This window comes from Erigeron canadensis, chromosome 2 (genome assembly GCF_010389155.1).
Source record: "Erigeron canadensis isolate Cc75 chromosome 2, C_canadensis_v1, whole genome shotgun sequence".
Lineage (NCBI taxonomy): Eukaryota > Viridiplantae > Streptophyta > Magnoliopsida > Asterales > Asteraceae > Erigeron > Erigeron canadensis.
The window spans coordinates 43,645,548-43,716,820 of NC_057762.1; the positions used below are offsets into that span (position 1 = coordinate 43,645,548).

The 71,273-nt window shown below is 32.5% G+C and overlaps 9 protein-coding genes and 2 non-coding genes across 11 annotated transcripts; 5 read left to right on the forward strand and 6 right to left on the reverse strand.

Moving 5' to 3' along the window:
- Positions 1–5,048: 5,048 nt before the first annotated feature.
- Positions 5,049–9,600, forward strand: LOC122587278 (poly(A) polymerase I-like). The gene is made up of 14 exons (XM_043759401.1): positions 5,049–5,216; positions 5,333–5,411; positions 5,533–5,652; positions 6,186–6,283; positions 6,834–6,917; positions 7,481–7,614; positions 7,756–7,828; positions 7,906–7,951; positions 8,036–8,145; positions 8,256–8,363; positions 8,433–8,492; positions 8,641–8,702; positions 8,795–9,107; positions 9,187–9,600. Exons 1-14 carry the CDS (start codon positions 5,136–5,138, stop codon positions 9,382–9,384), a joined length of 1,566 nt encoding a protein of 521 aa, XP_043615336.1. The 5' UTR covers positions 5,049–5,135; the 3' UTR covers positions 9,385–9,600.
- An 881-nt stretch (positions 9,601–10,481) lies between these two features.
- On the reverse strand, positions 10,482–13,715 carry LOC122587279 (mitochondrial phosphate carrier protein 3, mitochondrial-like). The gene is made up of 6 exons (XM_043759402.1): positions 13,231–13,715; positions 11,671–12,032; positions 11,539–11,582; positions 11,235–11,449; positions 10,938–11,062; positions 10,482–10,841 (listed from the first exon to the last, which is right to left on the reverse strand). The coding sequence occupies exons 1-6, from the start codon at positions 13,501–13,503 to the stop codon at positions 10,787–10,789; spliced, it is 1,074 nt and encodes a 357-aa protein (XP_043615337.1). The 5' UTR covers positions 13,504–13,715; the 3' UTR covers positions 10,482–10,786.
- Positions 13,716–14,599: 884 nt separating this feature from the next.
- Positions 14,600–23,249, forward strand: LOC122587277 (ATP-dependent Clp protease ATP-binding subunit ClpA homolog CD4B, chloroplastic-like). Its single transcript, XM_043759400.1, has 10 exons — positions 14,600–14,750; positions 16,417–16,977; positions 17,094–17,209; positions 17,303–17,425; positions 17,503–17,688; positions 18,559–18,774; positions 19,202–19,419; positions 20,606–20,681; positions 21,191–21,280; positions 21,798–23,249. Exons 2-10 carry the CDS (start codon positions 16,419–16,421, stop codon positions 22,977–22,979), a joined length of 2,766 nt encoding a protein of 921 aa, XP_043615335.1. The 5' UTR covers positions 14,600–14,750; positions 16,417–16,418; the 3' UTR covers positions 22,980–23,249.
- Positions 23,250–24,374: 1,125 nt separating this feature from the next.
- LOC122589141 (dual specificity protein phosphatase PHS1) lies at positions 24,375–30,779 on the reverse strand. Its single transcript, XM_043761383.1, has 11 exons — positions 30,627–30,779; positions 30,356–30,448; positions 29,982–30,124; positions 29,435–29,639; positions 29,142–29,318; positions 28,545–28,705; positions 27,392–28,451; positions 26,574–26,720; positions 26,262–26,489; positions 25,331–25,488; positions 24,375–24,832 (listed from the first exon to the last, which is right to left on the reverse strand). Exons 1-11 carry the CDS (start codon positions 30,672–30,674, stop codon positions 24,502–24,504), a joined length of 2,751 nt encoding a protein of 916 aa, XP_043617318.1. The 5' UTR covers positions 30,675–30,779; the 3' UTR covers positions 24,375–24,501.
- A 1,048-nt stretch (positions 30,780–31,827) lies between these two features.
- Positions 31,828–35,394, reverse strand: LOC122587378 (serine carboxypeptidase-like 45). Its single transcript, XM_043759528.1, has 10 exons — positions 35,034–35,394; positions 34,791–34,892; positions 34,489–34,587; positions 34,103–34,195; positions 33,911–33,990; positions 33,396–33,677; positions 32,735–32,859; positions 32,534–32,626; positions 32,293–32,410; positions 31,828–32,175 (listed from the first exon to the last, which is right to left on the reverse strand). Exons 1-10 carry the CDS (start codon positions 35,266–35,268, stop codon positions 32,026–32,028), a joined length of 1,377 nt encoding a protein of 458 aa, XP_043615463.1. The 5' UTR covers positions 35,269–35,394; the 3' UTR covers positions 31,828–32,025.
- Positions 35,395–43,718: 8,324 nt separating this feature from the next.
- On the forward strand, positions 43,719–43,790 carry TRNAD-GUC. Its single transcript has one exon. It is a non-coding gene; the product is annotated as a tRNA-Asp (tRNA).
- Positions 43,791–44,207: 417 nt separating this feature from the next.
- LOC122589729 (acyl carrier protein 4, chloroplastic-like) lies at positions 44,208–46,009 on the reverse strand. The gene is made up of 4 exons (XM_043762056.1): positions 45,869–46,009; positions 44,944–45,042; positions 44,721–44,843; positions 44,208–44,519 (listed from the first exon to the last, which is right to left on the reverse strand). Exons 1-4 carry the CDS (start codon positions 45,923–45,925, stop codon positions 44,349–44,351), a joined length of 450 nt encoding a protein of 149 aa, XP_043617991.1. The 5' UTR covers positions 45,926–46,009; the 3' UTR covers positions 44,208–44,348.
- A 227-nt stretch (positions 46,010–46,236) lies between these two features.
- On the reverse strand, positions 46,237–46,310 carry TRNAV-AAC. Its single transcript has one exon. It is a non-coding gene; the product is annotated as a tRNA-Val (tRNA).
- Positions 46,311–51,243: 4,933 nt separating this feature from the next.
- Positions 51,244–52,916, forward strand: LOC122588321 (glutathione S-transferase T3-like). Its single transcript, XM_043760430.1, has 2 exons — positions 51,244–51,951; positions 52,425–52,916. The coding sequence occupies exons 1-2, from the start codon at positions 51,244–51,246 to the stop codon at positions 52,914–52,916; spliced, it is 1,200 nt and encodes a 399-aa protein (XP_043616365.1).
- Positions 52,917–54,182: 1,266 nt separating this feature from the next.
- Positions 54,183–54,983, forward strand: LOC122588322 (pentatricopeptide repeat-containing protein At5g65560-like). Its single transcript, XM_043760431.1, has one exon. It carries the CDS (start codon positions 54,183–54,185, stop codon positions 54,981–54,983), a length of 801 nt encoding a protein of 266 aa, XP_043616366.1.
- A 3,558-nt stretch (positions 54,984–58,541) lies between these two features.
- On the reverse strand, positions 58,542–59,156 carry LOC122588323 (transcription factor bHLH140). The gene has a single exon (XM_043760432.1). It carries the CDS (start codon positions 59,154–59,156, stop codon positions 58,542–58,544), a length of 615 nt encoding a protein of 204 aa, XP_043616367.1.
- Between the last annotated feature and the right edge of the window lie 12,117 nt (positions 59,157–71,273).

A 71,273-nucleotide genomic window follows, 5' to 3' on the forward strand; every position in this document is an offset into this window, starting at 1 on the left:
AAGAGGCTACCGTCGTTTAAATTGTAGCTTTCTGTATATCTATATATATCATTTGAGATGACAATTCATTTCCATGTTGGTACAATTAAAACCTTGATATTTTCAACATCAATGTGCCAACTGCGCTCCTCACAAAAAGTACGCACGTACCACAAATAATACTAAATATAAAATCGTGTATGAACTATTGAACTACATAAAAGTATAGAGACTCAAAAATTGTATTATACATTTAGACATAAAGATAATAGAAGAGTTAAGTTTTCAAAAGTAGGATACATCTAACCAATTTGTGTATATATAGCTAAGCGGGAGCCGTGGAGAATCTACTTTTACTTTTTTTTAATATATTTGGAGTTTTTAAGAGTATATTATAGCTAAGGTAAATATATTGGGTATCTGGCTGTTTTTATAGTGTATCAAATAAAAAAAAATATTAAATAAAGTTCACAAATTTTTGTTACATTTATATTTGACAAACCTATACACATATGTTATAATCCGTGAATTTAACATATTGGCAAAATAATCAAAATGAATTGTTCATACAAAAAGTGATGTAGCACACAAAAGTGAATCATTCACGTCATTATAAATCCACTAGTCATATGCCCGTGCGATACAATTGTGTGGTGACGACGAAAACAACGACGGATCGTGGTTGAGGCGATGACGATAGCAGTTTGGTTATTAATGTAAAAGTCATTGTTGTAAGAGAAGGTAGTGTTGTTATTTTAATGATTGAGATTGTAAATAACTTTGTTAAAGATATTATAAGTATATTAGGTGAAAATATTCAAATTAGTGAATAGAAGAGATATAATTTGAATAGATCCAAGTTTTTTTTGAAACTATGAGAGGAAATTAAATACTTTATAAGGGTACTACAGATAATAAAGATAGTACAGATATAGATGATGTAATCCGTAATGATAAACCATTTGGAAAAAATTTCTTTTTTTTTATAAGTTAATACGGGCAGCGTGTAGTGTTCTATGAAACAAATCTCTCGACATGTAAAACTCGAAAGTGTCGGTGATAAAACTCAATTTGCATGGGAAACAACATTATGTGAATGGACATTGAGAAGTTCATGTATATCATATTCGATTACTCTATCGCGTAATACGCGAGTAAATATATTTTTATACTTATATATATATATAAAATATTATTTTCTTAATTAATAGTTAACAAATTAAAATATTCAATTTCACTTTATTAACATTTTTTTTTACCTTGATAATTTCACAAATACTTATTGTGTTGCTCATTAAGTTTTACTGATTAAATAAATTATTCAATGCCAAAAGTTATTGCTTATCCATGTCATCACAAATATCTCAATGTCATTCGAAGTTTCATTTCAAATCATAAAAAATATCACACATGACACATTCTTTATATGGTGCCAAGGCATACAATCTTCTAAACCGAGTTGCATGATTGCCACCATCAAGCCAATGAACATTCCAAAAGCTTGTTTTATTTTCACTCCCAACTGTTCTTTAATAACATCATAAGGGGGCTAGCAATCGGGTGTGTCTCAGAGAATGAGGAACATATATTTTTCCATATATTATTACCATTTGTTTACACGGGAACGCAGACTCAGAACATCGAATCACATTGATGATTTTAAACCTCACGTAATTCAGATTTTAAACCACATGTCATATTCATTTGTACATATCAATGCTAAATTGAGAGTGTCCAGACCACCAAAACCTAAACCACCCACTTTTTTACCTGACAATTGCCTTATAGTAGATCCATTACTTTTTCCGAGTTCGACCCCCCCTCCTCCCTTACCCCTTCCACCAAAAAAATGGAGTTGTGATCTTTATCAATCGAGAAAGAGAAAAATAATATATCCTAAATACTTTGAATTATCGAGTTAGAATATATCATAGACAACGCATTAGTATTGAGTTTAGATTTTATTCTATAATAACTTTGCAAATTTTTTGAAATATAACCTTGGATGGAGTCTCACTCCAACTTGGTGAATCTTGTCTTATTTTCACTCCCAACTGTTTTTTAATAACATCTTAAGGGGCTAGCAATTGAGTGTGCCTCAGAGAATGAGGAACATATATTTGCCCATATATTATTACCATTTATTTTATACAAGAACGCATACTCTCAGAACCATGAATGACATTGATGATTTTAAACCTAACGTAATTCAGATTTTGAACCACATGTCATATATTAATTTGTACATATCAATGCTAAATTAAGAGTATCTAAACCACCAAAACCTAAACCACTCACTTTTTAACCTGACAATTGTCTTCCAGTAGATCCATTACATTTCATTTTCCGAGTTCGACCCCCCCCCCCTCCCTTACCCTTTCAACAAAAAAAAAATGAAATTGTGATCTTTATCAATCGATATAAAGAAAAATAATATATCATAAATATTTTGAATTGCCGAGTTAGAATCCATCATAGACAACGCATTAGTATTGAGTTTAGATTTTATTGTATAATAACTTTGCAAAATTTATGAAATATAACCATGGATGTAGTCCGACTCCAATTTTTGTACAACGTAAACTTTTTTAAGGGTATATTTGTAATTTTGTTCCGCCAAAATATTAATAAATAAAGAATACATACAAACATTGACTTTGTTGTCATAAGTCTCTTCTTTAAAGTAGTACATCACTTGGTTGGAAACAATAGTCTTGAGATAAACCTCTCTATTGGTAGAACAAAATTTTTAAGTTGTTTTGATTTTTAATAGAATAGGAAAAAAAAAAACAGGTTGGAAATTTTTTGTTTTGTTTTGGTGAATGTACAGTACATTGATGATATAGTTGTATATAAAAACGTTATATTTTTTTTCAAATTCTTTTATAATATTAATCACAATAGTCACGCATATTTACAAGCTAAATTATATATCATTAATTTCGATAATTTATTTTATTTTGTTTAATAGAGTGCAACTTCTCTGTCACCACATGCTCCAAAATTGTAGATCAATGTTAAAAGTTGATGTTCTCAAAGTTGTCACTCACCTAAGCTAAACTCGGCCTTCTAAACACTACCGTTGATAATTTAACTAAACCAGACATTATATATATAATATAATATTGTAGATACAGGGTGTTACAACATTATTAATATTCAATTTTACCTTTTCATGGTTTAAAATATACTCCCTCTATCTCATTAAAAGTGTCCACTTTTGTTTTGTCGAAGTCTTTCTTTTGTATCTTTGACTACAAATATTTTTTATTGCATTATATGATATTTGATAAGTTATACTCAATGAAAACATATTGAAATCTCTATCAACTCATATAACTTTCATTAAATATTATACATTGTAAATAAAAATATTTAAGGTCAAAGTTGCGAGACAAAAACTTTAAAAATTCAAAAGTGGACACTTTTGATGGGACGGGGGGAGTAGCTTACTATTTTTATAAAAAGTTGATCTATATATTTTAAATGAAACATATCTCAAATATTTCAATTAAAATATGCTGACTATTATTTTATTGGAATATATAGATTGACAATTAAATTGCTTAGAAATTTTAGTGTATAACTAAACTATTCGAGCAAAACGTTAAAACACAAGTGCAGTGACAATGCAGACATATCCGGATGAATAGAAGTTATCCAAAAAAAAGGAAAATTTTACTTAGCGAGACCCCTGATAGATGATGTATCCCTTTTTTCAAAAGTGTGGTTAAATAACACATAAATATATATGAGAAACAATGACTAAGGTTTATTACAAAAGTGTCTGGTCATTGTAAAGAAGAATCTAATCGACGACTAATGTAACTTTATGTTTTCTAGTGCTTTAATTCGTACTTGGTTAAAATTTGTCAACTTATGATATTATAAAAATTTAAAATGTCATTAATTATATATAATATAATAATATATTAAAATAATAATATTAACAATTATTTTATTAGATATATAAATATTAGCTACTATTTTTGATTTCTTGATTAAAATTATTGGATAAAAGGTGTAAATTTGTGATGGAAAACCAAAAAAATGTAAATTAAAGTTAAAGGGGTATATATATATATGTTAACTATTATTTTTGATTTCTTGATTAAAATTATTGGGTAAAAAGTGTAAATTTATGATGGAAAATCAAAAAGTGTAAATTAAATTTAAAGGGGTATTTTTTGTATAATCATAAAAGTATAAGTATTAATATTGTCATTTAAGAAAGATAAAATAATTAATTTTGATCTAATGGCTCTAAATCAAAGATGAAATCCATCCAAAGGTTCTTGTTTGTTTATGAATGAATTTATCACCTTGTTATATATATATTGGTAGATTGGTGACGATAAAACTTTCGTGCTTTCTAGGATTTTAAATCTGCATTCACCATAAGGATTTGAAAACCCTTTATTTATATGATTTGAAATTCAAAATCTTTCATAAAAATCTTCAACCAAATATAATATCACCAGACAGTGTGGTGGTGGCGATGGCTACGACAGCTAGCGACGGCAAGACCGATGACGATGATGGTTTGTGACAACGATAATGGTGGTGGGGATGGCCATAACAATCAACAAGTATAATTAACATTTCAACACACCACTAACATTAAACCACATAACCATATATCACTAATATGGCCTATTTTTTAAAATTTCTTTTTTAACATTTTGAATGTAAGGACTGAGGAAAAAAAACCCTAAAAATATTCGCATGAATATCCCATCTAACCCGAACAAACATCTATCTTATTATCCTTTTCATACACTATATAATTAGCACTGAAATATGATACATACCAGAAGACCATTAACATATGTCCTACACACCAGATGTACGATATATTTAAATTATTACGTATACAACTATACGTCATTACGTCTATGACTCTACATCACCAAAACAAAAACACAATAATATAGTTGGCCCAAACCAAAGCAACCCAACGGAATAGCCCAAGTAATCATCAAACTAGAGGCCCAAACTTAGCACAATGAAGACTGAAGAATCAAAACAAATCCATTTTATTAATTCTTCATCCTTTGTTAAACCCTTTGTTAATTCTTCATCCCTAAAACCCAAGAAAATCCTTTTTATCACAAATAAAAAAAAAAAATAAAATTCCTGTTTAGTTACATATTGGAATGGAGATGGGCTTAAGGATAGGATATTCATATCACACTCATTTTCGTTTCAATTCCTCTCTTTTTCGTCGCCTTTCAAATGTAATTTCCACTTCACAAATTCTGTTTTTTACGTACACCACTCTGTTATATATATATATTACGAGTATAATCTTTGTCATCATTTTTGCTCATTTTAAAATATAATTCGTATGAAGGTCCGTATGAGCTGTGTTGCTGCAATTGGTGATGACCCAGAAAGTTTCTCCAATGATTCTGTTATTTATCATGATAAAGGCATGTTTCTTTTTTCAATATATAAATATAGTATTATAAGTAATTCTGTTTTGAAATGTTTCTTTGGGTTGATAATTATACGTATGTATATATGAGTGTGATTGTGAACATGGAATTGAAGGTGTTGAAGGTAGAAGAAAGGGACCAGAGTGGAAGAAGTTTAGTTCAAAGGAGCTCGGGATCTCGAATTCCATGATTCCAGGGCCTACTCGTAAAGTTCTAAATGGTCTTAAAAGAAGAGGTAATTTAACTTTGAAATTTCGAATGTCTGTTTGTAAAGGAGTTTACATTTGACTGTCAAAGTATTTGCTTTTGCACTTCAAAAGTGAGGGACACGGTTTTAAGTCATAATTTCAGGCCTACGATATAGCAACCCGCCTCACATTGGTAGAAAACTAGAATGTCCAAACTCATATAAGTCATAATTTCAGGCCTACGATACCTTCCACCATGGTTTTAAGTTGAGATCTAAAGTTACTGGCCTACGACTTGCGTTTGGGACTTTACATGTGAATTAGACTGATGATCCTTGTGGGGCCGGTCAGCTTTGGATTCTAACCTGAGCTGTTGGGTTTGAACTGTAAAAGTTAATCTTGGAGTGGAGATCATTGTTAGTTATTGACGGTATGTAAGGATGTTACTAACATGCCATTGGAAAAAATCTTGATAGAGTGGTCGTGGTTGACTGTATTGCACATTGTATTTGTTTCTTGGAGTTAAAAATGGCCAACTTATCTAAAGCTTATAAGATTTTATACAATTCGACTTTTGTAGGATTTGATGTGTACCTTGTTGGTGGTTGTGTACGGGATCTCGTATTAAAACGCACTCCAAAAGACTTTGATGTATTAACTACAGCAGAATTGAAAGAGGTCAGTTAGTAACTCATATACATTGTTGAATAAGATTACTACATATAAACATGTAATCTATACTGCATTTGTTTTACCAAATCACTTTTCTTACAGTCTGATTTTTATTTCAGCATATTTCATCACTTGAATTTCTGGGTTGCAGTTATTATTAGCGAAAGATATTTCTAATAATCTTTTGTTTGATGTCTCGTTGTTCTGTGTGAACCTTTGTGTCACAAGTTCTTTATTAACTTGCCAATATATAGGGTACTTTAGGTAAAAGGATTACCCATGACTAGATTTCTGTTTCTTGTCAAAATGAATTATAACCTGAAGATTTACATGGCAAAGTTCAAAAGAAATCATAGAATTTAGTAATTCAAATTCTTTCAGTATATAAATGATTGTATCTCTAAGTTTTACTGATGATAGTTGAGAAACAGAAATGAGTTTTTTTTGATGGTTATCTATTCTAGAAATTTAGAGTGAGTGTCTTTAATTTATTTGGCCTTTGCAGTTTGCAGTCCCACACAAAATTTTATGCTAACTTTAGGTGATTATTGCACAGGTGACGAAAGCTTTTCCTTCGGTTAACATTGTTGGAAAACGGTTTCCTATTTGCCATGTGCACTTTGGTGAATATATTGTAGAGGTTTGTCTTCATTGGATAATATTGCATCTTGGGTCAGCTCTATCTTTATCTCTTTTCATCATGAATCATTTTACAAAGTAGTTGTATGAGAATTGAAACTAGGGAGGGCAGAATGTGCCCATCCTGCTGGTTGGGTGACAGGTTAAAACATGTCACTTTTTTAGGACGGGTCTGCTTGACCTTTCAACTACAATGGATAAATGTATCTTTATCAGAATAGCTATGAATAATAGTGTATTAAATAAGATTTAAAACTTATATTATTCTTAGAGAAAATAGCCTCTTGCAATAAAGTGATAAGGGGGTTTTAAACATTTGAGAACACTTTGAATGACTTTCAAAGTTTCAAGCCGTTCAACCCATTTGGCATGGTTGTTTGAACAAAGTTCAGAAGTTTACCCTATTGATCTATTGGATATAAACCTAAACCTAAATATACCGGTTTTCAAGCAAATTGCCGAACTTAACACCTCTAGTTAAATCAATTGAATGTTTGAACTTTGAAGTACAGTTTATAGGTCAACCTTGTTAACCCTGGTCAACTTGAATTTGATTGGTGAAAGGTTTCGAGCTTTAGCACTTCAGCAAGGTATCCTATAGAGGAGTCTGTTATGGCCTTGCAACGACACGACGGATGTGATGAGAAGGATCATAGTCGTTGGAGGAATTGCTTGGAGCGCGATTTAACAATAAACGGGTTTCTACTTTGCCCCTGAGCACCTAAAGTTCCAATATTATCTAGAATTGGTTCACCTTCTTCGATCTTTTTGTTCTTACTCTTGCTGAATACGTTTTCTTTCTTTCAAAAGTGATAACTTTTTCACCCATTATACTGCAGATTGATGTTTGATCCTTATGCAAAGACAGTTTACGACTATGTAGGAGGAATTGACGATATAAAACGAGCTAAAGTATACATATATCTCTCAACAATATCTAAGTTTTCTCTACAGGGGAACATTCTTCTATTAATATGATTTTAGTGTAGGTACGAACTATCCATCCTGCAAGCTTCTCATTGGTGGAGGATTGTGGTAATTTCTTTATCTTTAGTTTGTTCTATTTCGGGGCATAAGTTTTTACTTATATTACTGCCAAAAACTTTCTTTGATTTGAAGCTCGCATACTGCGCGCCGTTAGAATTGCTGCTCGTTTGGGGTTTGGCTTCTCAAGAGAGATTGCTCATACAATTAAACACCTTGCACACTCGGTTCTACTGCTTGATAAGGTATCTAAAGAACTTTTCTACAAATTGTAAGTGTTCAATCCATTATTCGAACTTCTCTAATAACAATTCAAATATTAATCTTATGATTTCCTTGTGATAATATGTTCTAGGGGAGGCATCTTATGGAAATGAATTACATGCTAGCATATGGTTCTGCAGAACCTTCATTGAGGTTATTATGGAGATTTGGTCTCTTAGAATTGCTCTTACCAATTCAGGTACAAATGTTTGCCTACTTCACTGCTCTAGTTGGCTCATCATACCTTGACATGTTTTGATCTTTGCAGGCAGCATATTTTGTTCGTGATGGTTTCAAGAGAAGAGATAAGAAGAGCAATATGCTTTTGGTAAGCTTATTTACAAGTAACTTGTTTAGCTTTTGAGGCTGATTCATAAGCATTATCTGTTAGTGAATGGTGATAGAATAATTCTACTGTAGTTGCAAGGGGAATTTTTGTAAAAAAGTATGATTATATCGTATTGTTTTAACTGCAGTCATTGTTTTCAAACTTGGATAAGCTTCTAGCACCAGATCGACCATGTCATAGTAGTCTATGGTAAGTTTTTGTCATTATGGGTTTGTTACACGTTAGCGTTATGTATACCACTGTTTAATTACAATAGCACACATATGTATTTGTTCTTCCAGGGTGGCAATGTTGGCGTTTCATATGTCATTTTTGGATCGACCAAGGGATCCTTTAGTGGTTGCTGTATTTAGCCTTGCTGTCTATAATGGAGGAAATATGGAGGAAGCCATTGAGATAGCCAAAAAAATTTCCAAACTGCATGATACAAACTACCACGAGCTATCTGAGCCTCAGAGCTTGGAGGAGAAGGCACTGAAAAGGGAGGTTTTGGAGCTTGGGGTATCAGTTAAGAGGGCACTATCCAACATGACTGATACATACTATGTCTCGCGAGCAATGAAAAGTTACCCCAAAGCACCTCGTTCTGATTTAGTACGTTCTCAACTGATTCTTTCCATAATGTATTTTTAGGATGAATGTATAATTACTGATTAGTGCTCTACTCGTGCAGATGTTTATCCCTCTACACTTGTATCTAAAGGCTGTCAAGATATTTGAATGTGTGAATCAAGGTAAGGAAGCTACATTTGTGCCAAAGCAAGGTGGCAAGATTGATTATGAGTTGCTAGCAATGGGCAGTTTACAGGAAGTGCGTCATGTTTTTGCTAGGATCGTCTTTGATACCGTATATCCTCTGGACCTTGGCTGAAGTTAGCTGGAGGGTAATCCTCAGTCATTGAACATTTGTACAAAGGAATGTTGTAGATGAAAAGTCAATGGAAAATAATCTTCCGAAAATGGACTTCAGTCGAGGGTTTGGTCGTTAAGTTTGCTGCATATTGTTAGACTCTGCAATTATGTTGACCAAGTCTCGCCAAGCAGTATTACTGTAAAGCCATTAATAATGGAAAAATTTATAAAGCCAGATATGATGTTACTTTCTTTCTGGTCCCAAATGAGCCAGTTGGATAAGATCAATAGATGATACGTATTTAGTTAAACTTTACTGAAATCTTTTAAATTTTGATGTACTTATATAGTTTACTGGATCGGTTTTCAACTTTTCATCAGTATAGTTTTTTTTGCCTTCTAAAATATGTATGTATCTAAGTTAAAGTAACAAATATTTCAGGAGTCCTTCATAACTCTGTATAACTGGATTCTAATTTCTTTCATAGTATCATTTTCCCCGTGCTTTAATTAATGGGATAATGGCATATGAATGTAACCATTTATGACAAAATGGTTATGTAATGTAGTAACCTACTCAGGTGGCTATGTAATGTATGCACATATGTTTTTTTGGCTATACTATGTAAAATATGTACGGACCTTACATAGTATAGCCAAAAAAATTACATAGGTCCTTACATTGATTGACCCAAGTAAAAAGGTCTTTACATAGTATAGCCAAAAAAACATAGGTGCATACATTACATCATAGTCATCTGAGTAGGTAACTACATTACATGACCATTTTGTCATAGGTGGTTACATTCGTATGCCATTATCCCTTAATTAATTAATTCAACATATCATGTTGTATCTCAATTTTCCTACTATTTTTTTAAAATAAAAAATTTGAATAGGTCTGTAGCTTCTGTTAAGATTTATATTTAGATTGAATGTATTTATAGAAAAATTATGAAAATTTTCCTATTCTTATCGGAGAAAAGACATGATGCAAGAATAAGGGATTGTTTGGCTCCGTGATTATTAAGGGAATGTGATGGTCCATGGAAAGGAATTTAGAATTCCCCATGTTAACTTAAGATGACAAGGCCTAATTTTGATAAACAAGAGTAATAAACAAAAGTTGTAAAGTTCCTTCGAAAAATCTGATTCCATAATTGGTGAGATTAGTTTCTTGAAAAAATGCACTACACCTCACTACTTGATGGTCAAAAGATGAAGGAGACACACCGTGTACAAATTTGTTTTTGAGTACAAGAGCCCATATTATTTTGGTAAAAAAAAAAAAAAACACTCTGAATGGAAGAAATCAATCCCTAAGCTAACCTCATCATACGGGCATCATTAATCCTAATGCTATTTACTCATCCAAAAATATAAACTCTCTGTCCCTGAGAATGTTGAATCAGTTATCTTTGTTAGTTTCCTGGAGAATTCCTTTTGCAGGTAGAAATAGCACCACCAGTAGTAGGCCTAAAAAGAAAATAAATGCTCTTTTACCATCCTACAGATTTACAGGCAGTAAAGGAATATAGACATTTGAGAAATATCAAGAGAGAGGAAACTTACAGTCCAACGAGAACTTTGAAAGCATCATAAATGCCCCATTGTGCTCCAGTAAGAGTTCCAATCATTAAGATACGAAGAGGAAGACCGCGAGTGAACAGACCTAACAAACCTAACTTCTTGACAGCCTGCAGCGACGTTTCACACAGAATAAATGTATTCGATTATATTATAAATTTGTCGCATTTAGCCAATACAATACCAACTTGCTGAATTGTTAAAACTTTATTCTTTTTTACATATTCAATGCGGATATCAAGGTTAGAAATACGCAGATAAAAGAGCATTGATATGACTCACGTTGCCGACAGTAGCACCTTGAGAATTGTTGAGGAAAGAAACCAAATTATCAGCAGGGTGAGAGACGACTGCACATAGAATACCAGCGACATACCCACCAACGAAGCTCACTCCAAGTTGCAAACTTTTGCTACATTGATCTTTTGGTATGGGGACAGCGTGCTTGTATAGCAACTCCACTATCGTCTCAAAAGATGCAAACTTCATCATTGTGTCTGAATATGAATTTGATATGAGTTATATGTATAACAAAGTATCATTGAAGCGTAAGCCCTAAAACTATGAACTTAGGCTATGAACTTACAGGGAATTTGTCGCCCCCAAAGAGGTCCCAGCCCTTTGTATAGCCTGTACAAGAATAAACAAAAAATAAAAACACATACAAACAGATAGACATATGACCGAACTAAAATCAGTTTAGATCCTAGAATCCTACCCAGAAGTGCCTTCGACGTTAATAAACTTTAGGAAGCCATCTGATAAACCTGTGGCAAATCCAGGATTTGTTTGGAGACGAACCTTAACTGCCTCAAAAGGGCAAAGGGCGATATCAGCAATGACTTCTGCTGATGCAGAGCCGGCAAGGTAGATCAATGTTTTATATTTGGCTGCATTCTCTTCACCGGCAATGTCAGAGTAGGCTTTCTTAAAGAACTCATAAAACCCAAACTTGCAAGCACCTTGCACACCATAACCTAACAAGGTTGGCACCCAGCCTGTAAAAAACCCTTTAATTCCCTGCTCCTTCAGTAATGTTCCAAAACCGCAAGCAATGGTCTTGTATTTTGCAGGATTGATCTGTAGAATTAGATGTACATCCAACATTTGTTAAGTGGTGTAACAAAGACAACATGCATACAAATTCAAAGTGAAGATGTTACATAATTTAAACTACAGAGTTGTTACTTTTATCAGCTCCCATTTACCAATTTATCAGTAACTTAATGTGTGCACAATGCAGTATTCTAGTTTTATTCAGTTAAGCTATAATATTTGTATCTGACGTCTCTAACTTTTAGCATAATTTAAAATATATTGTTCTCTCTTAATAAAAACTAAGGTAAACTGCAACAATATATCATACATGGCATAATCTGACGTGTGGTATTTGATCCTCCATGGCATGACAAGAAGGATAGCTACGCACTTCTGATCCTATATGGCATATACAGAGTCTCTTAAAATCAAAGTTCTCATTTGCTCAATAAGGATCCGCGTAGAATTGGATACCTTTAGAAACCAATAGCCCATTTAACCTTTTCTCATGAATTTTAGAAGATGTGCAGATTATGAACAAATTTTTTCTCCATAACTCTAGAGTAATTTAGTGTAAATTTGTATTTGAACCCTCTGCTTATTTCCATAAGTCTTGATAATTTTGATAATGAACCCACTCAATAGGATTTCTAGCTCCACCCTGCTTACCGGTGACATTAGCCACCGCCCAGGCGCCCACCATAATACACTGATCCTTTTTTTTCATCCATGTAATAAAAGTTTAGCGACCTAACCTAAGGTTGCACAATTTATTTACTAAGAAAGCATTTTGTACTATCCAGTTTCCACCATTTCATTTGTTACTTAATCTTCCTAGTTACATAATTCTGCTTTGAGGTTATCAAGAACTATATCAAATTAATATTAGTTAACAGTTAATTTAGTTCAGCAAGAACTTCAACTAATACTTCAAAACTTTGCATAAAATTCATAAGCCAAACATACTGAGTATTGATTTTGTATCTATACAAATTCAAATCAAAACAAAACCTAACGCCTCATTAGCTAAACTGATGCACATATAAATATCCCAAACCTACACGCACAAGTATTTTATATATCTAATTGTATACAGTTTAAATAACTACATTCAATGAGCTCAAATAGCCCTAGGTATTTGACTTTTAGCCCACACATCAAACACTCGTAATGCATTATTCATATATTATAATAATGAAACGATAGATACAGGTATAGATATATAGGAAAACAGCAAAACCTGCATATTGCATTTGACTAAATCGAGAGGAGTAACGGCCATATGAGTGAATCCACAGCTGAAAATGCCACCTAAGCTACATGTCAAGTAATAAGCAGGCGAATATATCTCCATTTTACAGTTGGAAGACGATGACGCTGAATTCCGTCTGCTGGCAATAAAATGTTCGAAATCGATCAAATGCTTTGAAGAAGATGAAGACGAATAGAGAAACATTGGGATCACCGATTGCTGCAGATTATTATTACTACTGTTATAATAATAATTATCCATTGATGGTATCGCAATAACTTGTGCCTCTTTTCCTTGCTGCTTAAAAACTACGCACACACTCTAAGTAATAATGGAGGATTGGAGGGGGAATTGGAAAGGGTGGAGTAACGTATGTGCGCATTTCAAGAGGCTGCTTGGGGGGTGGGGTAAGGTAGGTTTTAGTAATGGATTTTTATGCTGCTTTCTCATTTCAACTGCTTTTCTCATGTTATTTTAATTCCATGTTTACTAGACTACCACTAGTTTTCAAATATCAACCAATATACTTGATTCCTGTTTCCATAACGGGGGGTTATTTTTCTATATATAAAACTAGCAACAACCGATCACAAGACGTCCTACTTTGAATAAAATCTTAGATAATACTCCGTATAACAAGTCAAGAAAAGAGTTCAGCAACAGTTAGATCATGTACATTTTAGCTACACTAACGCGGTATCCGCACAATGAAACGATGGTACTGCATTGTGGAGTTTTAAACATAAGAAAAGATAGGATAAGAATGGATTGGATAAGAAAATAAAAAAAATATATACATGTATAATAAAGACATTCTTGACTTTAAAAAAAAATCAAATAAAATAAAAAAAAAGTCGATAGTTAAATGTATTTTTAAGTTAAAAGAGAAGAAAAAGAAAGGATAAAAGATATAATTTTATATTTATAACCTTATAGTTATTAAAACTCATATATAATTTTAAGGGATATATCATACATTGGTAAATTCATGACTTTTCCTTACAAATTATATCAAAAATAGCTGAAAATTTTTTGGATCAAAAAATCCCCATTTTTCCTTTCTTCCTCTCCCTTTTTCTTTAATGGAAAAACTCAAGAATACAAGAATAAAAGTTTTCTTACCATTTCTTTTCTTATACATTTAAAACAAAACTCAAGAATGTACTTTAAAAATATAGAAAATAGGTAAGTTAACAAATAAAAACTAACGAAATTGATGCATTGACCAAAAGTGAAAAAGGGTGACAAGTTAAATATGTAAGTTTTTGAGTTTAGGACTAATAGTGAAAAATATACCAAGTTAGGGACTAAAAGTATAACTCATCCTAATATACCAAGTTTGGGTAGGGTAAGGTAGTGGGCGGTGCAATTCTTGATAGTTGTTGAAGGCGCACTGCAGGCTGCAGCCTATTATAATCACCGCCGGCTTATCATTTCAACTTCATTTATCAACAACAACATCCATAATTATTCAAACCCTAACATCATCTTCCCTTCCTGATTTTCCGGTACCATTTACTGTTTTATACACTCTGCATTTCTTCTCTTTTATTATATACATCTATATATATATTATGCTCTGGTTTACTTCCTATTTGTTGGGTGTCTTGTAGACAACGAAACTACTTGTTACTAGTGTTATTCATTTTTTATTTTTTTGTAACTGTGTGATATCAATTAATTAATACGAGTAGTTAATTTCGTTTTCTGCTTATTATTTTCTTTTATAAAATGCTTTTACTATTTATATTTTGAAATAAATTTTTGTGTTGTGATTTGTGAAGTTTGTAAAGAATGTATTTGCAGTAGTATAATATTATAAAGTTCCTTTTGCTGTTATGAGTTGACCTTATCAGATTTTATTAAATACAGTGATAGCCGATTATTATTTTTTTAAATTAAAATGGTGAATGTATTGAAATTCAAATATGTACACAATAATAACAAAGCCAAGCTTGGACAGACCCAAGCATTATACAGATAGACCTATACTTATGCTATACCAACTAAACAGAACCAAATAAAATTGTAAAGAAATAAACCTCAAACTAGAAAATATACAGAATGAAAATACCACCTCACAAGACACAACTCAAGCTCAAAGAAAGCTAAAAGAACAACCAATTAGCTTCTTCTTGCCAGATCAATATTCCAATTAACATGAAAGCCATCTCACCCAAACCCTCATTCAGCCACAAGACAGAAGTTCTCCCATCTTAAGTTCCACTGAGCACCAACAATATTCACATTCTTAGTCTTCCTAACTCTTATTGACAGAAGCTTGCTTTTGATACTATCCCCTCTTCACTTCTTTCTTTCTTTTGAAGAATTCTGCAATTCCTTTCTTGCCACAGGAAGTACACAGTTGCAGCAATGATGAGTTTATTAACCACTATACCAATGTTATTCCTCCCTTTAAGTCCTCCAACCTCCTGTACAATTTTCTGCAGAGAACTTTGTGAATTCATATTCCACTGAAGGCTCCTGAATCTATTCCAGATATCTTGAGTATATTTGCAATTGAAGAACAAATGATCATGACTTTCATTTCCAGATTTGCAGAGAATACACTGCATACATTATTATGTTTCCATTTTGCAATTCGATCTTGAGTCATCAATTTCTCTTGAACTGCAAGCCACAAAATAAATGCATGTCTTGGGTTAAACTGCTTAAACCACACTGCCTCCTTCCAATCAACTCTTGGCCAATTGGGTCTCAAATCCTGCCAAACTTGTCTAGTAGAAAACTCCACTTGTTGACTACTTCTTGTGATCCAAACAACTGAATCCTCCTTACCCAACTGCAGAACAGGAGGTTTAATCTCCTTCAAGAATTGAAATCTTTCTTTTCATATCTCAGGCCACATCCACTGTCCATCACTAACCATAGTTGCTACTCTAGCATTAGCATTTATTCTGGCCTCATAAAGAATTCTCTTAGTAATGACATTACTTAAAGGGCCTTCCTGATACCATTTATCATACCAAACAGAAATACTATTACCATCTCCAATCTTATACATCACATTAATAGCCGATTATTTGCTAGTATGTAAAATATAAACGTAGGTTCAGGTCATAATGTTGCTTCGATATTTTCGTTTACTTTAAATGCTTAGTTTCTATGTGATATGTTATTGAACAATGCGTACGTGCTTTTGTTTGGATGCAGCTATGGCCGGGGCTCTAGTTCACGCTGCTTCCTTCCCTGTTCATAAAAGCAAACATTTGGCAAATGGAACTGGGCAGGTGAAAAGAATGGTTAAAATGATGGCATGTTCATACGCACCTCCAATGAGGATGAGAACCTTTTCGGGATTACGAAGTTCCAATGCATTGGATAACATTATGAGAACAGGTCATGATTTTCATTCCAAAGTTGCCTTGGCGACCTCTGTTCGGCAACGAAAGGTTGGCAGTCGGATTGTGCCAAAAGCTATGTTCGAGCGATTTACAGAAAAGGCTATTAAAGTAATTATGCTTGCACAAGAGGAAGCTCGTCGTTTAGGTCATAATTTTGTTGGCACGGAACAAATATTGTTAGGTCTTATAGGCGAGGGAACCGGGATTGCTGCTAAGGTTTTGAAGTCTATGGGGATCAGTTTGAAAGATGCACGTGTGGAAGTTGAGAAAATCATTGGTAGGGGTAGTGGGTTTGTTGCTGTTGAGATTCCCTTTACTCCTCGAGCTAAACGTGTTTTGGAACTCTCGTTGGAGGAAGCCCGCCAGCTTGGTGTGTTGCCCCCCACTCTTATCTTCTTGTTTAATATGAACTCCGTAGTTGTATATGGTTTTGCTGCCAGTTAAAAATATGTTAAATTTGAGTGCCAGCTATGCTCAATTATGTAGGTCACAACTACATTGGATCTGAGCACTTGCTACTTGGTTTGCTTCGAGAGGGTGAGGGTGTCGCAGCTCGTACTTTGGAAAATCTAGGAGCTGACCCCAGTAACATTCGCACTCAGGCAATCTTCTTTTCTGTTTTGAATTGAAGTTTTCAAGATTGCTTGTTAGTTACTTCGTTTTGCTCATTATCAATTACATTGAATTATGAGTAGGTGATCCGAATGGTCGGTGAGAGTGCAGAAACTGTTGGTGCTGGTGTTGGAGGTGGAAGCTCTAACAGCAAGATGCCGACACTTGAGGAATATGGCACAAACTTGACAAAGCTAGCTGAGGAGGTACATTTGAGTTTCACTCCTCTCCATATGTATTTTTTTTTATCATAAACATTAAGCAAGATTTCATTTTTTTATAGGGTAAGCTGGATCCTGTTGTTGGAAGGCAGTCACAAATCGAACGAGTCACTCAGATTCTGGGACGTCGAACAAAGAATAATCCTTGCCTCATTGGGGAGCCTGGTGTCGGAAAGACAGCAATTGCAGAAGGCCTTGCTCAAAGAATTGCAAATGGCGATGTCCCTGAAACAATTGAGGGAAAGAAGGTAAGTCCGACCTTTTGTGAAGATGATCATGTGATATTGAATGATCAGAATTAGATAATTAATTGAAATTAAAGGAACTTTAAAGGGTTAAACCGATTTGAATGTCCCTGTGTTGCTTGTAGTTGTAATTATTAGACTATCACTTGTTTGAGTATCTAGGATATTCTGATTAAGTTACTAACTTAAAGACAACTGGACACTTTTATAGTAGCTTTTTAGAACTTTTGCTGTCTATGTATCTAACATATTTTTTTTGTTACATTATTACTAATTGCAATGAGGGGTATATATCAGTTCTTAAGATTTTTAAACACTAAAACTTGAGTGCGGGTTTGTGATTTGAGTTTGCTAATCTGTTTCATAGCGCAAGTTCACGTACCCCCTGTGTCATGTGGTTTCAGTCCATGTACTTGGTAAAGGGATTAAATATTTCTGCTGTCTAAGATGCTTAGGGTGCGTTTGGTTATGGAAAACACCCCTTACTTTCCATTTTTTGTTTTCCAAAAACATGGAAAATAGAAAATGCGTTCTAATCATAGTTTCTAAGAATATTTTCCAAGAAATCAGAAAACAATGTTTTCCACTTTTCAATGTAAAACTTGAAAAACCTCTTTCTTGTTTTCCATTTTCATTTTCCATCTCCCCCCTCTCCCTCCCCTCACAGCTCTAACATGTTTTTCTAGTTTTCTAGAATGGAAAATGAAAACAACATTCTAATTAGATAGTGTTTTCAAAATTTTCATTTGTTTTTTCAGAAATGGAAAACCCCTTCCATTTTCTAAAATTCTAAAAATTTAGAAATGGAAAACTAGAAAACATTTTCCATGATCAAACGTGCCCTTAAAGTTTTATCCTTTCCAAATTTCTCAGGTGATAACCCTAGATATGGGTCTTCTTGTTGCTGGCACAAAGTACCGTGGGGAATTTGAAGAAAGATTGAAGAAGTTGATGGAAGAGATAAAACAAAGTGATGACATTATTCTGTTTATTGATGAGGTTCACACACTAATTGGTGCTGGAGCAGCGGAAGGTGCAATTGATGCTGCTAATATATTGAAGCCAGCTCTTGCTAGAGGTGAATTGCAGGTAAGCAACCATACATGCAGTCAGTTAGTTATCACAATTGACTCTTTTAATTTATTTTATAAATGGTTTTGTAACGCGTGATTGTTTACAAATCAATCCCTATGTTATGGATGCTATTTATTTTATGAACAGTTTGTAATTTGTAATTCGTGATTGTTTACAAATTTATCCCTATGTTATGGATGCTGGAATCAAGAAAATGGAAGAAGTTTCACTAACATAAATGAAGTGATTTAAATACTTAAGTATTTCCTATGAACATATTAACTGATTTTAAACTCGAGATGCCTTTTTATAGCTGCTTATAATACAATAGTTGCTCTTAATCTATTACCTTATTACAAACACTTGTCCTTGCTCTTCGATTTCCTCTAATGTTATAGTTTGAAATAAATCTGAGGTTAATGCATCTTATATGATGTGACAGTGTATTGGGGCTACGACACTTGATGAATACCGCAAGCATATTGAGAAAGATCCAGCATTAGAAAGAAGATTCCAACCCGTCAAGGTTCCTGAACCTTCTGTTGAGGAAACAATACAAATTTTGAAAGGACTTCGAGAGCGATATGAAATTCACCACAAGCTTCGGTACACTGATGATGCTGTTGTTGCTGCAGCCGAGTTGTCTCACCAATATATCAGGTATCTCCATTTGGTCTTGTAACTCAGTCTCATATGCTTGAAAATGGGTTGATTTGGGTTGTATGTACCTCAGCAAAAGACTAAATTTCATTATAAAACAGCAATGTTCAAATGGCCCAACCTGGTCAAAAATCAACTATAGTGTTTTTAAATGCTTAAAATCTCATAAATTACATTATTAGAAACCGTCTTATGTTAATCTACCAATATAGCTATTTTCATTTTTTATGTTGCCTGCATAAAAAATGAAGAGCTGGCGGCCCAACCCAATTTAAATAAAGTGAGGATTATCTATTCGGCAATGTTTCCCACCTGACCTGTCTACCTATGTAGCACCGGAACGGGTACGACAAAAGGGTACGGGAATGATACGGAAACGGGGAACGGGAAAACTCAAAAATTCAAGATACGCGTATGGCAAAGATACGGCAATAATAAAAATATATAAAAATTTTTTATAAGAATAATATAATTGACATAAATAAGTCTCAACAAAAAATATTATGTAGCTTAAATAAAACTTTGGCAAGAATATAAATTTTATAATAGATATAATTGGCATAAATAAGTCAAACTAAAAATCAGTATGTAGTCACAACCCTTTTGTTTCTATTCTACTTCACTCAGTTTCAAATTCACATATGTGGTACTTTTTTATCCTCATGTTATGACTATATTTTATATGTATAGTGTATTACAAAAAACAAGCTATCAATTTCTATTTCTGGCTCTCTACTTTTGCGTCTCTCTCCTTTCTTCCCTTTATCAGTACTTACTCCACCGGAAGATTAAAAACAGGAAAGACGTCAATCTCCAAAGCTTGAAGAGCCATTAAGAAGATTTAATTTTCGTATACACTCACTCCATCTCCTCTCTGTTCATAATAAACCCTAACCACCATGAAGCAACCACAGCCACCATCAATAAATACAGGAACGGCGACGGTAACTTCTTGGATACGTTTTGGAAAAACAGAAACTGCCTGGAGACGTTTCTATGGCATTTCCGTTTCTTTGCGGTTCCCGTTCGAAACGGGAACGACTACTTCCCAGGCGTTTCGGTGCTTCATAGCTGTCTACCTGTGCTAATTATAAAAAGACGAAGAGCTTTTCGCTTGTTAAGCAACTGTGGCTTCTTTTGTGCTTTTCTTTGTTCATACTTTGATGCTTATGTTTATATATTGCAGTGACCGTTTTCTTCCTGATAAAGCAATTGATTTGATTGACGAAGCTGGATCTCGTGTTCGGCTTCGCCATGCACAGGTACATGTATCTGTATCTATCACTGTTTCCTCTCATTGTTTGTAATTAGATGTGGCCAAAGGGGTGGAACCAGCTAGATGGGTAGCAGGTCAGGCACTCAGGCGATGCTGGCTGACTTAAAAGTCTAAAACACTTAATGTCAAAAAAGTTCTTTTTTCCTTCTAATAATAGATATATCAAATATGGTTACAATTCATTCTTTTGAACAGAAAACTTGCAACAGAAAACTTGCGTGCCTTTCAACCGTGTCCCATTTGGGACTTGAATCCAAAACAACTTGTTTTTTTGAATAAAATGATCCAAGTAGGTTTAATGCATTAAAGGATATACTTTGGGTGACGATGTTTTTATATCCATTTTTTTGATGAAATTTTTTTTACCCGTTTGACTTGTTATAGAATGAATACAACCCTTTTGGCCCATTGATTAAATGGGTCGAAATTGCCATTACTACAGTTGTAATTCAATTTCCGTCAACTAACTGGGACTAGTTTTGGTATCTTACATAGCTACCGGAGGAAGCAAGAGCACTTGAAAAAGATCTTAGACAGATTACAAAGGAGAAAAATGAAGCGGTTCGTGGACAGGACTTTGAAAAGGTAAATTTCCTTAGCATGACTTTCTACTTAATATGTGATCTTGTTTTCATTCATGGAGGGTACCAGATCCGGAGTTAATTAAGTTAGTTCATTTCTACAAATGCATACCCTATATACGAGATCCAGAGCAGTATTTCAAAGAAAAAAACTTGATCTAGAGTTCATTAAGCTAATTCTTTGAAATGATGTCATGTTTTTTATATATATACATGTATATTTGTCTCATGAAGTTTACCACGTTTGACCTAACACTATCATTAATGTGATTATTCATTTGTACATTCATTAAAAATCAAGATTGCGTATGTTATATAGAGAAGAAACAATAAGATTGAATCTGATGTTTTGTTTTGAGTGTGACTTTTGATGGTTGATGGTTTTATACATAATTGTACTCCATCTCATGAATTAAGTTACCTCCGACTGTTTTGTCAATTATCGGGAGAACCTTTAGCTCTTTAAGTAAGAGAAAGTATAAGAAAATGGCAACCTTTGACTTGTGTCTGTTTGTGAACAGGCAGGGGAGCTACGAGATAGAGAAATGGATCTTAAAACTCAAATATCAGCTCTTATTGATAAGACTAAGGAGATGAGTAAAGCTGAGAGCGAGGCCGGTGATGAGGGTCCCACCGTGACAGAAGCTGACATTCAGCATATTGTCTCTACTTGGACTGGTATACCCGTAGAGAAAGTCTCGAGTGATGAATCAGAGCGCCTTCTCAAAATGGAAGACACCCTCCACACGCGAATCATTGGTCAAGACGAAGCAGTGAAGGCCATAAGCCGTGCCATCCGCCGAGCCCGTGTTGGTCTCAAAAACCCCAACCGTCCTATAGCCAGTTTCATCTTTTCTGGACCCACTGGTGTCGGAAAATCTGAACTTGCAAAATCACTAGCCGCCTATTACTTTGGTTCAGAAGAAGCCATGATCCGTCTTGACATGAGTGAGTTCATGGAGAGACACACAGTCTCAAAACTCATTGGTTCGCCTCCCGGATATGTTGGTTACACCGAAGGAGGTCAATTAACAGAGGCAGTGCGCCGGCGCCCTTATACTGTCGTACTTTTTGATGAAATTGAAAAGGCTCATCCGGATGTCTTCAATATGATGCTTCAAATTCTTGAAGATGGAAGGTTGACTGATAGCAAGGGGCGAACAGTTGACTTCAAGAACACACTTTTAATAATGACATCAAATATAGGAAGTAGTGTGATTGAAAAGGGTGGAAGAAGAATAGGATTTGATCTCGATTATGATGAGAAAGATAGCAGTTACAATAGAATCAAGAGTTTGGTCACGGAGGAACTTAAACAGTATTTTAGGCCAGAATTCCTGAACAGATTGGATGAAATGATAGTGTTTAGACAGTTGACCAAGTTGGAAGTTAAAGAAATAGCTGACATAATGTTAAAAGAAGTATTCGAAAGGTTAAAGGTTAAAGAAATAGAACTTCAGGTGACAGAGAGATTTAGGGATAGAGTGGTGGAAGAAGGTTATAACCCTAGTTATGGTGCAAGGCCATTAAGAAGAGCTATAATGAGGCTTCTGGAGGATAGTATGGCGGAGAAGATGCTTGCACGTGAGATCAAGGAGGGGGATTCAGTCATTGTAGATGTCGATTCAGATGGTAATGTGACTGTTCTGAATGGTAGTGGTGGAGCTCCACCTGAGGTGTTACCTGAACCAATTACAGTGTAGAAGAGATCGTTTAATTTAAGACATTCTATCTGCTGGCGGCACTGGTGTTTGGTTTCAAAGGTTTTCTTGGTCTCTATATTTGTAATAGACTTGTGAACGGTTCTTTTCGTTTCTCTTGTTTTATTTTTTATATTTACCTTGAAGAAGTTGAGCTAGGTTTTACATTCCAAAGCTTGTATATATTAAGGAAACCAACTAAATGTATGCAAGATTTTGTAAGGTTGGAATACTTGACATTTAGTTTGATATTCTTGTTTTTACTTTCACTCATAAAGTGGTCATTCAAACTGCCTCAATTGGTTTGCTTGAGTTGATTCATATTTGCACATCCAACAGGTAATTTGATGTGACTATACTTGAAAGGAGTTTGATACTTTGATGTGATTTGGTAGGTGCTAAAATAAGTTGTGAAGTTTTCTATGGACATATATTAATAAAACATGAAATAAAGATACAGACCCTATTTAAATCAACCATATCCAAAGCTTGATGGTAAGGCGTCTTGGACGTCTAATACCGGGTTCAAAGCTTACTTGGTAAACATCTTGGTAATGCCAGTGATAATTTCCTAACAAACGGCCACAGGGTTAGAGTACATACATCAGAGCCAAAAGCTCAACTTTCTTTGGTTAGCCTGAACAGTTATCCCTTTCCATTTACCCATTTACATGCGTTATTCGAATATAATCATGGGGTCTTTGTGTTCCATCGCCTTAAATTGTATGGTATTGAAGATTTCAAATTCTCAATTTCAAACCCTGTGGAAAGTAAGCAAAAGTTGAATATACAAGGACTTGTCCCCTTGGTGTATAAATATCACATATCAGTCATTGAAAAAAGAATTACAATCTGCAGCAATTTTAGGACCACTTGTCTCCCACTACGATGTTTGGCTGGAACTTTTTGAAATTATTGTCCTAGGTAAATTACTTACTAAACCTACTAGTCACACCTTTTTAATGGGGTGATGGGTACATAACTATTTCCTATAGGGAGTGATATATCTACATCACTTTTTAGCCATCTATAGCAATTGTATATATTTTACAGCACAGTGTATAACTGTACAATACACTACCAAATATATTTCATGCTATTCTGGAACACCTTAAAGCATGTTTGGTGTTAAACGAACCTATATATAATTTTTGTTTTTAATTGCATGTAATTTGGTGATTGAAAGTCGTGGGCTAATGTTGGAGTAGATAATTCCTTTGTTGTAACTATAATAATTACCAAACAACTCGTATGATATGATATAATTCGTAAAGCTGAGTGATTTGGTTAAAGTTTAGCCCTTTTGACCTACCTTCCGTTTTAGCTAAATGAATACAAGCCTTGCCAGTTTGTCAATCCAGACAAGATTAGGCAGTTTATTAACTAATAACAACGAACTATCCCATCATATATGAGATGTAAATATGTAAACTTTGTTTTTATAAAGAATATCGTTGCAGTTTACATTGTTACAAACTTACAATAGAACCATAAACATGGCTCTATACAAGACTGGGATACTCCATCAATCACTCCCATGGGACTGTCTCTGTGTAATGTTGAGCGCCTCTAACACCTTTTGTATCTCCATAGTCATGGCACTGTCTACACTCCCTGATGACAATTTCCTATGTGCTTTCTGTAAGTGAAGCTTCAGTGAACTGCTGCTTAACCCTGCATTCTTCCCGCAAATTGGGCAAACCTTTATTGATGGCTTCTTCTGCTGCCATTCCATTGAGACCTTTCCATGCAACTTCCTGTCCAATTCCAGGAGTACCTTTGCAAACCCGTCATTGGGTTGGGCTCGCCTATGAACTCTTCGTAGGATATTCCATGCTTTCAGTAATGTGTAGTTCCTACAAAAGAAGACACGATTAGTATAACACTATACCCATTTTCCCTTTGCGGAAAAAATATATTAGGTAAAATGACATCCTTTTAGACAGCTGTGGATAACAAACAATGTTCTTGCTTCCTGCTTAAGTGTATGATAGCTGTACAAATTCTCTCGTCTCTTTATAACCACATCATACTGATTCAGGTACTAGTTTTAGGTTTTGAATATGCAGTTGTTGATCGGATTTATTACTCATTTATCTGAACAAATTAGTAAATGGCTGATTGCATATGTGAGTTAGACTAGGCAGAAACAGTGGCTACTCGTATCCCAAAGGAGCAGAGTAGCCCAACGACCAGGCAGAAACATTGGGCTACTCGTATCCCGAAAGGGCAAAGTAGCCCAACATGCCTGAGAAAGCTACATGGAATCTGCATATATAGACAAAAAGATTTTTACCAACATAGAGTAATCACATTGAATAGAAGTGGTATTACTAAAGCTCGTAATTACTTACTTCCTCATCATTAAGTAACCAAGAACAACTGTTGCGCTCCTGCTTCTCCCTTCAAAGCAGTGAACCAGAACCTTTCCACCTTTCTGTTCAACAGAATCAATAAACTGATGTGCTGCTTCAAAAATCTCACTGATATCTGAGTCTTCTTCATCACCAATCTGTATGTCAAAGCAAATTATGAGTGAATACAGCAAAATCTTAATGGTGGCAATTTCTACGCATTTATCTCTCTCTATACTACATTATAAAGCATTTGTTCCCTCTATTTTTTCAATTTTAAGTAGTTGAAAACCCAAAAATACCCATGTCACTTATTCATAATACCCTTAGAAGAAATCTCAACCATTTATTTTTCTCACTCCTCCATAAATCATTTTATTCCTCTAATTCATTCAAAATCTTTTCTCTCAAAAACCGTACATCGATAAATTATAAAAATTATGTGTGTTCATAAAATTTCATGCTCTTTCATTAGAGATGTCATTCGATATACTTTCGACGAATTTTTAAATCCGAGGGCGGAGCCCGTACGGCTAAGGCATTTGGCTATCACACTCTATGACCTATCACCTATCATACTCTATAGCCTATCACCCCTACCATTTCACCGTCGCAACGCGCTGGTACTTTGTCTCGTTATAATGAACCCATTCAAGGTAATTTTATCTGAAAGATGAAACGGGTAATGTACTAACAATCTAACATAATAGTTGCTCACTGGTGTATCCTTAACGCATAAATCTCCTAAATCATGGTATTCGATAAATTAAATTATTGAAACAATAACGATGTAATATCAAATTCAAACTTTTAACGGTCAACAAATACCCATCCTGGTCTATTTTGACTCGTACAAATAATTACCATTTAACCCGTTCATTTTGCTACCTCGAAAAATCTGTATACATTAGGAATAGGAATTATCACTTACTGAGAAGTTTTGATACTCGAATAAATCTGGGCGCTGAGAATCAGACTGTCCGATTTCATTAGAACACAAGCACAAAATATGTGTAATCCCTATATGTTGCAGTGTGTAGATAGATCTTGCAGCTAGTGCCCCTCCAATGTATAGGCCACATGTAATTAAAGAAGGCTTTTCTGTATTTCCAGCATCGGATATCAATGATATTCTCTGAAGAATATGCTCAAGCCTAAGCTGTAAGTTGAACAAGCAAGAATAACTAAATAAACAGGATGCCTGCTAATAAGAAGATAATGCTATATAGTTAGGACAAACTACCTTTAGTTCATAGGCATCAACAACAAAATTACTCTCACTTCCATCAAAAAACCCAGAATTGAAGTTATTCTCTTGGCACAATTTTACAGCTTCATTTTTTAGCAACTCATTCCATTGCTCTAGTTCTTTATTCAGCTCAGCATCTACCTAAGGAAAACCAACAAATAACTAGATTCAGTTAGAACCTGCATACAACAGTAAACAAACTATGGCATCTGTCAACATGATAGCAATTCAGTCAGTCTGATCTCATTGTCAGATGAGAAATCCCAATATGTAGAAGAGTAATCTTTTATGATGTCAGAGAGCATAATTAGTGTCTGCGAAGAGTACTCTTTAAGTATGTTTATGTCCAAATCATTGTAGATTCACAAAGTTATATACTTATATGTATCATTGTGGTATAGACAGTGGTGTAAGGCAGCGACGGTGACTGGTGGTGGTAGCGACGGCAAGTAGCGTAGGTTTTGAAGTAAAGATAATTAATGTTGAGGTGGTAATGTAGGTGAATATATTTTAACGGGTATTATGTGAAAATATTACATAACTTTCAACATTTCGAAATAAAGAAGGCATGAATTTTTATAAAGGCGTATAGTCGTATATAAATGTGTATGTTAATATCATTGAAAAACTATATTAATCTACTAATAATTTGATAAACTGGATAACAGACTTAACAGTTTTAATGCATTAAAAGTACACTTTGGACAACCTGACTTGACCCATTGATAAGTAAATGGGTCAAATTTCTACATCCAATTACAGTTTTAAACGCTACCCAGATGAGATTATATCAGGCATGTAAACAAACAAACCTTAGCATATTTGTGGAAGTCACGGAGCTTTGAGGTTATACGCATGGTACGGAGGGGTTCTGCACTATGTCCCTTAACATTCTTTCCATGTGAAGAAGAATCACGTGATATTGGAGAAATCGAATCCAAGTTCTCTTTGCATCCGGAAGAGGGTGCCTTCGGACACGTCTTCTGCAATTCCGTATCATTTGAATCTGACTCTTTACCTTGTGGGGAAACACAGGGAGCAGAATGTGATTCAAGCATCATCACATCTTCTTTATCAAAATCCCCACTAGAAGATTTGTCTATTATATTCATAAAACTCCGTAACAGACTATCCAACTTTTGATGAAGTGTGAGAAGAAATATATGAAATCCCTGCAAATCCATAAGTGCTGCACGAAATCCACTCCTGAATTCATGAACCACTGAGATCATGTTTTTGATAAAAGGCGAATTATCAGAGGTTTCACCACTCTCTGAAGGAATTCCTAATTTTCCCATAGTTATCTCGTGTAACAGGTGTGATGCATATTCGGGACTATTGATAAGAAGTTCAACAAGTTTAGGATAGTTTTCTTGATCATGTGCAAGTTTACCAGCTGGTGGTCGGCGAGGGACACCAGAGTCAATAGCCACAATATCAAAATCAGTTATTATTGGATCAATTGTAACTTGTCTTTTTAAGAGTTTGTCACCAGAAAAGGGTGATTGTGGAGTATCAGAAAGATCAGAGCTTTTTGATGCTATATTTGAATCATCAGTGCTCATTCTGCTATCTACGGAACTTGACCTTCTATCTTTATGAAGTGCCCTTATTACTCTTGGTCTATATTTATTGATAGCAGAATCAAATGCTTCTTCCAAGGCATCCCTATTTGCAGTTGCCATTTTATCTGCTAATAATAGGTTCGCAGAATTCCCACGCCAATGGAGATGACGACATGGAAGCCGGTCTTCATTTCTGATGACAAGATCCAGCATCAAGATTCTGCCAAGTGCAGCCGACGTCTTTTCTGCAGCCTTTTGGGTCTTGAATGCACTTGAGTTTTCTAGTAGAGGAGATCCGTGCACATAACTGCAAAAAGGAAATTCCTCTAATATTAATTAATGACCATATTAACCTTTCTAGCCATTAGATCGGTTCTAGTATAGAGTCGGTCAAATGTACTTCATCAGATAAAGGCATCGGCTCAGCTCAAGGGCTTCTAGAAGTTCCGAGCAAGTGACTTCACCAACTTCATCTCCTTCAGAAACTGCTGACTCTTTTGCTTTTTCTGCAGCTTCCTTGATCTTTAACCACTCTGGACTACAGTTGTGAATGACTCTTGCCTGCAGAAGTTACTATGTTGTAAAAACTTCAGATGTTTGCAGTAAAGATGTCAAAATGGGTGGCCTTGGTAACAGTCAAAACTGGAAATTCCATGGCATGGGTAGGATTACTAAAAACATTTTATCCAAAAATTCCAACTTAACTTAATATATAATTAGCGTGTCAAATATGAACACAGCTCATTTAAAAAAAATTCAAATATTTTGACAATGATTTAGGAGGTCTTTTGCATTATAAATACACTTTGGGCAACTTTGAACGCTTGAACTGTTTCCATTTAAGCTAAATTACTTCAACTTTACCTTTCTTAAAAGTCAGAGATAACTTATAACCTGAATCAACCCATTTCAAAATTAAGTAGATCGGTCAAAACTGCACCCCATAATTTACAGGGATGGTAAATCATGTACTGAGATAGTAAGAATTTATAATAACCTGTGGAGTTCTGACACCTAGCCATTTTGAAAACTCATAACCAAGCCGCTCTGATTGTGTAGCCATCCTAGAAGATGCTATTTTGATCACGGCTGCTGCTTCTTTAGGGAGAAACTCACCAGTTTTGATATTGTTAAATAGTGCAAAGAATACAACTCCTCCGGAATTCACTGTCACCTATAATCATAAAAAAACAAAGTTGAATTCGCTAGCTCTAAATTATATGCTTAGTTCAATGCCATGTTCTTTCTAATGAATTTGGAAGTGTTCATTCATAACGTATTAAAAAGTACCTCTAATGCTTTATTCATGTCATCCTCAGAATGTTCACTGCTGCTACTATGTTCAGTGTGGTGAAGTGAAGAAAGCATGTCCCAAGAGAATGAGCTTGACTCGATGTTCAACATAGCAGCCTTACCAAGTCTTTCCCACAAACTGATTTCCGTAACTTGCTCAAAAGGAAGAGAATTTGTTGATCCTAAACTTGAATCTCCTGCACTGAATAGCAATGACCAAAACTACAGATTAAACAATCAAGATTTGTATGACATAACACAAGATATATCTCTCCGCTTTCTTCTAGCATTGACATAATACGCCGTGAGCTTAACACAATGATCAAAATCATAATGGTCTAACCAAAACAATAATGTCATTACTAATCATAAAACAAGTTGAATTTCCGGCCATATGATCCAAAACCGACTGCCAGAATATACTTTAGACCAAATAAACCACGAACCAAATCAACAAGTACACAAAGCAAACCACACCTACACACAGTATAATCCATTTGTTTCATAAAATTGTGAAAAAAATCGAGTGAAATGTAAAAATGACCTCAAGATCATACTATCAAACCGTTGGGAGGCACGAGGGAAACCAGAGGACTTATACTTGCCGCTGCGTTTCCTAACTAACTCCAACCATTGAGTAAACCGAAACGCAGGACCTGCTGCAATATCACCTAACATGTACAATACCTGCACAAGCAACAAACAATCATCATTTCATCACTAATCTAAATTCGAGAAAACAAAAAAAAAATAAAATACAACCTTATCACGGTTTCTCAATAGATACATTTCCACGTCAGTTTGTTCAGTAACCATATTATTTAGTCACTGTGCATTTAATGAACTTAAAAACAGTATTATAATAATAATGATGATGATGATGATAAATATATGTAAAAAGGAAGTCCGAAAACGAACACGAGAAGCGACGGTGAGAGGAAGAGGAGGATCGGTATCATCGGATCCAACGAAATCGAAGACCTTATACCTATCTTCTTCTTCTTCTTCTTTCTGCATCATTTTTACACATATATAATTATTTTTTATAATATAATAAATAATAATAATGAGGGGGAAAGGAAATGTGGCACTCTAGGGATCCCAACTGGTGTAATCATACGTACATGTGTGTCTGTGTGAATAGAAAATGCAAAAAATAAAAATAAAAAAAAGATGAAAAAAGAGATGCCTGAAGAGAGAGAGCGTAAAGGTCATCTTTGCTCTCATTTGCCGCCATCAAACAGTTTTTTCCTTTTCGAATAATAACTTCCGTATGCTTTTCGGATCCGCGACGGGAAGATGAGATACAGAGAGAGAAGCCGAAGTCGGTTACCGTCGGTTTTATTCACGGCGGTTGGGAGTGGTAATAATCATTACTTTGCTTTTTAAGGTCTGATGACACAAAATGTCCCCCAGAGTTTCGGTCTTTGTCTCAAAACTACCTTGATAAATCAAATTGTTACAATACAACCAGCTAAATTAATTTATGTAAGTAAGACATGTATTTGTATATTTACATATATATATTTTTTTCCAAACAAAATTTCGTCGATTAACCACAAGTACCAAAAATTAAATACCATAACCGATGCGTATTACACCGGGTTTTTTAGTTTGTGATTTTTTTGGGTTTCAATTTCTTTTGGTTTTGGTATGTTTGATTTAAGATCGATTGGTGTCGTTTTTACAGTGTATTTCACAATTGGACTTAAGTTATAAATATAATATATACCAATGTAGTAACATACCTTTAAGTTTTGTTTAATGTCTACATGCAATACTTGTTTTATAGACAATTATATTCATTAAAACAATATATGAAAATATAATATCTTCATTGGTATTTTGGGGGGTTTGTTTTCTACACAAAATTTGACTACATTGGTACTTTTTTTAAGAAGTATTACTTACATTCAAACGAAATAAAATATATATATATATATATATCCGGTCTATAGCTTAAACCCGTTTCAAATTTAAGTATCCTCAATACCGAAAACATGTAGAGAAGTATATGCTAAAAGGGTTTTACTTAGTTGATGCCTTGTTATGTTTCACGGAACATTGTGGTTGCCTTGAGATAACAAAAACGAAAAGTTCATTAGGAAATAGTAGAGCATACAACACTAGCTAGCCGAGCTACTTCAGAAAATAGTTGAAAACTTGATATATGTAACTAGTTCAGGGACGTTAAATATAACTTAATTGTGTTCCATTTGAAAATCAGTTATCCACTTATTCCCATAACGTTCCTTGTACGCGATACTCACGTTTTTAAGTTTTAACATATAAACGGATCTGCTTTCTCTCTCATGTACATATACATGTAATAATTAGATGAAAAAAAAAGATACGCGCGAGTAATATTCATTTACACGAGTGAAAGCGAGCTAGTACTTAAAGCCAAATCTTGCAAATGTTCCACGACTAACATTTTCAAGTCAAAACATGCAAAGAAAAAAAGGGCCAAGCTCACTTACAAATTACCACTATCATGACAAAATTTACTTACAATGCCAAACCAAATTATAATTTTACTTTTTTTTTCCTTTTTTTTTTTTTTTTTTTTTTTTTTGTATTTTCATCCATCAAAACGTTTCTGGTAACGGATTTCCTTTTAGAAAGGACCGAAACAGCACCAAGGATCTCTCTGGCTGCGAAAATGGGGCTTCATGGGACGCACCTCGTATAGTTGCAAACGAGAATATATTCCCATACACTTGTGTCCACCCTCCAACCTGCAGATGAAATCATAATTACTGAGTATCATATATATTTTCAATAACCTTTTTTTTTCTTCTTATCTTTACGATTTTAGTACACTCTATAAGATCGACGAGTTCTTGATATTTTACCTGTTGACCCTCAAACCAAACCCGATATGGGATGGTAATCTTGAGTCCTAGTTCGGTAGCAAGGCGATGGACTAATGACCGGCTTCCCATCAAAGGAATTACAGAATCTTGGTCCCCACTATATATATATATATAGATAGATTCAAGTGAGAATTAATAAATTAGTTTGGCATTAATTTCGTAATTATGCTTAATTTGTTAGTGAAAAATATATATATGCATGCAGTTTAATTAGGACTACCTATAAACAAGAACTCGAATTCCTTCGTTGATGAGTGATCCCACAATGTTGATTGTGGGGATCTCGATGTTGAGCAGCTCATAATCCAGGATGCTGCAAGATTAATGTGTTGTGAGCCATACAATTAAGAAATAGATTGAGATCAAGTAAATATGTTTGCATAGCTAAGTTAAGATGGACGCAAAAAATATGAAGACTGACTTGCTACAAACATCCCATTTTCGAACTCCAACCAAGCGTGCATGTAGGGCTCTACGGACATCACGCCGGTTAAGATAGTTAACTGTTTCGTCCTCTACACAAACGTCAACCCTCTCGGTTACTTGCTGCAAGAAAATGTAGGTACAACGGGTATAAACAACAAAATCAGCGGTGGAGGATCTTGACAAGTGCTATATAGGTCGGCGCACACAGCCCCAACTTTAAGACGGACCCCATTTTATAAAAATTTTAAGTTATATGTATATATGTATGATTTAAATATTTATTATAAAATCCTTACTTTAAGGATTTACAGATATTAAAAATAATATGAAATACATTTTTGTAGAAGAGATTAGTATTCAACGAAAAATGAAAGTAATTGTAAGTTCTAACGAATTTTATAATAAGAACATTTCGTGCTTAATGAATTCCCATAAGCAATTACTACTTTTTTTTTTTTTCACTTATAGTAATTATCGTAAAATATATGTATATATATATATTTTGTTATATGGGCCCCCATTTTTGAAATTTGATTTTGCACACACTTGCCGGCCCTATTGGTTATTATGTTCTATTCTATGAGAAAGAAAACTGATAATACATGGTATACTACATATGCAGAAATCTTACAAATTAATAATGTTATGATACGAACCTGAGGAGTAATGACCATGGATTGGGAGAGAACAGAGGGAATACAAACGTCTAGAGTAACGTCGTATTTGTCCACAAATCTACTGGTTTCTCTGCTTACTTGACTATAAACTTTTGAACATATTGGTGAAACCGAATCTCTATAGTATTCGCTCACATAGCGTGAATAATTACATGCAGATGTGAACAAATTGTATGTTGAATCCGATATAAGCCCATGAGACCAAAAGTATTCGGCTCTTGAATTTAAATCAGTTGCATACTCCAAAACTGGATTTCCTAGCTACATTACCAACATGAAAAATAAAATAAAAATTAGCACACATTATTAGTTATGACTTATGATCAACATAAATTTCGCAATCGGATTATCCTCAGTTTTTTCCTCAGTTTATATTGCTTGCTATCAGTTCTTATAAAGTTAGTTTCAGATTGAAAGACTTTGCTAAAGTCAAACATAGAACAGCAAAAAATAATATATTGTAGGAATTAAGGTCCACTTTGTGTAACACTTACAGCAATTCCTTTTAAGTTGAAAATGTTGTGCTTTTTGTTGAATTGAACCATGAGTTCTGCTAGTTGTGGTATATAGTGACCTGAAATTTTCAAGAAAAAAAAAAAAGGTGGACTAAATATTCAATATTCAACAGCCCAAAAAGGCATTAAAAATAAAAACTGCAAATTTCAAGAAAATATGGTTATAATTACCTGCATAACTTTCTCCTGTTATGAATAGATCCCTCTGCTGATATTGAGGGAATTTCAAAAACCATTTGTGCAAGAACACAAGATTGTCCCTGGCTTTAAATATTGAAAAGCAAAAATTAGATAAAGGGGGAAAAATAAAGAGATTATATATATACATATATATATAAAGGAACCATGTTAAAGAAGTTATCTTTCTGCATTTTTGGAGTTCAAGAAGATCAAGAAAAAAACTTTGTAAAGTTCTTTTGTAGGTATAAACATTAAAAAGAATACCTTTTCAAGGATCTAAAAAAGGGTAACTTCTTTTTCTTAAAAACTTTTTTAGAGTATAAAGAACACAAGTAAACAAATACTTGTATGTGAAAAGCAGAAGCACCAAATAATACCTGTTATTGCATCAGTGACAACTTCATTAGCAGAGGAATTTGATGAATCATAAGAGAATCCAACTCCCACTGGGGTCTCCAAATACAACATGTTTGCCTCTACAATATTTCCAAAAATAAAAGTAAAAAATTGTACGTAATTCGTACTTTATTGAAGTTATGAATAATGTCAAAGTTAACTACTACACTCAATTCCGTTATGACTAGAAGCTTGTAAAGGTGGGATATAAACATAAATCTTAAGTTAATTAAAATTTGGAAAAAAAGTGAGTTATCTTTTTCATCAATAATTGCATTTTTACCTGTGTTCCAACTATACTCATTTCTTACCAGACCCTGACCATTAGGCCTAAAAGGTCCATTTTCAGAAAATGCTCCAACACCAAGTGATGAACATCCAGGCCCTACAATATTATTAACATGTAAGTTACTTCAATTTCACCCCCTTCTGATAAAAATCAAAACTTTACACTAGATTAAGTGATCCAAAGTTTCATAAACAAAAAAACTACTCGTATCTTTTTTCCTCATCATTTCTTAATTACCTCCATTTAACCAAAGAACTAATGGCTTTGAGGCTGGATCAACTTCAGCTTCAACAAAATAGTAAAAAAGTGCTCTTTGTTTCTTGGCATCTAAAGTAACATAACCGGCAAACTGTTGAAATCCAACTGGTGGTTGTCCAGGTAACTTCAAAATCTTGTCATGTTCAGCTAATAATGAAGCTTCATGTACCACCATCAAAGAACACAGCATAAAAAACACCAAAAAAACACTCATTTTAACCAAATTATTTTACCCTTTTAGTGAAATGTAGATATATTATATGTATATGTATAGTGGCTGGTTGGCTGGTGTTGGTAATATACTTGTATGCTCAGTGGAGGGCATGAGCCATCTATAGTAGAAGTGTTTTATATATATATATATATATATATATGTATATTTCAGTGGGGGGATTTTAAACAAAACACAATGTGTGCATGCTTTATTTTTTATAATGATTATAAGGGGCAAGCTTTTTTGCTCAAAATGCAGGCCTGAAGATGGTGAGAGTGTGTGAGAATTTGGAGTTTAGAGGGCATGTGGGCATGGGCTTGTTGGTTTTTATTTGAAAGTGAAAAGAGAGAGATGAATTCCTCTGTCTAATCTGAAAATACTTTAAAATTTTCTGTACATTTGTCTCAGAATTTTTATGAAAAGTTGCTTTTGGTCCCAATTTTGTTGGTTTCTTAACACATATAGATTAATGTGTTGAAATAATTGATAAAGACGATCAATACTATTATACTTGTTTTTTTGTTATAAGGTTAGAACAAACAAGGGTATGTTCCACACCAAAAGTGGCTTTTTACAGGCTTATTCCTGTTCCCAATATATATATATATATATATATATATAAAATTTACAAAGATAATGATGGTCATTTCTAATGCCTGCCTATAAGGGTGGACGGAGTAGGTAGGGGAGGGGACCGGTACCAGGCCGTTGACACACCACGTCGACCCCCGGTATCGGTAGGGTAGGGAGGGAGTTCCGGAGTTGGGGAGCGTGGTGCCGGTTGTGGTGCCGGATTTTTTAACCATTTGAGCTTGAAACAAAAAAAAAAGCAAGGGGGAGGGGAGGGGTGGCGAGGTGCTCTTAGCATTTGGGAAGAGGAGGGGAGGAGAAGAAAAATCGGGGAGGGGAGGGGAGGAGTGGGGAAGCTCTCCCCCCACCCTAATAGATGTTATCTCCTATTGCAAATCTTGATACAAATATGACCCGTTCAAATAAGTGTGAGTAAATTAACGAGACTTTATTTAAAAAATGATATGTTTGTAAAGAGACTACACAATGAAGCGGCAACAATGTGGTGGTAACATATTTGTATATTATTTCATTAAGAGTATTCTGAAACATTAATTAGTGGTTGTAGTATTATTTGTTTAGGGTTATTTTAATCTTATTGGTTTTAAAAAGGAGAATAGGTAGTTTGTTTCAATAAGTGTCATAGGTATGTAGTCTGATTTATCAGAGGATATAGCAAATACGAGTATAAAAAATGGATTAAAATTTCATATATTTCGAATAATATCAAATATGAATATTTTAACTTGGATTTATGCTGTCAGATAAATAAATGAATCATATATATATATATTGAATTTTTTTTTTTTAAAGTGAATTTCGATTCAGAAGTGTTGGATTTTCTGGACCTCCAACCCCTCCTCATAGAAAATTATTTTAAAATGAGAACTCCAAGACTCGAACTTGAGATCTTGAATAAACTCACCCCGAGACCCATATAGTAGATTTAGAAGATACCCCTTGGTAAAATCTCTTGAGAAATACTCTAATCATCGCTTTCTATGTGGATAATACCAAATTGTTTTATTATAATATCTCTCACAATTTCAACTTTAACATGTTTCCATGACAAGATTCTCGAGCTGAAATATACTAATGAAACTCAGGAATATAAAACAGTAATCTTGAACAAGATTTTGTTTTGTTTTTTTACTTCTTGATTTACGTTGAAAGACATGACTTTACCTAAACAACACATGGACAAAATAAGTGAGGTGGATAATGCTATAAACTGCAGATGGTACCAAAGCTAGATTCATATTCCTTTGGTACAAATTTGGGATTTGAGTTTGACTTAAAACTTATAAGGGTTATTCTCTGTTACTCTCTGTAAAAGATGTGTTACTTTTAGGAAAAAGTCTATTACTAGTCCTCTAACTATAAGTAATTTCAGTTGTCACCTTTTATTTGTCAAAGAGACACTTTATTCGAAGGAGATGTATAAAACTTCACTCTATCGAGTTATTCTTTTGAAGGCTGTTTTTTGGCTTATCGACATATTAGTATAAATTTTAATATCTAATGACTAACTCTTCACAACAATACATGTTTAAGGATATACATCTTGATATTTCCCTCTTCAAAGTGAATGTGGATTGACAATCGATCTTCATGATAGTGCATACCTACGTGTTAGGAATACAAATAATGTCTTTTTTCAGGAACAAATTAAGCTTTTTAATGATGTACGTGAATGTTCACCAAGATAAATAATCATAAAATGGAGTAATTAGCCAAGACTTTTTGAGAGAGTAACGGTTTAATGTCAAAAAATTGCCACCGACTTTTATCGTTGACAAAGGGTAACTAATACATATGTCACCAAGCTATTGGGAATCCTATTAATTAGGTATGAAATCGACAAATTAAATACGTAACAAACTAACAACCTAAATTTAGATGCCAAAGGGATAATTATTACTGTACTCAATACTACCATATTGATACACGCAGTGTTAAACGACTAAAGACCTAAGGATAATTATTTGACATATATCCTTCATACTAATCAGATAGAGATCTCACATGTATTGATTTAGACTATTTTGTTTGTGCATAAATTAGCATGTCAAACAAGTTTTTTTTTGTTTTTTTTTTAAAGGTGAATTTCGCTGAAAATTTCGTGTCGTGATTCAACAGCGAGAGGTCTAGCATACGTTGCCTTAACCGGGTCCGAGCTACATAGTTCATTCGAAGTAGAAATGCTTATTTCAAATACCTGATTGGGGAAAACCCCCTACTAATTCTCCGAAAGCACGAAGATAAATAGGGGTAAACTCTGTTCCCTCAGACTTGAACCTAGATATATCCAAGTCAAACCCTCGTAGAGAAACTTAATTCCTCTGTCCTTCACAAGACTTGAACATAAGACCTCATGCAAAAAGAGATGGTCTTTTCAAAAAGACAACATGTCAAACAAGTAAAAAAGTTTTCAAACTTTACATATTGTCTATTTTGTATTTATTAGAGTATGCTATTTTGATGGCAAGTTTGACATTTGGAAACGGAGGCAAACTTACCCTTTCGTTATTTTATGAATGACAAATTTGCTCCATAACCAAATAAGAAGGAATATTATTTTTTCTTCAACATACAAATTTTGCTACTAAGTTTTTATCTTTAAGGATTTGTGGATGTGACGAATTTGTGCTTGGCTAATTTTTTGTGACAGAAATTCAACGGCAATTGCCAAGTTTTGTGGTAGTGATTGCAACCCTAAAGCCTAAATGTTGATAATGAGTAATTGTGATTAAGGTAATGAGTGTAGAAGGTATGAAAGCTTTTGGAATTTTAGGTGGGGAAACTAGGATAAATTATTGTCATGCTTCTATCTTTAAAAATCATTATAAATCAAAGGCTTTTTGACTTGTAAGCCGGCCAACGGAATATAGTGGCGAGTTTGCCCTCAAACCAAAGATAATGGATTGTGGAGGAAGTTGGTTGTGTAAATTGGCTTTTTCTAGGATCATCATTATGTGGGGTTTGGTTCTTGATTAAAAAAGTGAAAAGGAAGATTGGAAAAAAATTCATATAAAATATATATTTCCCATAAGAAATATATATATATATATTCATATACAAAATGATAAAGTATGTTTTCTTTCTTTGAGAATGTTATTCAAGAATAATATAGGAAAGAAAATACTTTTCTTTTTAAAGGTAAATTTCGTGTTGTGATTCTATAGCGGGAGGTCTAGCATATATTGTCTTAACCGGGTCCATGTTAGAGAGCTCTCTCAAAGTCAAATTGTCTATTTCAAATACACGATGGAGAAAAAACCCCTACTAATCCGTCTGAATGCACAACTGTTAATAAGGGTAAGTCTTGCCCCCTCTAACATGAAACTAGAATACCTAAATCTAGTCTTCATAAAGATACAATTTTATTATCCTCTTAAAACTCGAACACACGACCTCTTAGACTGAAGAATGAACTTTAACCATTGAGCTATTAGCGGTTATGATTCATGGTTAATACTTAAACATTCTTGCGGAAGGATAACATGTCCAAATTTTATAGTTTAATAAGGAAAAAAAATATATTAGGTCCTCCAATAAATAAGTATTAAGTTAGGTTATAGCAATATGGCTCGACCCATCCGTGAGTCTAGGATTTCTTTCTAGCATTTTATGTATTCATATTTGATGAACAAACAATGCAGATGGAGGTTTTATAATTCAACAAAATAAACAATATATATAGTTTTTTTTTGTCAAGATGAAAATGTCGTTATTAATTTTTATATGTTGCCATATATGCTAGTATTTGTCAATATCATTAGTAGTTTGGTTATGGCAAATCGTATTCACAAAAAATACTCTCTTTTTTTTTATCCAAGGACACATTTTCGCAATTAATTTGATCATACCAATAAACGGTAATGATGATGATATGGTTCCCAAGAAAACATTTAGAAAGATGATTACTGTGACTTGAGTTTGAAGGGAATTATATGACACAATCATGTTTTTGCCATGAGGAAGGTTGCATAAAAGCTAAAGCTTTCTCAATCTTTTGCTTGTCCATAATTAGAAGGCCATTGCCAATATTGATGACTTTGATGATTTTGAGATGGTTGTCAAGATCTCAACCATGCTGAATGTTGACCCTATAATTGCACTTTGCTAGGATAAATCAAGAGTAGCTATTGATTAAACCATGAAAGGAATAAAAAAAAAATGTAGTACGACTATTTACACAGACAGTTAATTGATAGATTTGGAAACTTTAAAAGCATGAAAAGATCGAGATTTTTACACCAAAATAATCAACTTCATGTATATTACTATATGATTTCTACTAGAGTAAATAAACTTTGATGCCTATGATATGGTATTAGTACTATGTGAACTATGAAGAGATATATAATAGGATATTAATCAGTTTTTTTATAATAGACCATGCTTTCTGGATAAACTTCTTAAATAACCCATTAGAGGTGTTCTTATATATTAATATTAATACGAGTATTAGTTAATGTACCTCATACAAGGAAGGGTGGGGAGGAAAAACAGTAAAAGAATATTTTGAAAAGATAAAAAATGGAAGGATTGGTTGAAAAGAAATGACAAATAATAAGGTAGTGGATCACAACACATGATATCACCAAATCTCTAACACTTGATACTCTCCTTGACACATGCTTCTTTTCTTCTTCTTTGTGTACTTATGTGAGAATCAAGTTTCTTCTGTTTGACCTTTTCTTCCTTATAATAAAGATTACATAGGATATCATTTTGTTTAGCTGTAAATTCATTATAATCCTTCCAAAAAGTACTTGTGTTTGTTAAAGATTTAGGCTATCTTTTAAGAAATGTAATTGTCATTAATGCATGGAAAATTGGAAATTAAGGATATAAAACGATATTATAAAAACTTGTCCATAGATTGTTTTTATTTCTTCTACCAATTTTTTTTTGTTTGTTTTACTTGTTGACTTACCCATATAGTTATCGTATCGTTTGAATGAAAACGTAATTCAAAGACTGGCTCTTTTAATAGAAATTCGTTAGTAGTAATCAAATAGCTAACGTGCGTGTTAGATCCACTACAAATAATGTTGCATTTATTCACATTTTTAGTTAGCGTGAACAAATTAAAAATTTTGTCACACTTTTATGTGTGTAAAAATATATAGAACTAAAAATGTGTATAAAATTTTCCACATTAAAAAGTGTGTAGAATTAAAATCATACTTTTTAGTGTAGATTTTCATAATTATTTTGTAACGCCTCATTTGTTCACGCTACATTTTTAGTTAGCGTGGACAAATGTGGTGTTACAAAATAATTATGAAAATTCACACTAAAAAGTGTGAAATTTTAATTCAACACACTTTTTAGTGTGAATAAATTTCTACACACCTTTAGTTCTACATATTTTTACACACATAAAAACGTGACAAAATTTTTAATTTGTTCACGTTAACTAAAAGTGTGAATAAATGCAACATTATTTGTAGTGATATCTAATTAAAAAAAGAACTACTGTTAAAAGTGGCCCAGTGATTACAGTAATATTATGAGACCTTTCAAAGGTCTTAAATTAAGAACAAATCTTAGGAGTGATAGGGTGTGAAAATGATCATGGTATAGTTACACAATATACCCGTGACGTTTGAATGTCTTTAAGTAAACATCTTAAAATGTCCAAAGAAATATTTTAAATTGAAAAATGTTAAATTCATCTCTAAAAGATGCACTTATAATTTGTATAAAACTCTTTTACTTTTATATAAAAAACTTATCCCTTGAAGTTTATGATAAATATATAAATATTTAATATAACTTATATCTATTTAACAAAACACAAGCCAGCTTCAACCACTAAATATTACTCCGTACCATATTAGATCATTCGAGTAATAATACTTAAAAATAGAAGGAGGAGTTACCCACCTCAACCACATCACCATCATTACGAATTGTCATATTATATAACTTCCTCTATTGCATCACAAACAGAGACACCCACAAGGCCACAATCCCCATATCTCTAGGCTTTTTTTTTAAAACATTCTGCCCCCACACAACTCATCCCACTACTCACCTCTAAATATTACACAAAGCCTCTTTTTACAAAAGTTACATTTTCTTACGACTTACGAGTATTTTATTTGTTTGTTTCTTTACATTTGTATTTTAACTGCCACACACACATTAAATTTGCCTTTTTTTTTCCACCATCAACAGCATTTGCAGTCCATATTGCCAGACATGAACATCATTTCCTTTCTTATTTAACTATTTGGTTTCGGTAGTGCCACAGTAGATGTGGACTCCTCCCATTTCCAAAGTGTGTTTTGTTTTAGGGAATACCATTGAGGCTTTTATTTTGTTTAGCCACACTCCATAAATGACAAAAAGAACCTTATGCTAGAAATAGTTACAAATCCATTGTTTAAACTCAAAACAAATTTAAATAAATATTAAGAGCTAGGGTGTTTGGAAAAGCCTATGCTTATCTATTAAATTTTGCTTATCAAGTGTTTGGATTGGCTTATCAGCTTATTTGAAAATAAGCAAAAGTCTTCTCTCAAATAAGTCATGGTCCAACCGACTTTATTTGTAAAAACGTTTAATAATCTATAACGACGAGTGACAAAAATAATATGTAGAACTGTAGAAGACAATAATATTCAAATTGGCAAAGTAGTCCGCAAGAAAAGTGTCCTAAGAAATGTTCATATATACTCGCAAACTAAGCCTTCCGTTGCGAACCAGACCTACCGTTTAACGTACATTAACCATTTGGCTCGCTTTAAAAACTCAAAAGTCATACAAATAAAAAAAGACAATAAGTTGTTCAAATAAGCTTCTTATCCAAAACACCCCGGCCCTTACTAAATATGGAAAATGATGGGGTTTTTCTTTGGCAATCTTCAGGATACAAGGACTGGGCATATATGGTTAAATTATAGGCATAAAAAAATATCAATGAAACTGCAATGAATCTTGTACATTTTCATTGCCAACAGAAGTAATATTCTCTAGTAGTGTGTGGAGTGATATCGATGGGTGCTAAAGAGAAGACTGGTCAAATTTGTAAGCATATGCATATTGCTAGCTGCTTGTAGTAGTAAAATGTGGTCAGAATACGATATGCTTCAAAATTTGGATCCTAGTTAATATAAGCACAATGAATATGATGGATTTTTTGCCTTTTTGATGAACGCTAGTTCCATTAGCAAGACAATAAACTTTGGGTGGGTAAAGACTAAATAAGATAAAAGTAAGTCCTGTTTTATAAAGTGAGAGTACTATGATATATTGGACTATACATGTGTCAAGTAATGTAAGTATGGGCTATTTCATATTCTTATCAAGGTATGAAAACTTGTTTTTGGCTTATTTGTGAACCTTGAATATTTTTCAGTTACCCAGAGGATCAGTTCATCGTGCTAAGTAAAAAGTTAATTATGTGTCACAAATTCAAAATGAAACGAGCATGGAACATGTGCTTAAGGTAGAATGCTTGAACCAAGTCAACCAAACCTGCTTTTGGCCTAGCGCTATAGTTTTCCGACTTGTTCGAAAGTTCAACTCGATCATGTGTAAGACATAGATGTTTTATAGATCGTTATTTACAAAATAATAAACTTTAAAAGTCGAATACGTACATACTTGATGGAAACAAAACCTTATAATCTCGTGTATATAATGGGAAGTAAACAATATTGTGGCCTTGTGGAGTTGTGGGCTTGTAACACTTATGCGGGTAAATGGGTGATATAATGGGAAAGTTGTGCGTCTAAGAAGATGAAAAACCTGTTCATCAATATATAAAAGCATATATGTCAATTAAGTGAACTAAATAATAGGTTGAAAGATAAAAGCCTAAAGTGGTTAATTAAAAAATAATGATAGTTTAAGCAAAAGATGTCGTTGTAGTATAGTGGTAAGTATTCCCGCCTGTCACGCGGGTGACCCGGGTTCGATCCCCGGCAACGGCGAAACCATTTTTTTTTCTTTACTTATTTATTTTAACACGTATTCTGAAGTTAGTTTAATTTCTAAAATGTGTTTTTATTCTATTTGATATTCTCAATGTTTTACGCAAAATAAATGTCTTACCCAATCCAAAAGGGTGAACATATATTATACAATTATATAAAATATACCCGTTTTTTTTTTTTTGAAACGCTTCCTTGATACTTATTTATTATCGGCAAGGTAAATATAACAATATTCTATTTTACAAACTCGTTACATATATACTTTCTATAAAATGAGCATTTTTATATTGGATTATCCAAATATGTAACGTTATATATTGGAATAAATGTAGGTGTTTAAGGATGACGATATATCTCTACTTAATTACAGCAAAAGGGGACAATTAAGGGGAGTAGTAACAATGAAAAGCATCCTAATCCAAAATTCTTGCAGATCACATATAAACATACTCTGTTCAATTGTGTCATTTTACCTTTTTTTCAAACAAATTCTCTAGATAATAGTCTGTTCCATAGTTGAAGAGACCTAAATAATCACATTAAATATGGTAAATTTTACGCCGTTGCATTCTTCTCAACAACTTTTTCGATAAGACCAGTTTCATTTTTCTTCCCAACAAGTTTTTCAATAAGATCAGCTGCTTCTTGAACTGTTGTAATGTTTTGAGAGTTCTCTTCTTCGACACTAATTCCAAATTCCTCTTCTAGTGTCATCACGATTTCCACCTGCGTTTATCATTTTGATTTAAGTCCTTCAAATTAATAAAGCTATTCACATTTTTGTTCTAATATCAAAGCATATATATAAATATATGCAAAATTAAAAGCATTAGCACTTTCGATTACTATATATATGGAAACACGTACAATAATAGAGTATGTAAATTTTCATATAATGGTATAAAGTAAACCTTGATGAAAAGTTACCGTGTCAAGGGAATCGGCACCAAGGGCTGAGAATTTTGAGTCGGGTGCAACCACAGCGTCATCAGCCAATGCTAATTGGGTCTTAACAATTGTACAAACTTTTTCCACGGTTTCTGGTTTTGCCTACCAAGTTTTTGCGATCAAGAATGCTAATCAGTTTGGTATATAGACACAATTGATTCAGGTGTATATATCAGGTAAAGAAAATAGGCTGAAAGATTACAGAACAAGAAATTTGAAAGCGAAACGTTCTCAAGCTAGGGAAACCACTTTTGGTCTGACCCATTGGGACTAACTTCGCTGTTGATGCTTTTGCTACTATCTGCAGAGCATAAAAGTGTGAGTTAGAAACTTCGAATCATATAAGTAAAACATCAAACATTCATTAGCCTATATAACACACGAATGTACGCCTTATTTACAATTAAGGCGAGTTACCAAATTGTACTTTTTATTTGATTTCTATTCTCAATAGTAGTGTTTAGTATTAACTAAAATCATCATAGGGGTATCAACTGTCAAGCAATTCATGGATTTTAAACTATTCAACTGGTGTGTACATCCGAAATAATATCCCAACTCATGGACTTTTCCATAAAAGAAACTCACACACATCTTATACTACAGTACTACACATATATGCTACATCATTGTAGCGAATAGGACTTAAACCCATACCAACTAGGCAACTATGATATAAATAACTATAGATTATATACCGCTAAGCCAAAGACAAAATTTAAGGCCTTCATAGCATCCTTAGCAAATATTTCTTATCTTTCACTTTCGTTTCCATATGTAAGACTGCACTTTATAAAGGCTTAATGGCTTCCTTGGGTCAAAAATGTCCATCATGGTATGCATTGTATATACTTTTGGTACTAGTACAATAGTATATAAATATATATATAAAGTTTTGCAGGCCGGCAAAATACTGGGGCCTTAATAGTTCAAAATAGACTGACCCATATATGTAAAAGCTAAATGCACATTATATTAGAGAAGTGGTATTAATGGTTTGTACAGTTTGATACATTTATTAAATATGATGGTATGAATATCATAATATTTCATTGCTTAGTTATTAATTGAAGTAATTCAACATATGAAACAGTTAGCATAAAAGAAAAGGAATATAAAGATTTGACCTGGTTTGTATGGATGGAAGTGGTCAACGTAACACAATTCATGGGAACAGCAGCCATTATTATGAAGCTGATTTAAGACTATCCGGGTGAAAGAATAGATAGAATTTTTTGTTTATACTTTGTAGTGAATTTATGGCAAAGGCGTGTTGTTACAAAAGATTCTATATTGTTACGATATTTGGTAGCTGTCAAGTGGGTTAATGGATGTAGGACGAGTGGTGTGTGTTAGCTCACACTCTGTAAAGCCTATCCAGTTCACCACTTGGTGGATCACTTTGCCGGGCTACACCCATTAGGTAACAAAAAAAAGGTGCTCATTTGCTATAGTAAATCAAAAAGCTAAATAGGGCGGAAAAAAATAAAAATATTGGCTTCGCCCGGGTTCGAACCGGAGACCTTCAGTGTGTTAGACTGACGTGATAACCAACTACACCACGAAACCTTTTTGCTTTAGTTATTGTAATCTATCTTTGTTATCAAACACGCAATAGATAGATTTAAGATCATCCTGTATTCCTGTGTGTTCACGGGTAGTAACAATTAGCATTTAATAAGTAACAAATTTAACAATCTTTCGAAACAGATAATTAAAATCAAAACCATCCTATATTCTGTAAACAATCAATGGTGAATATTAGCCACTAAAGTTTTGATAATTTTCGAAATATATATTTAACTAGATTAAACCCATGCGTTGCATGGTATATAATTGTTATCGAAAAACTATTTTAACATAAATAATGCATTTTCTAAATTTAAAGTATCAAACTATTATTGTTGTTAAATTCTAAATGCCCTAAAAACACAAATTTATAAACAGAATATGTATAAAATAGCTATAGGATGAAAATTCAAAAAAACTAATTATTGCAAAAATAATTGTCAATGTCGATTCTTATGATAATTATTTAAAAATTATTCACTTTAATTTACTTGAGGAAAAAGATTAAGATGTGATCATTATATACGTTTAATTATTAAAATATTATTCATTTTAATTTACATATATAAGGAAAAAGATAAGGATGTGATAATTATATACATACATTAATTACATACATTAATTAGAAGTTATTATATTTGCCGTAAGTAATTTGTTGGTGTTTGAATTTAGAATTTAATGTATTTTATAATTAAGAGATTATTTATTATTTAATATTATTATTCTATTAGTAGTTATTTATGATATTAAAAAACACAAACTGTTAAAAACACGACAAGTAAGAAAATCCTAGTTGTCAAATAAAAGATAATGCCACATAGGATTTTTTATATCCCCTTTTAGTTATATAAAGAGAAATCAAAAGCAACTTATATTTTCTAAAAAAATTCTAATACTATAAAATTTTGATAATTTTCTTTTTACGTCTCATCATTTAATTTTTCCAAATGGTCATCTTGTCATAAGCAGAATATTTTAGAAGATAAATTATGAAACTATATATGATATTATCATATCTTTTCAAAATTCTACTTTTAAATTTACGGTGATTATCTATATAAAAAAAAGCGGTACAAGTAATCCAAATAACTATGTCTATAGGACTATAGAGTTGTATTGATATGACTATAAACTATAAAGACTATACACGTTAAAGACGTGTCTAGGTTGTGAAATATTATGCTTTTGTCACAACGTTAATGGTTTTATTAATTATTGTAAAATTAATAGAAAAAAAAAAAAGATGAAAGAATACATATCCATTAGTCCTGCATAGTCGAGAAGGAAAACATAACTGACTTGGTTCCCGTTTAAGGCGTCTTACATGATGTGACAAAGTTAGGTCGTTGATTTTTTAGAGAGGAAGCGTGATAATATTAAGATGTATGTGTTATATATTTAGGCCTCAAAGTAATCTCTATCTATAAACACCGACGGAAAAACTCAATTAACAAGTTAGGATAATTATGTTTACCAATTAATGAAATATTATTAATTATTTATGAATAATTAGATTATTGATCAAAAAATAATTAGATAAATGTTTTTAATTATCTTAAATTTATTCTAACAAATGAATGACACTTTTTAGTTTTTTAATTATATATTACTAATTATAAATTCTTTAAATTGTTTTTAAAAAAATACGTTTACAAAATATATAAATAGGTACTCTTTATGTTTTTTACGAGTGTTTTGATAAAAACTTAACTAAATCCAAAGCTATTTCAACTTACTATATAAGGTGGGACATGAGGGTTTTTTCTACCATTTAATTGCTTTCCTCCAAAATGGTAGTGGACTTCCACTGCCAGTCATGCCCTCGGATTGACTGTGCCGGTGACATGATCGATCTCTACCGGACGATGAAGAGACATGTTGTTGAGTCCAATCACCACTGTTGTTAAAATATATATATATATATATATATATATATGTGTGTGTGTGGGTAAATTACAAAAATAATACCTGAGGTTTGTTCGAAACTACACTGGTCATACCTACAATTTAAAAATTACGCGAGTCATACTCACTGTTGTCAAAAACTTACACTAACCATACCTATCACTGACGGTCGTCTATTTGACCGTTAAGTCAAGTCACGTGTCATGCATGTGAGGTATCAAAACTGTAATTTCGTGAATACTTCAGGTATTATCTTTGTAATTCACCATAAAAATAATTATTAATAATTTTAGACTTTTATTTATACTTTATTTATTAAGTTGGGTAGATATGACATTTATTATGTTGGGTAGATACTTCAGGTATTATCATTGTAATTCACCATAAAAATAATTATTAATAATTTTAGACTTTTATTTATACTTTATTTATTAAGTTGGGTAGATATGACATTTATTATGTTGGGTAGATACTTCAGGTATTATCCTTGTAATTCACCATAAAAATTATTATAATTTTAGACTTTTATTTATACTTTATTTATTAAGTTGGGTAGATATGACATTTATTATGTTGGGTAGATACTTCAGGTATTATCCTTGTAATTCACCATAAAAATAATTATTAATAATTTTAGACTTTTATTTATACTTTATTTATTAAGTTGGGTAGATATGACATTTATTATGTTGGGTAGATACTTCAGGTATTATCTTTGTAATTCACCATAAAAATAATTATTAATAATTTTAGACTTTTATTTATACTTTATTTATTAAGTTGGGTAGATATGACATTTATTATGAAACAATAATTTTTATAATGAAAAGTATATCGACAAAAATAGTTGATACAAGAATGCATTTATTATTAAATATGTCATGATTATTTTGTTATATGTATATAGTAAATACAACAAGGATGAGAACCATCAAAACTACTAAAATTTTCACTTTTATATATATATATATATATATATATTAATTTATGATTTATTCTTTTTAATAAAAACCTATTTTAAAAAATAAAATTTTAAAAAGCAATATAATTTTTTCGTATGGTTTGTTGACATCCTCCTCAGATTAGAGGGGTAGAGTAATATCAAATGCTCATTACGGTTTTAGAATATATCTAAAAATTAGCAATTTATAATTTTTTATGTTTAAAGTTCCAGAGTTAATCGTTATTCTAATCTTAGAATTTCTAAGCCTAAACTTGTATCGTATGATGACATCCTTTTATAATTTTTTTAATTTTTATTTTGAAATAGGTTTTTTTAAAAAATATATATATATGTGTGTGTGTATGTGTGTGAGTTTTAATATAGAATATCTACCCACTTTAATAAATGAAATATAAATATAAATATCTTAATAATTTTTATTATGGTGAATTACACAAATGATATCTGGAGTATACACGAAATTACGGTTTTGATACCTCACATGCACAACACGTGACTTGACTTAACGGCCAAATTGACGGCCGTCAGTGATAGGTATGGTCAATGTAAGTTTTTGACAACGATGGGTATGGCTCGCGTAATTTTTAAATTGTAAGTATGACCAGTGTAGTTTTGAAAAAATCTCAGGTATGATTTTTGTAATTTACCCTATACTTATATGTATATATATAAACTTTTTTTATTTTGTTATTTAACACAAACTAAAAATTAGTTGTGCTTGATAGATGTAAAGTTTCCTTTTGTTTTACTAATTTTATAGTTTGATATTTTATAAGATTATTATAAGTCTGATTTTTTAATTTATTTTTATAGGATAGCTATAGTTAACTAATCTTTATAATAAATATAACAAATTTGTTTTTTATAATTATTTTTAGAAAAACATAAGATGTGGCAAGCCTTTTTTTTTCCTAAAAAACTTTTTCTTTGATTATGATGTCATGAGCTTTTGATATATAATTTTTTAAAAAGATGGCATTGTAAATATCTAATATAAAATTTTAAATACTTATTGTAAATAGATAAAAATTTTATTATTGTATTTCATGGAATTTTTTTTTTTTAAATGCAATAGTTGTTTTTTTAGAACTACAAACTTTCATACTTTTAAATTACATGAATTCTTAGGATGAAATCTAAGATTCTGAAAAAACTCTCTCTATTTAAATGCTACAGTCTATCATTATAAATATAAAAAAGTCTATCATTATAAATATAAAAAGTGATACTTAACCTAAATATCCGATATTTCAAATAATTACTCTTACTGTACTAATAACAAATATTACATATATTTTTTAGTATATTTGTGGTTTTAAATACTAGCAATATATATAATCAATCCATCGTACGGGTATTAATATTACATACATTTTTTATTATCCTTATAATAATCGTGCAATATATATGATCAATCCATCGTACAGGTATTAATAATCGTGGTTTTAAATACTAGCAATATATTACATACTCTTACTGTACTAATAACAAATATTACATACATTTTTTACTATCCTTATAATAATCGTGCAATATATATGATCAATCCATCGTACTGGTATTAATACTAGCAAGATTATAAATTACATCTTTTAAATAAATAATTTATATTTTTTTGGTGGATTAGAACGCGATTATTAATTAGTTTTTAATTAAAATTTGTGTTAGATTAGATGGGTGTCGGGTATTTAGAGAGGTGGGAGTGGAAGCGGGATGGGGTGCGGTGAAGGGCGGCCCCGCATGGGAACACCGCCGCCGGTGGTGTGGGGAAAAGGGGAACGGTTTTGGGGATGGAACACCGAAGAGAGAGAATTTCGTGGGGGCCCCGCTTGATCTGAAACAACCAACCAGAAGCTGCCACGTGGACGTGGGACCCAACTAACGGCTAGATGTTGTTACCCTTTTTTATTTTATTTATTTTAAATCTCACCCTCTTTCTTTTCACTATATATATCCAACACCATTTTTAAACAACATAACACAACACAAACTTCAAATCCAAATACCTCCACTTTTATAAAAAAAAAACACTTCTTCTTTATAAAAAATAAACACCCATTACCAATGGATCCAAAGAAAACCAAAAAAAATCCTTTCAACAAATCAAAATATCGCCTAAATGATCCACAAATGCATGCCAATTTTCATCCAAATCAATTCATGCCTCCACCAAATAATCCCCCTCTAAATCAATTTTATTCTCAATCATCTCAATCTCCTCCAAATCAATATTCTCAACCTCTTCCAAATCAATCTTATTCTAATCCATCACCATATCAATTTTCTCAACCTTCAACTCCATCCGCTTATTATCCACAACCGGCGTCTCCACAAATGTTTGGCTACGGTTCAAGCCCATCTACGCAAACCAACGCCCATTTCTTAAACATGGCTAGAATGAACGATTTTATTCCGATCGAGGAAGATGTTCATCAAGATGACGAAGAAGTTGAAATTGTAGCGGAAACCCAACAAGACGATGTTCAAAAAGATGATAACGTGCAAGAAGTCCAAGATTGCGGGAAAAAGACGAAGACAAAGCGTGAAAATTGGACGCCGGCACAAGAGGTTGCTTTGGCACAAGCTTGGGTTCAAATTTCCGAATGCAAAAAATATGGAAACGAACAAAAAGCGGATGGTTTTTGGCGTCGTGTACTTGAGCATTACACCACACTTGTCGGCCCGACCACACGGACCATTCATGGGTTAACGCCAAAGTGGAAACAAATGAACGCCACCATGGGTCTCTTCAACGGGCTATACAATCAAGCGGTACTCTTACTTATATAGTATTTGCTTAGTTTTTAGTAATTATATAGTTTTTGCTTAGTTTTTAGTAATTATATAGTTTTTGCTTAATTATTAATAATTATATAGTTTTTGCTTAGTTTTTAGTAATTATATAGTTTTGTTCGTAGTTGTTAATAATTATATAGTTTTGTTCGTAGTTGTTAATAATTATATAGTTTTGTTCGTAGTTGTTAATAATTATATAGTTTTGTTCGTAGTTGTTAATAATTATATAGTTTTGTTCGTAATTGTTAATAATTGTATAGTTTTGTTCGTAGTTGTTAAAAATAAGAGAATTGTTTTGTTCGTAGTTGTTAATAATTATATAGTTTTGTTCGTAGTTGTTAATAATTATATAGAGTTGTTCGTAGTTGTTAAAAATAAGAGAATTGTTTTGTTCGTAGTTGTTAATAATTATATAGTTTTGTAATATGGTATTCTTTTTTTTTTTGTAGAAACAAGCCAAGGGAAGCGGATGCAACGACTTGGATATTATGAGAGTCGCTATGGCGGATTTCAAGACCCGCACCAAGAAGGAATTTCCTCACCACGCCGCATGGGATGTTGTGAAGATACACGACAAATGGGCCGAGCAAAAATGTTTCCAAATATACCAAGACATGGGACCTTCACGTAGCGACTCTTCAAAAAGAAAATCTGGAGAATATGAGACGGCCAGCACCGGGCACTTCATTCCCGACATGAATGAAGACCCAAACCCTCCATTGGAAGCGGCAGCAAAAAAGGGGAAAAAGAAGGCATCCGCATCCGGATCCGCCTCTTCAACTGTGGCGGATGACATTAGCGAGTACGCCAAAAGGAAGACGAGATACTTGGATGAAAAACACGAGACGGATGAGAGGCGCGCAAGACAGCGGGACATCTTGTTTTTTCACCAACTCGCATGCTCATATAACCGATCCCGTGATGTTGGAAATCGTTCTTAGCGAGAAACGCGAAATTGCCGCAAGATATGGATGGCAATGCCCTTTTTAGTTTCGTTCGTGTAATGTTTTCATTTGAATAATTGTTGGACTTGTTTTTAGTTTCGTCGTAATTTTTTTTTTAAGTATTATTATGTACTTTTTTATTTGTTAATAAATGTTTTTTAATGTTTTAAATTTATAGAGTAAAAATAAATGAAAATAAAAAAGATGATGTGAAAATTGAGGTTGGGGTGAGTGACGTCACCATTTTGGGATGATTTGGGGTGAATTGAGGAAGTTTGAGATAAAAAGTTTTTATTGGAAAATAGTGATGTGAAAATTTGGGAAAAATTGGGGTTGGGGTATCCACCCCACCCCCCCTTAGAGGCTTCAATAAGCACGAGTCCCCATGATTACTTGCAGTAATAGACGTTTGATCTTTTAGCTTCCATTTCTCGTTCCATTAAAAAAAAAAAAAAAAAAAAAGCTTCCATTTCATACTTCCCCCAAATCCACCCACCCCTCACAATGCAAGTTTCTTCAAGACTCATACCAGGTTCAAAATCCATTCTCTACAGAAATCGAAATCATGACTGGTTTCCACTCATCAAGTTACATGAAAAAAAAGCTAAACCCATGTTTAGTTCAATCAGTTCTTGAACAGAACCGATCATGTGAACCCGACAGACTATATGCCTTCTTCAAATGGTCATCTACCCAACTTGCTGTTACTGGTACCTCTCAAATCCTTGTATCTTTTTTGATTCTTTGCAAGTACTTTTTTGATCTGGGTCATTCTACATTACAAAAGGCTAAACATGTCATCAAACATATGTTGAAAACCAACAAGCCCCATGTTTCGGATGTTTTAGATGCTATTAAAAGTGTTGGTTTAACTTCTCCACAGTTGTCACAATTGATTAATTATATTTACACGGATAACTTTATGTTGGATGAAGCTGTTTTAATAGTGTTGAATTATGCTGATTATTGTTTTCCGAGTTTGGTGTGTTTGAACGTTTTGATGACGGTTTTAAGGAAGAATGATAAGATGGATTTGTTTTGGAAGGTGTATGAGAGATTGGTTCAGGCCAATGTGACACTTAATAAATATATATATAGTCATGTTATTAGTGCTTATTGTAAGTGTGGTCAAATTGAAGATGCGAAAAGGATTTATTTAGAAATGTTGGACAAGGATTGCAGTCCTGATGAGATAACATGTGGTCTGTTAATTCGAGGGTTATGTAAACTTGGTCTATGAAAGAGTTGTTGGAACGAAATAAAATGGAGTTGTTTTGGAAAGTGTATGAGAAAATGTTGAGTAACAAGGATATAAGACCCGATGATCTTACTTATAACAATTTGATTGATGCTTACGTGAGGGACGGGACAGTGAAGGAAGCTAAAAAGTTGTTTTTTCAAATTGTGAAGAATAAAGCTTTTACTCCAAGTTTAGTGACATACAATGTGCTAATTAGCGAGTTATGTAAAATAGGCTATGTTCTTACGGCGTTTAAGATTAAAAAATCAATGAAGAATAAGGGGTTGAAAACCGATAGGTGTGCTTACAATAATCTTATTGTCGGGCTATGCAAAAGGAAGAGAACTCAAGATGCAAAGTTGCTTTTTAATGAAATGGCGTTTAAAATAAAAGATGAAACGGTTGCTCAAGGGCTTGAGGCTAGTTTTGACAAACCTACAATCAAAGCTTACACATACCTTTTGCGTTCTTACATCAAATCAAGAGATAAGGCAAAGATTTTCACTTTTGTAAGGGATTTGACCGAACTAGGTATCCCAAAAAACCAAGTATTACCGGATCTCTTGCTTGATGGTTTTTCAAATGAATATAGTTTTGAGAAAACTTTGAAACTTTTGGACGAGCTAGTAGCTAAGGAGCTTTGTTGCAGAAGCATCTTTGATCGATTGCTATACTATTTCTGCAAAAAAGGCAAGTTTTACGAAGCAATGGCTTGCATTGATGAAGTGAAGCAGAGGGTTGTTACCATTAGTCCCGACACTTGTAAGGCTCTTGCAGCTGGGTTGAAAAATCGCGGCTATAAGCCTACAATGATGAAACAGTGATTCAGCTTTTGGGAGAGGGTGGTGAAGTTTGGATGGCTCCTTGTTCAACCAGCATTAATGAGTTGAGGGTAGTAGTATGTAGAAGAAATCAGGATTGTAAAGTGATAAATTGTATGGTCTTTGAATATTTTTGGCAATTAGACCTTGAAGCAAATGGTTATTTAACATCACAGGAAAAAATTGGTCACCGGTGTGGCAGTAGCTTTAATGTGGTTAAATATCAAGTAAGTGTGTGTTTGTTTTATTTTCTTTAATTACTAAATATCACAGATGTTTATTACGAGTAAAAAGTTGTTCGGTATCATTTTTAACAAATACACTTCATGTAAATGACAACAACAATAATATCCAACCCGTTATTAAAAACAAGATATGAAGAAAGACAATTATATCTCTAATTTATGATAGAATCATATATAGAAAGACTGTGTATGTATAGACATCAAATAAGAGTCTATGTTACAATGAAAAGAAAACATATATGCCTATAGGTATATAAAAGGAATTTAAAACTATACAAATTATGTAGCCATGACTCATTACAACAAGAGAAAAGGGGAGTGATATTCATACAACATGTTTTATCTATCTAAAACAATCGTACAAAACTCATTGCGCAGTGTACAACTGTACCATGCAGCATTTGTTGTAGATGGCTAAAAGTTGTTGCAGAAATATCAGTTCCCTTAAAACATAAATTATGTAGTCATGACAACAAGAGTTAGCTCAAGTGGTTGAGCACCTGCCTTACAAGCAGGAGGTCTTGGATTCAAGACTTGGAAAGTACCTAGAAAGTCTTTCTATGAAGACTTGGCTAGGGTATACTCAGGTTCAAGTCTGAGAAAGCAGGGTTTACCCCTATTGATCGTCATGCCTTCGGGCGGATTAGTAAGGGGTTTTCCTCCCATCAGGTATTTGAAATAGGCATTTCTACTTTGAGGGAGCTCTCTAACGCGGACCCAGCTAAGACAACGTATGTTAGACCTCCCACTGTCGAATCGTGACACGAAGTTCTCAAGCGAAATTCAATTTTTAAAAAAAAAAAAGTCATGACAACAAGAGAAAAACATAATTACATGCTAAGTGGTTGTAAAGCACCATGGTTGGATCAGTGGTAAACACCTTTGCCTTTGGAGACAGAGGTCATGGGTTCGATCCTCATCCCATGCAAAAGTTGGAGGGCTTTTTCTACCATTTAGGTAGAAACTGGAAGCAGCCTCTCTACTTAGGTAGAGGTAAAGTCTGCCTACATTTTAACCTCCCCATACACCGTCAATGTATTGAGGCTCAAAACCCGCGAAATGCGACACTGAGCAGTTACTTGTTTACTTACTTACATGCTAACTGGTTGTGTGTGCAATGGTACAAGTAAAGGGCATATAGAAAAAGCCAAACAGTTGACAAATACAAAAGAGTAATAACTAAATGAGAAAATGTGAATCGAGTCAATTGATAAAATAAAAAATAAAAAATATTGGCAATACTCAAGAGCCAACAGTTCCAACTTCCAACTTTGTAGGGTATTATTTGGTGAAAGAATTCAGAAGTTTCTATCTTTGTTGTTGTAAAGGCATTGTAATCGAGTTTGGCTCATAAAGAGTTAACATGTTTGGTTAGAAATGTAGAAGATTAATTAAAAGGTTAAATGGCACTTTTGTAGTTTTGTTACTTGTGTTATCATTCAATTTGCAGGTGCAATCCAAATTCACTTACGGATGCAATGGTGGTTTTACTTTAAGGTTTTGGTAGCAACGGTGGTACCAAAAATAACAATCATTACTTTCTAACCATTAGTGAGTCAGATGGCCGGGTATCTATTCCAGGTCCTCTTGCTAAGGCTGTGGAAGAATTTTTCCAAGATTAATCATGCCATAGACTACAGATCTGTTTAGATGTAGACGCATGTATATATACCTGTTTTCCACCAAATATATAGATAAAGAAATAAGCCCAGACCAGACCAGCCCAGCCCGTAAATAACAAGAAAAAAAAAGAGCCCAATAACGCGTAGAAGGTCGGTTAAACGTGTGTCTGTATCTACAAAAACAAACCTACCTCCTAAAACTAGGGATGGTTTCGGTATGGTACGGGTACCGAACCGTACCAAAACTGATAAATATCAAAACCGAAAGTACCAAATATCAAGTCCCGATACCGTACCGAATCTACTAAACCAGTACCGCTTTCGGTACCGGGATTTTCGGTTTCATACCCATTTAGTATCGAATTTTTAGAGCTTTACACTTTTACTTTATATATACTAGCATTGTACCCGCGCGATGCGGCGACGGTTTGGTGGTGACGACGATTGGCGGTGGTAACGGTGGTCGTGGTGGTGTTGTTCATGGTGGGTGCAACTATGTAAGTAATTTGTGTAAATGTGATTGATGTAAAGTGATAGTAGATATAATTTAGAAGATAAAGGATTAATGATGTAAATTAATTTATAAAAGGTAAAATGGTAATTTTCCATCTAACACTTCTATGAGAGATAAAGTGATAATCATTATAAGATAGTATAGATAAGCAGAAAAAGTGGTTTTCTTTCTTTATATATTTGTTCACCAAATTTCACATACAACACTAATTGACATAAAATTGGTGAAGATTAATACAAATGTCATTGCAAAGTTGAGCTAGTTTTAATTGGACGTAAATATGTGATACTGTTTTTTGATACTTGTATCTCATAGCATAACTCGTGAGCTCTGCTATACACTTCATGTGACCCCATTTTGACAAGGGAAAGCGTTTTGAATTTTTATGTTATAATTTCATGGGGCATGTTTAAGTTAAAGCTGCCATGGAATACATTCAGTTGATTTTGATCTTGCGATATTTTTGTGTTTTGCAGCACCTTCTTAGCCTTTTTACGGTTTGTAATTTTTATTAGTGTTAGTAATTTTCGACTAAGTATTATCTATTACGGGCCACCAATCTTATGTGTCATGATTTCTTGCAAGAAAACTTGTAGCAAAAAAACCCTCCATACCATTCGGTATTTAAATTCGGTTTCCCCGTACCGAACCGATTGGTACCAAAACCGATTTTATCAAATCTCTAATACCGATACCGAATCCCCTATCGGTACCGAATTTCGGTATGGTACCGGTTCGGTTTCGGTAATCTTGCTCATCCCTGCTTAAAACCATTGAGGATTCCATTCCTTTTTTTTAGGCATATTTTGATGTGATATTTTGATGAATTTTAAATGTTATATCTATATGGACATATCTATACTACTATATAAAAATTATATATATATATATATATATATATATCCTCATGTTAAAAAGTTAATATTTTTGGAACGTACATTAGGATTAACCATGCATTGATCACCAAGTTTTACATCAGACCGGCTAATTTATTTCATGAATATACATACACTTGTACGATATATAACCAAAACATCATGAAACACTTCTTAGTTATATATATAACATAGCCATAAATAGATCTAGCGCGCCAACAGTAAGTACTCGATCGATAAATTATACTGGTAGAATAAAGAAGTTCAAGTTAGGATACATCACATGTTGATGTTGATGATGATGATCATGATAAAGTGAACCAATTAATGTTGTTATCTTTGAAGCAATAATTAGATGATGATTCATGTGGTGAGAACCTTTCCATTTTAGGCTGATGATGATGATGGTAATAATAATCACCATCATGATCACATGTGAAAAGATGATGATCATGATCAGCTGCTTCATGTGGCCAATAGTTATAATATTGATGATCATGATCATCCTGATAGTTTTGGAAACTTATCAATGTAGTTTGATGAAGCCAAATTTGGGATTTCAAGAGTTTGACATACTGAATGGCTTCTTCCAGCATGGTAACTGTGTCCATATTCTTAGTGTCACTACCTGGTATCATGCTTCTCAGAATCTTCAACTTCTCACTGATTCTGTGCCTTCTCTCTCTTGCAGCTACACTTTGTGGGTCAGTTGACAGCTTCACTACTTTGTTCATGCTATAATCATTCAGCTGGTTGTCGTTGTTATTTCTTTTGTGGTGGTTCCTTTTATTATTATTTTTCTTCCCCATCACAACTTGTGATGATGATTTTTCATGAAATGTTTTGTTGCTTGTTATGACTACTGATGAAGAATTATTCGAGTTCGGGTTTCTACTACTGTAGTGAACATATAAATCCATATATGTTTGTCGATCTGCCTTCTTTTTAGTAGTTGTGTTTTGAATGAGAGCTTATCAAGCAGGTTGATGCCTGAATAAGAGCTTATATGCATGTGTGTATATATAACAAGTGGGGGACCTGGCTACTTGAAAACCAAGAGCATGCACTATTCCACTTATGACTTGTATCCGCTTTGAATACTCCTCGTACTCTAAAACTTGCGGGTCGACTTTTTTTTTTTTTTTAATTTATAAATGTCAATTACTTGCGGATGTATGTTCTCTTAAACGGGTTAATGGTAAATAGTCCTTCATATAATATAATAGATACTCAATTCAAACCTATTGATAAGAAACCTCTATCACTTAAAAATCTAAAGGACTAAACTCACTCACACCCAACATAACTTAATTAAAATATTTTTCTTATATTAAATAGGGAAGTGATATTCGTATCACCGAATTTGATAAATTTATCACTGTTGTGCATTGCATAATTGTACAATGTGCTATAAAACATGTACAGTGTCATAATTATATTAAATATTGTGGTACGATTATCAATTCCCTATGTAAATAAAATATGTACAAGCTTCTAGATTATCTCTCACATGAGTAATTCCCGACCAATAAAGTGTGAAGAAATCATATGTAAATGTCAAGAACCAACATATATATATATATATAAGTGTATACTCCATACAAATAAAAATCACGCTTATCAAAATATATTATAAAGATTTTATATCTTGTTAAACTAGACTTATGCCCGCACAATACGACGGCGGTAGGGGTAGTGATGGCGGAGGTGGTGGTGGTAACGGTGGTGGTGGGGGCGACGATAGTGATGAATATAAAATTAATTGATGTTAAAGGTTTTATTATAGTTATTTTAAGTGCTGGGGGACCTATACTGTAAATTAGTTTATTAAGGGTATTATAGGTATATTAGATGGAGATGTTTAAATTAATGAATAAAGCAGAAGAGTATTTTTTGTTTTTCAAAGGCAGCAAGTTTAAAAAAAAAAGGAGTGGTTTGTTTTATTAGATAATATAGATTTATTATTGATAAGCGCTTGACTTTTACAACTTAAATGTTAATAAATAATTATATTAAAATGGTAAATATTACGTATATACCAAGTAATATGATACTATTATATATAAGGGGTTTAAAAGTGGGCAAGAGATGACGGGTGAAAGATAGGGTTTACCACGAAAACACCAATGTCAACTCCAAGATATGAGTGAGAGACAACATTTCATTGTAGTGAGAGATGAAATAGCCAACAAAATTGTAGTGAGAGATTAAAAAAAGTAACAATAAATTAGTGATATAAATAGATTGGTTTATTAGGAATGAGAAATGAGTATTAACGAGAAAACCCATTTACAACTAAGTGTGTTCGTGCATGAGGATCAAATGTGTTAATAGTTATGTAATAAGGTCTTAGACCTTGACAAATCTACCAGGATTTTGAGAGTCCTGAGTTTCATCCCAGATATGCATGGTTCAAGCTCCGCATACTGACGAGATAAATGTCACTATAATTTTCTTATCTAAGTTAAATACAGCCTTTAAACTAGTAGTTTAAGGAAAGAAAAAAAGAAGGTTTATTTTTTTATTTTTTTTACCTTGTTTTCATTTATTTATTTACAAAAGCCTATTAAAGAATAGAAATAATTTAGAAAAATAAAAATAATATATATTACACATGTAATTTACCCTTTTAAATTTAAACAAATTCTATAAAATAGGTGGGGTTGGGGTATATATGAGAGGGGAGGCCAGTGAAATCGATGTAGATTCATTGTCGATCTCTTCAAGCGATTCATAATCAGAAATCATTGCTAAATTTGCGGAGAGTAAAAGCTTGATTTTGCATATAAGAAGAGGGGGCCTTGAAAACACTTCCTAGACTAGAAACGATACAACTCTAATTAATAACATGATTTGGGCACTATAAGCCGACACTCGTAATGTAATTGGTCTTCCTTTGTTTTTCTGTTGTCAAAAGCTTTTGTTTGATGAAAAACTTGTTCTATTTGGTTATTTCAAAAGTACTAAAAATTATGAGAACTAAAAAACAAGGTGATTCAATAAAGAAATTAAACTAGTAAATAAATTGTTAATTATATTTACGGTAGATAGTTGTAAGATTGTTTTGCAGAAATCTTATATGACAAACATAATTTCCATACTTATATTATAAGTTTATAACAAACAAAAGTTCTTCGGATAAAAATAGAAATGCGTTGCGAAAAGAGCAATGATGGTATTTTTGCCTACATAATTGGGTAACCAGAAAAGGCTCAGAAAACCATCAATACATGCTTTAGAAGGAGTCACTTTACCGGTCAAAAGTAAGGGTAATCAGATAGATCATCAATTTTTATAATATATTTATATGGAGTATATTTGTTTTACTAGAGAGAATAGTAATTTTTAAGATATATATACCAACTCCAATCAAGAACACTGTACAAGTGTCTCACATATCTTTTTGGGACATTGAGTTGTTTATGTTTGAGGTTGTCATATGAGGTAGTAAGTAAAGAAACGCAAGATTGGAAGATTTTGTGTTTTTATTTGTGATTTGAGTTGACAATATTTTAAGTCAAAGGTGGTAAAAAGTAAAAACAATGATGAAGATTTCGATCGATCTTCTTCTTTCAAGTCATATAATAATCATGTTTTTTTTTTACCAACTCACCCCCATGAAATCCGGACACCACATGCCATCATGTGCTCTTGCTTTTACGTTATTGCACATAGTATGTTCTTTCTCTCTCTATATGTTTTGTTTGTAATTTCAGCTTTGTATTCCAGGTGATTTTATCAATTGGACTTGTTAGAGCGGGTTAAAGTTGAATTTAAAAAAAAAAAATTAGTACATAGTTAGAGAAAAAATTTATAAGTTAAACTTAACATAATTTGATAATATTAGGTTCTAACAACAAACAACCATATATAATCAAACTTTAACACGATATTTTAAAAGCTAAACAAGTTTTAACACATTGTTCGGTTTAAGCACGGTTTTAACAAAGTTTGGGTTTAATCCGGATAAATAAACGGATGAAACATACAAAAGTTAACAATCTACCGCAATTGTTGACGTTAGATATATTTGATCATCTACATTTCAGAATACCTTATCTGCAAATTAAAGATACAAATATAGAATGGATAAAAGGTTTTTATCTCTATATTTGTAGGTGAGAAAATAGATTATATATGTTTTTTTGGCACACTTGCTCCTAAAAAATATCATTAACTTTTACTCCTAACTATTATTATACTTATATATTTCAAAAAAAAAAAAGAGTGTCACCATAGTTTCGAATTCAATAAGACTATTAACTTGCTATTGATCATTGTCACTTACAATTATCTAGTACGCACCAAATAGCTATATATCATAAAAGAAAACAAACAACGAAATGACATATGTGTAGTGTAACATCTCTTATGTACCTCGAAAAGTTCACCTTTAGTCGACAATTCAAAATGCACTTTTAAAAGGGTTTCAAAGAACTTGCACATGTTTGATAACAAATTATAATCTATTAAATAATGAAAAATGCTAAACAAAGCTTTTAGGGATTCACTTAACGTGCATAAAAAAATTATACGTTTTCATATCAAAAGTCTACCCCTGAATTCTATAATAAGTGTACAACTATCTATTATCTAATGCACCTTCACGAAAGACTTTAAGGCTTTGTTTTGTATTACCCTTAAATAAATTATATACATTTTTTCTAAAATCAAAGCGTAAGTTGACTTAATAATATATACTGTATCAAACATGCCTTAAAAGTGAAGATCGACCCAAAGGAATTTGGTTGAAAGACTTGAACCAAAAAAAGAAACTATAGTAACTAAAAAGGAAGAATTGTTGATCAATGAATTTATGGAAGTTGAAAGTATACATCACAGATTTCCATGTACGTCTGTCTTTTGTTACAAAAAAGGTCAAGGACATATTGATTGCTATTTCTTTCTATTGTGCAGGTGATGGGGGATTGATGTATGATGAATCAAACACACAAACTTCCGATTGACCATTCACTTCTACAAATGCTTTTTGTTCCTCTCATTATTCTTTTCTTTTTAGGTGAACTGATCAACATTTAAGCTTTCAATACAATAGGTTGAGTGTAACATCTTTCGCATTTGAATTCGCTTGTTTATATATAGTGACAACTACTTTTGGGTTTTTTTTTATTTTATTTTATTCCTTTACTAGTACTAATATCTGTACGATGTACGGTAGTTATATAAATTGTATTATAAAGAAATTCGAATATGCCTTATATATGATTCGTGACTCGTGAGTATTAAATAAATTGTGGTTAAAGTAAATCGATAATCGAAGTTAAATTATAATAAACAATATTGATGAATATAATATATTTTTAGTTAGAGTTTTGGATTTACCTTAAACTTTTAGAACCACATCAAAATCAAAATTTATAAGCATAGTGGATGATGACAAATAACATTGTGATTTCGGATTGTAAACTCAAATTTTTGAAATCTTCATGTTATAACTTATTATAATTAATATAAGTAATAAGAATTAAAGGATTGAGAAAAAAAAAAAGACAATTTATTAATGAGAAAACAATAAATCAAATTGGGTTATAAAGTTTTTTTATTAATAAGCCAAGAGTTAGAGTTTAGTTCTAAATCTAATAAGAAAATTGAATTTATATACAACTAAAAAAGCTAATTTAACAAAATATATAAATAAATAAGGACACGTGTCGATCAAGGATCATGCCATGTGTCGTTTCAAAAATATGTCAATCCTGTTTTAGTTTATTGGTAGATATCTCGGCAGAATATACTAGGTTTGTGCTAGCTTTTTTAGTAGGATATTATTTTTTTTAAGATATCTATCAATAAACTAAAACAGGATCGTAACCTTCTTTTATCGACACATGGCGATACATTAAAGTGACAAGTGTCTTTTTAATGATATTTATTTTTTTTAAAATATAAACGATTTCCTTATTGTATTTGAACTAATCCTCCTTGATAAGATAAGATCCGTATTTAATTATAATATTGGAATGGATCTTTGATAATAATCCTTTTCCGTTGCTAAAAGTATCCAACTCCCTCTAGAGTTCTCATATTTTGAGATTTTAAAAACCATACATATATATTGGACAATCAAATAAGAGCAATTTTAAAATGAGAACAAATATATATATATATATATATATATATTTATATTTATATATATAGGGTAATACTCCGGTGAGAACAGTATTAAAATAAGAACGGTGAAAACACTTAAAAAACATCATTTTAGTGTATTAAAAGTCCATAAAACTAACATAGTGCATAACTAATTATCATCATTTAAGTGTTTAACAACACATTGATCCGTCAAAATCGAAAAAATCACGTTTTTTTGTGGATGCATCATTTTTAAGAATATGCATCCAAGATGGATGCACAAAAAAAACATGATTTTTTTTATTTTGACAAGCCAATATGTTGTTATACACTTAAATAATGATAATTAGTTATACACTATGTTAGTTTTATGGACTTTTAATGCATCAAAATGATTTTTTTTAAGTGTTCTTACTGTTCTTATTTTAATACTGTTCTTATTTGATTATCATCCTATATATATATATCAATCACTTATTATTTTATATATGTTTGAGCTTGCACATTATATTGTTTATACTTAATATATAAAGTTTATTATAAATGGAATGAAATACAAATTTAGGTACTTATGAATCGAACCGTGAATTAGATATAAGAGAATCATGTATTATTGTCATGACTCGTGATGTTGGGCTAGCGTCATAATATTTAAAATATATTATATTAGTCTTAATCCTCATATGATATACGGTAATTATATATATTCCATCATTAAAAAATTCGAATATTTGAGTATAAAATAAATGGTGGTTAATGTAAATAGATGAGTGAAACTAAATTATAATAAACAGTAATGATAAATATAATATAGGTTTAGTTAGAATTTTGAATTTACCTTAAACTTTTAAACAACATCAAAATCGGAAATAACCTTGTGATTTTGGATCGTAAATTCAAATTTTTTAAGTCTTCATGTTAATAACTTATTATAATTAATACAGTTGAAAAATTGAGAAATAAAAAGAGACAATTTATTAATGAGAAAACTATCAAATAAGGTTATAATGTCTTTTGTATTAATAAGCCAAAAGTTAGAGTTTAATTGTAAGTCTAATAAGGAAATTGAATTTATATACAACTAAAAAAACTATTTGAACCAAATAAATAAATTAAAAGGACACGTGTTAATCAAGGATTACGCCACGTGTCGTTTCAAGAATATGTCAATCCTATTTCAAGAATAAGGAAATATGGTCGGCAATTGACGTTGAACGTCACACAACACCGTTCCGTATGCCCTTAATGAGTTTCGTTAGTCTTTTTTACGGTGTGAATTATGCACGAATGTCAGTGAAGCAAACTAGTGGTCAAACTACCTAGAAATCACTATAACATTGTGTATTATTTTCAATATAGTTAACTCATAACTTTGTTTGATGTATTTATCTTATTATTGATGCCTTAAATAACGAGTTGTATACACTTTTAATTAGCTACCATTGGAATATACTAAAAGCTATAAATTTCTCCGTATCACGTAGTCTTTTTTTTTTTTTAACAAGTATCATGTAAGAATTAGTTGTTTGTATTATATTTTTAGGCCCATGTCTAATATCTCATGACATTATCAATATTAGAGTTAATTTATTATAATTTGAAATTTAATATACTACTAGATTATATCTCGCGTAATACGTTGATAAACTTATATAACTAATAGAATAATGTTTCACGATATGTTGTATTGACAAATGGTAAGTATTGAAAAACAATAATGGTATATTTTGTTTACATATAATTAAATGAGTTAAAATATATGTTAAAAAGAACTGCATGACGTAGATAAACAAAAAACAGAGATTCTAATGAGTAATTATTTACATACTTAATATTCATATTACATTCTAATGAGTAATTTCTGTTTTAGTTTATTGGTATCTTGGGGTTTTATCGGTATAATGGATTAGACTATCAAAAACTGGATATAGTGGGCTAATGATGGTCGAATTCTTTGGATGTTTGGATTGGTGGGCCAAGTAGGCACTGGGCTTACAGTTTTACCTTACTTAATTGTTGCGATAGTAAACATTTTATTAGCACCCCTTATTGAGCTAGCCCAAAATATCAATTTTTTAAAGACTTTTATCAGATTTATTTGTTTTTTTTTTTTTAAATTTCTATTTATATGTAATCTGACAAACTTTTGAACATCATTACGATATATAAGAAGTGATATTTGTACCATTTCTTTTGATAGATTTATCACAACTGTGCAATACTAGTTTGTATAATCAGCTATAAAAGCTGTACAATGTACATTAATAAAAAATCATGATACGAATATTACCTCCATTATAATATTACCTTTAGGTATACATTCAAGGAAGTGATATTCCCATAACACAAATTAGCTATCCACAACATATGTATATATTTTACTGCATAGTGTACAACTGTGTAAAGCAATGATTGTTGTGGATGGCTAATTTGTGTTGTGGGGATATCATTTCCCATACATTTACGCTATTACAAACTTTTTTTTATCCATTATAGTTGTATTGCGTTTATAATACATATATGTTAATTTCTTTTGTACGTTTCTAGCTACCATACGGTATTCTGTATTTTAAAATTTATCTCCATATCTTAAAGAGGAGATTGACCGCTTAGGTCACAAAAAAGTACGTGTCAAGCAATGAATTATGTTAGAGCCTTTTTGATGATCATCTGATGACGAAATTGGTGTGTATTTATTAGTGTTTATAATGTGTGAATAATTGCTTTTTGTATCTCTATACGCTATACGTATTTATTTGAAAGAATACATGGGCCTTTTGATCAGAGAAAGGACATAAAGTGTTTGGGGAAAATATATTTGCTAAAAAGGAGAGAAGATTGAATGGCGGGATTTCAAATTTGAAAAAATTTGGATGTGTGTGTGTGTGAATATATGTTTGCAAAAGAGAGAGAAACTTCCATCAGGTTTTTTCCAATCTCCTTTTCACTTTCTTCCTTCATATTTTATCCATATTACACTTCAATTTTACTCAATATCAAGGTTAGATTTCTGTTTAATATGATGTTCACAAACTGTTTGTGTAAATGCCTAAGTGAAATTTCTGATTTAATTTTTTTTTTCTTTTTTATCGCAGTCCACTTTCATAATGAAAAAAATACATCTGATTTTGGAATTTAGGATTTGAATAGTGCACATGTATGATTGTTATTTACAGTGCATATTAAGTGTTTGATGAAATGCCTCAACGAGTTTCATCCTCTTCTATTTCACTTTTAGTTACAGGTTTTATTTGAAGCATATATTATTTATTATTGCTTAAATTATTGTGCTTTTATTTTTCAGATTCATATCACTAATTTGAAATTCATCAATGTTTAATGTTACAATCTGGTATGTTTATGTTTATATATGGGTTTTAGTAATTTGGTGTTATTGGAATAATATATATAAATTGATATCTATGTTTATATATATTGTTTGTTGATAAGCAAATGTTTTGGATTTTCAGATATCAAAAAATAGAGCTATATTTTATCTCCTTAGATATGATGGTTGTCCTTTTTTGATCGGCTATGATGATATGTTTACATTAATATAGAGCTAAGGTTTTGTGTTTCTTGGCATGGCATTTAAGGTGTCTGTGTGACCTTTATGTCACATGTAAATACGTATGTTTATATATACTGGGCTTCTGTATGCAGCCATGTTGAATCATTACTTTTGCTTGAACATGTCTGAGCCTTTCGTGTACAACTGGTGTGTTTGGAATTTGGATTGACTATGATGATGTGTTTTATAGAATATGCTTGTCCCTTCTTGATTGGCTATGATGATGTGCTTACATTAAAGAAAATAGTTGAGGTTATGTGTTCCTTGGCATGGCATTTGAGGTGTGTATGTGACCTGCCTGTTACATGCCAGCCTTCTTATATGCAGCCATGTTGAATTGTTAATCTTAATTAAGCATGTATGAGCCTTCCTACTCCTGGTGCGTTTAGATTGGCTATGATGATGTCTGGTCCTGCTATGATTTAAGGTAAGATTATAACATTTTTTTTAATTTAATTTTTTTTATATTACTGATTAAAAATGAAAATTAATATGCTAAGTTTATTATATACGGTATTTGAAATTAGGGATTTTTGATGAAAATGATGACAAGAGTTAAGGTTAGCAAGCTGGGTGGTTCGGATAAAGGGTCAAATGGGTTTGGGTTTGGGTCATAGAAGGTTCGGACATATTTCGTAGAGGCCATGTTATCCAAAACAGTATAATGGCACTGTTCAATGTTAGATAGCTTAGTTATATGTTGTGTTCCTCTACCGTTTTAGGTACAAGTTCAAACTGAATTTATTTTGTGGAAGGTGCTGAGTTCGTCGGTGTTGGTGCCGATTGATAGTTACTTCGGTCCTGCTGAGCTATTTTATGATTGAGTAAGTTGGTTCATGTTTACCCAATCAACCCATTTTGGGTGAGATTTGCATCTATCCTACTGAGCTATTTTATGATATGGATAGGCTGTTAGAGTTCAAACTAAAGATTTCAACGCTGTTACACAACCATGGGCTGCAATTCGTATCCTAAACCGCTTTTCATGGCTTTTTTGTACTCTTTTTCTCTAAATTATGCTTGCTTTGTTTTTTTAAGCTGATAATGCAATGCTTTTTGTTTATTCCTATTGAAATGTGGTTTTTGAATCTGCAGAAAGGTGGATTTTATATTATATATATAATATATATATATATGTACAGATCATAAAGAAAAAGAGTAACAACTGTTTTGATTTGAACTTTTTATATATATTTTGGTGGTTATTGTAATATGAACTTTATTTATATATTTGTGTAGGTATATGTATATATGTAACTGTTTTGTTTTGGATTTGAAGTTGTTTGATGCATCTCTTTTCTATTGATTCCTTCTTAAGGTTTGATTTTAAAGAATATTATAGAAGTATTGGTTTAATGATAAAGATCTCAATGACAGTTGCTTTCATGGAATCATCATCACAAGATCCTGTATTTAAGGTTTATTTATTCCAAAATTTGCATCTTTTTTAAAAACAAAACTGGCCCACAAAAGCTAATCTTTCGTTGTTTGTTGAATTGCAGCAATCAAATTGCGTAATGAGTTCGTCTCCGATGATTAGCCCTGTTACCGATATACACTTTTATGCTACCATTCAATTCAGTTAGCTTTGTTCTTTTCCTAATTTAGGAATCACTTAAAGAGAGAGATGGATTTCTCTAAAAGCTACTAATTGAATTCGTTACATTTATGTACAGATCATAAAGAGACACACCTTCAATGTTCATGTTCACTTCATACTGTGTTTCGCCTAATTTTAAAAGGTATTGATTCTTTTATTGAAGATTGTGAATTTAGAGGCTATTTTTAGCTCTAGAACAAGACTGCATTACTGATTAAGTTTTTGTTTTGTTAACTGAGATGTTCATGAAATGATTGCTTAAATTGATGCTCAAAGAGAGGGAAAACACAAAGAAAGTCAGAAGTGTTCTTCTAATTTTGTGTATTTAATTTGATTAAAAGCTTGAATTAGAAAAATAAGTTTTCTAATCAATATTAGGGTAATTTACTTCGGTTATACTCATCATTTTTAACTCCAAGTTTTGAAATCTATGTATATTTTAGAGTCTTTATATATAAAGTTCTGTAATTTGTGTGTTTTTTTTTGTAATCTATGTATGAATTTTCTTTGTTCATATTCCTTGCAAGCTGCCATTTTGGGTTCATCCATAGCTCTTTCAAATCGGATTATGAGATCATGACATGATGTATTCGGTAGGTTTTCTTTGGTGTTTCTACTTTGTCTGAAATGTATATGTATAGATATATAGTGATATATGTGAGTTCGTATATGGATACAGAGAAAGGACTTATAGATCTATATGGATAAGTTATATGCATTTGTCATAACTTATGTATAGCTTTTCTATATGAATAGTTTTCTTTTTGAATCTGCAGAAAGGTGGACTCCAACTGAAGAATTGTTTCACTTAACTTCCAATTTTGAATTATAAACAATCATCACAGTGGCGGTTGTACTTGAAGAAAAGAATGTTAGGTTTATTTCTTAGTACCATCACCTTTGTCACTTTTTCATGAGTTATTCCCTTTTTTGTATTTCTTATCTGCCGTCTTTTTTTTAGATGTAGTCTGGAGTGCCATAAGTTATATGCATCTATCATAAGTTATTGCAAACTTATTGGTCACTTTTTCGTATTTTTATTTTGTGTTATACTGCTTTCATATCTTTATTTTAAAATAGGGTTTATCAATTATTATTATTATATGGAAAATGATGTGATGGATTATTGGTTTGGGTTGGGGTGGATTAAGAATGTTGAATGCAGTTGCAGTTTCATATTGTTGCAGGTTTGACATTAGAAAGTCAAAGACAGGTTCGTGTATGGAATAAAGGTTTTGTAGAAAGTGGATATCGTAGAGTTTATGGCTGGACTATATTGGATTATTTTAAAGGAGTTAATGTTCAAGCACTAACTGTTTTTGGTGAACCTGATGATAAATGGTTTGTTATGTTCGTGAATAGACTTGGTGAATGGGTGATGGGTCAGGTCAGAATGATTAAGGGCAATAGACCTGGTGACAAATTTCTTCTTTTGATGGTCACATGGTTCAAGCCTTGCAGGTATATATACACTCTCTTGATATGTAGAAGTTTAGAACTTAGGATGAACTTGTATATTGACATAGTTCTTCTTGTGATGGTGACATGGTTAAGGCGTTAGAGACTTGATAGTTATATTATAATTGAAATAAAATATTACGTGTCTTAAGATGTGATATACCTGATAAAAAGTCATACGCGTAATTAGTTATATTTATATTTTACATCTTAAGATTCGTGGAGTTTTATTCTCATTCCGTTCATATTCAAACAAATATGTACATTATGACCTAAAATAGGCTGTAGTTTGGAATTTATATAGAAGTTTGCTGT

Coding starts and splice junctions, on each gene's coding strand:
- LOC122587278 (XM_043759401.1), top strand. CDS start 5,136: ATGGAGATGGGCTTAAGGATAGGATATTCATATCACACTCATTTTCGT. Junction 8,493..8,640: donor AGAAGAGCAATATGCTTTTG/GTAAGCTTATTT, acceptor TTTTAACTGCAG/TCATTGTTTTCAAACTTGGA. Junction 9,108..9,186: donor AAGCACCTCGTTCTGATTTA/GTACGTTCTCAA, acceptor CTACTCGTGCAG/ATGTTTATCCCTCTACACTT.
- LOC122587279 (XM_043759402.1), bottom strand. CDS start 13,503: ATGGATAATTATTATTATAACAGTAGTAATAATAATCTGCAGCAATCG. Junction 12,033..13,230: donor TAGTCAAATGCAATATGCAG/GTTTTGCTGTTT, acceptor CTAATTCTACAG/ATCAATCCTGCAAAATACAA. Junction 10,842..10,937: donor TTCAAAGTTCTCGTTGGACT/GTAAGTTTCCTC, acceptor TTTTCTTTTTAG/GCCTACTACTGGTGGTGCTA.
- LOC122587277 (XM_043759400.1), top strand. CDS start 16,419: ATGGCCGGGGCTCTAGTTCACGCTGCTTCCTTCCCTGTTCATAAAAGC. Junction 17,210..17,302: donor CCAGTAACATTCGCACTCAG/GCAATCTTCTTT, acceptor AATTATGAGTAG/GTGATCCGAATGGTCGGTGA. Junction 20,682..21,190: donor TTCGGCTTCGCCATGCACAG/GTACATGTATCT, acceptor TATCTTACATAG/CTACCGGAGGAAGCAAGAGC.
- LOC122589141 (XM_043761383.1), bottom strand. CDS start 30,674: ATGGCGGCAAATGAGAGCAAAGATGACCTTTACGCTCTCTCTCTTCAG. Junction 28,706..29,141: donor TAGGTGTCAGAACTCCACAG/GTTATTATAAAT, acceptor TAACTTCTGCAG/GCAAGAGTCATTCACAACTG. Junction 28,452..28,544: donor CGATGCCTTTATCTGATGAA/GTACATTTGACC, acceptor TCCTTTTTGCAG/TTATGTGCACGGATCTCCTC.
- LOC122587378 (XM_043759528.1), bottom strand. CDS start 35,268: ATGAGTGTTTTTTTGGTGTTTTTTATGCTGTGTTCTTTGATGGTGGTA. Junction 34,893..35,033: donor AGTTCTTTGGTTAAATGGAG/GTAATTAAGAAA, acceptor ATAATATTGTAG/GGCCTGGATGTTCATCACTT. Junction 32,411..32,533: donor ATTCGAGTTCTTGTTTATAG/GTAGTCCTAATT, acceptor ATATATATATAG/TGGGGACCAAGATTCTGTAA.
- LOC122589729 (XM_043762056.1), bottom strand. CDS start 45,925: ATGGCTGCTGTTCCCATGAATTGTGTTACGTTGACCACTTCCATCCAT. Junction 44,844..44,943: donor GCTTTCAAATTTCTTGTTCT/GTAATCTTTCAG, acceptor AAAACTTGGTAG/GCAAAACCAGAAACCGTGGA. Junction 44,520..44,720: donor GTGCCGATTCCCTTGACACG/GTAACTTTTCAT, acceptor TGATAAACGCAG/GTGGAAATCGTGATGACACT.
- LOC122588321 (XM_043760430.1), top strand. CDS start 51,244: ATGGATCCAAAGAAAACCAAAAAAAATCCTTTCAACAAATCAAAATAT. Junction 51,952..52,424: donor ACGGGCTATACAATCAAGCG/GTACTCTTACTT, acceptor TTTTTTTTGTAG/AAACAAGCCAAGGGAAGCGG.
- LOC122588322 (XM_043760431.1), top strand. CDS start 54,183: ATGGAGTTGTTTTGGAAAGTGTATGAGAAAATGTTGAGTAACAAGGAT.
- LOC122588323 (XM_043760432.1), bottom strand. CDS start 59,156: ATGGATTTATATGTTCACTACAGTAGTAGAAACCCGAACTCGAATAAT.